A 71,008-nucleotide genomic window follows, 5' to 3' on the forward strand; every position below is an offset into this window, starting at 1 on the left:
GCAAATGAGAAGAAATGCACATTAAGTTATAGTAGGGGTAGCTATTAAAATACCATTTAACACTTCAAAACAATACTCATGTCCAAAATTTTGAAAACGAGCTTAAGTTAAACAATACTCATGTCCAAAAATTTGAAAACGAGCTTAAGTTCTTCTTATTTTATTCGAGAATGACTTACCTACCCCTTAGAAACTACGTCAACATTACCTCTCGAACCAATAAGTACAATTCTACTTATTTTAAGTTTTTCTTATGATATTGTATGGTTAATTTAAAAGAACTAACGTCTCCGTTTCACATAAGTTCTTCTGTGATGTTGATGATAAAGAGGGCAAAACTTCTTAACTGGAAAAGGAAAAAAAATGGAGGAGGGAGGGAGGGAGGGGTTATGGGGTTGGGGTATGGCAACCATGAACCATCTGTGTCAGTCACTCACCTTCACTTACTCCACAGCCCAGGACCTCCACGTGAATTAAAAATGGTGACATGAATTTAATAAAATGGATTTTGATGCTTCGTTGGTAGGGGACTTCTCTTGACCCCACCCATGTTTTCTTATTTTATCATTTTATTTGGTAAATTATATGAAGTTGATTTGTTGATAATTGAGTTTATGTGCCATCGTTTTAACATTGAGGACCCATTAGTAAAGATTTGACACGTTCATATGGGTATCGTGCTCCCCCGGTGTAGAGAAATGGTTTATTGTAACATAAACATAAGTGGTACATCATGTATTTTTATACGAGCGGTGAAAATTTTTATTTTTTAAATTATTAACTTTTTAACATACATATCTCATTATTTGTATAGTAATATGTGATATACCACCTCGAGTGCCAGTTACACTGAAAAATCTATCTCTTATGTATGGTGCATGCATCCTTTGGGCAGGTAATGAGAAAATCTTTTATATTATACTATAATTATGAGTTTAATCATCTAAAATACAGGTCTAATTTGTGTATGATCATAAGTTTATTTTTCTTATGATATAATTAATCACGTGATGAGAGAAAATATATTTTTTGAGACGTGATAAAGGAAGAATTTAGGAGGGGGAAATGGGAAACTTGGGAGGGGAGAAAGGGGTCGAGATGAGTTTATTTCTCAACTTCAATCATACTCCTAAGTGTAAATGTACACAACTAATTAAGCTTATAAATTTCTCATCAGTTCCTAACTTTGTTCCAAAACAACTTATATATGTAGTGGTTGATTATAAGTTTTGTACAAGCTGCTTTTTTCCAAAGTGCTTTTGTTGTAGCAGTTGATAATTTTGCTTCTCCAAGAAAGCACAGGAACTTAAACTTGATATTATGATATGGAAAGGTTAAGAATAAAATGGTTGTCGTCCTCTTCCTCTTATTATTTTTTTCTTTTCTTTTTTTCTGAGTTTTGATATTTTTTGGGTCTAGCCCCTACGGAGTCAAAGGGACCACGCAAGATTCTGTTAGAACTGCACAATCAATGGTACATATGTGTCAGGGCCTCTGAGGATGACACGTAACGAGTTAGGCACGTTCGCTTGTCATCAAAGTTTGGTCCATTCTTTGCTCTTGGAAGTACAAATGGAAAAAGATCCTCACTAGATTATTTTTCTAGGATTCTTAGAATTTCATGATCATAATTGTTCATATATTCTGCGGTAAAAAATTATTTTAAAATTTAAAATTTATTATAAATAGTACATAACGAAAATTCTTTGCACAATATATGATGACCGATCACAATCATTGAATCCTTAAGATCCTCAAGAACATGATTCGGCGGTAAAAATAATATAGAGTATTGAGTTGGCAATACAAGACAAGTTATGCGGTTTTTTTTTTTGGAAGTGGGTCAAATTCATTACCAAACACAAAGGAATAGTACAAGGTCCAAAGATACAAAAGCATAAACAAACAAAACAAAAGACCCAACAAATAGTAAAGGCCCAAACTCTAAAACAACAACATAAACCCAAGGCTTCCCTTGCTACGCCCGCCACCGAGCATCCCTACCAGCACAAACCCTCGCCACCAACCAATCGATGTTGTGCCGTTGCAACATCCAACCACGAGCACCTGTCCGAACACATCCACATAGACGAGAACCAAGAACCATGTAAAGGAAGCATGTGGGATTCCACGAGCAACACTGCCAACAAAGGCAGACAGTGAGAAGGTGGTGGTGTTGAACACCCGAGCCGGTGGGAACACCGGAACTCTACACACCATCTTGAAGTACCGCAACAAAAAGCGGTTATGAAGCAGCTGCAAATCGGAGCAAAGATGAACAAGGAGTAACGCCGATGGGGGTATGAAGAAATGGGCAGATCATAAAGGAGAGCAGGGGAAAAACAGCAACAAGGAAGACAACAGAACAAAGAAAGCACAACCACCGACCCCAGCAACAGCTAGGGTGGGCGGCATTGGAGTTGATCGAAAGTGGAACCCTCACACAAGCGGTGGTGAGAAATGTCTCTCAAGCAGAGAGAAAGTCTCTCACAAGGAGAGAAAGAAGATGACAAGTCATGCGTATTTTTTCGATTTGGATCAAATACTATAAAAACTTAAATTTGTTTTTTCTTAAGGTAAGATAACCCTACAATAATCCAGCTCATTTATTGATTATTTGTTTTATTCATACAATGAGTTAGTCATACTCACGTGATTTATACAATTCGAACTTAAAACTTCGAATTTATAAGTTGAATTTAAAATCTCTCATTTGCAAGTAGAGGTAAAACAGACCGTAATGTTAGACGTTAATGTCATGTTAACGCTTAACAAGTCATATAATTTTCCAAATTCACGTAATCAAATGATGTAGCAAGTTATTTTAAGTGAAAATGGTCCACAAGATGAAAGGCTAATTTGGAATTCTTGTGGGTTTTTTTCAAAACTGCTTCTACTGTGTTGTGAGAAGAGACATGTAAATATTTGGTAAACTATAATGCTAAAAGTGCTTTTAGCAAAAAAAGAGACTAGAGTAGGATTGTCAATATAAAAGTTTACTAATTGGTAATGTTCGCCAATCTCCTATAAAAAAATATTTTTTTAAGAAATATGGATAGAGCTGATTTTGCTTTCTGCTTTTTTAAACCATGATTTTATAAGAAAAAAAACCTTTTTTTAAAATTTATTTAGGAAGCACAAATTTAGCCTAACTTTTTCAAAAAGCTACTTTTAAAAAGAAATTAAACAATCCTAAAGCAGATTTTAAACTAATAAAACGCTGACACGTTTATTAATATGTAAACATTTGATGTCTCTAACATTACTCTTATCCAGTATGACTAGATTCGTGATAAAAAGAGTAACCCTCGTATGAACACCCATATGAACGCAGGTCAATACACATTCCATGGCCCATAAATATATCGAGTTTGGGCCTCTCACCCCAAGTCCAACTAGCTTGGACATATTTGTAACCTTACAAAGGAGGATGGGCCCATCAAGAAAAAAGGAGTAGGAAAACACAATTGAAAGTTTAACTGTTCAACTGTTATGACATCCTTTGACATTGGAAATTAATCAACTTCCAAACCTTGGAGAGAACTCTTAACTCTAATGGAACGCAGCAGGTTTATTACACTGAAACAGAAATTCATGTCGGTCTATCGACGTAAATTTACTAAAAACAGAGTACACTACAGTTCAAGCCGAAATCTAAAAGCACTGCACAATGACTCGGACTAAAACTTGAAGACAGCAGCACCGCTGGAGGGCTTGGACGCAAAAACATAGAGGCCGAGATCGTTGTTGTTGATGACGCCTCTGTCAATTCGTGACTGGTAAAAGCGTTCCTGATACACCACAAACGATATTTAGGTCCAGCAACTCAAACAAAATTGACAGCGGAGGGAGAGTACCATTAAGGATGTTAGGAGATGTGCAAACCTTTAAATTGAGGATGAATTGTGGGACAATACTATCTTTTACCAATGCAACTGCACAGCCACCCCATCCAGCTCCCGTAAGCCTTGCCCCAAGAGCACCATTCTCCCGACAAATATTTACAAGTTCTTCCAACTCCGGACAGCTGGTTGAGTGAAAAAGAACGATGGTAAAGATAAGAGTGACAAAAATTAGAAGATCTTCCAACACCGGACAATACCATGTCCCTACATTAAGCTCTTCGTGATGTGTTCAATTATTATTGCGAGAGCGTCAGTAGTGTGCATGTTTAAATTCAAGGGAGGTCGACAATATAAATTTGTACCTGCACTCGTACAACACACTGCAGCTGTAGTGGCTATCATTCATAAGATCACCAAGCCTCTTTAGCTTATCCTCATCACTGCAAAAACAGTTCCAGCGTTAGCATAAAATCTTTTATTTGTTCACACCATTAAGCGCTCCCCAAGCAACCCTATATAAATTTTCATGTTTACTAAGGAGAACATGTAGTTTGGTTTAGTAACGATATGCCAATTCCATTCTATATCTTAAACCATATTTACTTTTACTGCATGGGGAGGGGGAAAAGAGTTCATATGAACTAAGATAGGACACCACTGACTGGAGTAGCACATATGGTATCTCTCCGTACTTAATAAAGAGCGGTAAGTCTTGAGTTTAACCCCTGAGAGGGGTAGGAGGGGAAGGATATCCCCTTCTTGTAACCAACAGATTGCACTTCCACAACTATATACGCACCTTACTGTTGATGATACGGCATCCTTGAAAGCATATACCCGCTTGGCTTCAGAATACACATGGGCGGCCCTCTGGTAGACAATAGTTTTTCAACATTAAAACAAAATTTCCAAATTCAAAGAAAAATCCAACACAATTAGCAATGACACAAGATAGCTAACAACCAAGGAAGTACCTGGGATAACTTGAAGTGCTTTGCAGCTTTCAAAACATCCAAAGAAGACGGAGAATCTCTCAAGATAGAGGGTAAGCTCTCCCCAATGATTTTCTCTATTTCCCCAGCTGTATAAGGTTCTTCTTTTAAATTCTCCTGTAGCAAAGACAAAGTGTTATTTAATTGATATAGATAGGGAAGCGATTAATATTAACCTAAAATGAAAATAATCAAATGTATAAAACGTTGATCGACAAAATGTTGGCAGGAAACGATTAAAACTACCTTTACAGCCATGACCGGATCTGAAGACTCACGAGTACTAGCAAATGACATGCACAAGCCTTCAACATCAGAAAGAGTTTTGACATTTGAAATTGCCTCTTGCGGTTTCATCCCCAACTTTATACCAAGCACAATCTAAAAAAATTTCCAAGCCCACGTTGTGAGTACATAATATTTCCGACTATAAAATTACTAAACCCTTCTCAGGTTGATACTTATCCCCTGCATTAGTAGCTCGGAAATTGGATTTAGGATTCGAAACTTACAGCAGCCAGGCGACACTCAACAACTCGGTTATTGTAATTTGTGGCAGCAGTTACTGCTTTCTGAGAATCTGCCAAAGAATGGGCCACAACAAAAGTTCCACCAGCCGGAAGTTGCACATCAGTAGCACGAATTGGGTTGAAATCAATAAGTTCTGCAAACCCAGGCTTGGCCATCACCGAGATTGCCTGCAATTTAAACCAATATCAGGACAAACAGGCAGTTGGCTATCAAACTCAAATTAATCAGGAATGAGAAAATAATCGGACCTGATCCATTCCACCAGATTGTGTGCCAATGTGTCGCTCACACTCGCACGTAAGTTGGGCAATTTCTTTCTGCTCACAATAAGGAATGTCAGCATTTGAAACTTATCTATACAATCTGTAGATCACCGGAACACAGACATATAATATACCTTGGGGAAATTCAAACCAAAAGCAGCCATTATCGCAATCGTAGAAGCACAAACTAATGCAGCAGAGCTAGATAGTCCAGAGCCTAAACGAAACAACAAAAAAATCAATAAGTAGCGTCTCGGATTTTACTCCACCATATGATAAACTAGTTGCCTCTGTACTTATAAATAGTTAATACCAAACTAATTAACCTTAAAATTGACAACATTAAGGTTGTTTTATTTGATATTAATTGGTGGGAACTACACCTGTAGGAACTGTTCCATCAATAACAACATCAAGTCCAACTGGTCCAACATTTTCTCCCTTGGATTTGGCAAACTCATAAAAACCTTTGTACCTGAACAACAACATAATCCATCACTTTCTGCCGTACATCAGAAATCCATAGTTTTAACGTTTGACTATCCAAATGTTTCATCATCAAACAAAAAGAAACAAAAAAAAAATCTAAAATTTAGTCAACATACAGATCAAAGCATGGATTTTTATGTCTTACCCACAAATGAAATAATGCCCCCATTTGTGATTCTTCAAGTCAATTTCCTTCAACCAAAAAAAAAGTCAAAAACTTTGACCGAAATTGAACTCAGATAGCAACTGGATAACGTTGTAGTTAAACGAATGATGATCAAGTCAAACAATTTGGTACCTGGGTCGGGTCGGCGGGGTAAGTACAAATTTGGTACTTGTCGTTGACATTGGCAATTCTGAGAACTTTCTCGGCGTCTCCGTCGTCGTGCTTCCGAATTGCGACAATGGTGTCCTGTCGTATGGCCATCGGCAGCACCGAGTAGCCCTCGTAGTCTATGTGCTCTCCGACCAAGTTCACCCTCCCTGTCCGATCACAAATTCAAACACGAGCACAAAATCGAAACTTGAAAAATCCCAGAGAGAGAGAGAGAGAGGGACCCACCTGGAGAGCGAGCGAAGAGTTGAGGGGGGTGACCGAAAACCTGCTGGAACTTGGACTTCAGGCGGTTGAATCGGAGCTGGGCCTCGTCGAGTTGGGAGGAGTTGCCGTAGACGGCGTCGAGGGTGTCGTGGATTGGGATCGGAAGTTCTTCGTGTTTTGCCATTTGTACCATCTGCTGGATTAACTGAACCCTCTGCAACTACTTAAAAGAAAACTCAAAGCCCCCGTGACGGTGACGTTGACGCAAGCGAACAAAATCTGATCTTCTTCAATTATTGTCGAATCCTAAATAATTAGACAATAATTTAGGACACTGTTTCGATAAAGAAATTAGAGGAGTCGGAGGAGAGAGTTTTGTAAATTAAACAGCAAATTAAGGAAGAACATATATATTTTTTTTTACGAGAATTAAGGAAGGAGAACATCCTAGTAGGATTAAGATTCCGATAAACCTCTTTCTATCTACTTTCTATCCACTTCGTTTTTACCTTTACAACGGATTTTACAGCGGGAATCCGAGACGTGGTAGGTAGTTACGTTCGACGTTGGATAATTCGAATTCAGATACAGGAGTGTGCGTTGTCGTTTTGGATTCGTTTACTCGTTTTCTGAATTTATTTAGATTTTTTTTTTATATTTTATTTTGCAGTTACAGACTTACAGTTACAGTACGTGGGTTAAGTGTAACTGCTGCCGGTATGCTTTGTGGGCGGTGAGGCACGGGCAGTGCGGTGGCGCAGAGGAGTGGCGGGCAAAAAACAACTGTGATGATAATAATTAAACGTAAATATAGTTGGTGGAACTAATGAATTATCTGATTCGTAAAGTTAAATGCATATGATAATATAGTCTTTTAAATTCCATTTATTTCGATCGCATTCCAAGTTTGATTAGATGTTTATCTACCATTGATAAACAAGTTAGATCCAATAATCTGTATACGATCTCATGTTAATTTGTTTACAAAGTTGCGAGTCTGCAAGTTAGCTAAATGCATTTGATAAGAGTAACTATATAACATATTTTAAATGTATCTCTAACTGGATAAATTGTTAATAACGCATTTATTACATTAATCATATTAATCTTTTTTTTTAGTACAATAGACGTGGAACACAAAATTAACTACAACGTGAGACGGAAGAGGAATTTGAGGTTGAATGCATAAAAGGATAGGTAACACACTGCTCTACCTAACTTGATTAAACTTATGTTCACTAATCCAATCACGTAGTGGCTAGAAGCTAAGGAGAATAAATTCCGAAGTTTTCTTCTTTTTTTTTTCATGAGGTTGGGTGGTGGACCTGGTGGTCTAGGTCATCCACCTTCGCTTTCATGATATTCCAGAATAAAAATTTGATGTTGATAAGTACTGACGCGACCATTAGTTGGTCAAGATAACTAGTAAGCTTCTCTTTTGTTTGCCAGTCTCTTTTTTACTTGTAATTAAACGTTTAGGAGGAAATTACTTACTCTTATCATTAGCTTTGCAACCTCGAATTGGAATGACTAATGCGTTGCACCTAATTGTCAGCTGCTACATGTATGAATTTACGTAAAAATTTATAAATTTCATATTAACAAGACTGCTAGCAGTAGCACTCAAACTTAATAGGACGACACACAAGCCTTTTTTTTTTTTTTTTTTTCTGGTTAAGAATATATCGGAAAACTACGATTCATAATCCATCCAATCACGTAGATCAAATTACTCTAATCTTCATCGATGCCCGCCCCGAGTGATATCTTCCAAGCCCCTTTTGGTAACTAGTGAGTTAATACTTAACGAAGCATCACTAAAATGCAAATGTGCCGACTTATTCATCTTCATCGTCCTCATCCATCATGGCTTTGCCCCTCTTATTTTGTCCTTCAAACCAGTGCTCACGACCACAGTTTCTCCCCCAGACTTCTCCATATCCTTCCTCAACTTCTCCATGTTCTCCTTTCTGTGTTCCTCCTCTAAACGTTGCTTCTCCGCCGGTCTCTTGTCCAGATCAACCCTACAAAAGCAACAAGAAGCAGAAAATTGTGAAGACTAGATCAAGTATACACATCCCTATTCAGTAGCATTTCAATATATATAAGTTTGTTGGAATTCAGGCATTACTTATAGCTTTCCATGTACTCTTCAGCACTTGCTTCAACGGCTTTAAAGAAATCCTTCATTCCAGCACCAGAAACCGAAGACACTCCAACAGACCGCAAGTTTTTATAGAATTCATCCAACACAAGGAAGAGGCTCTGAGCTAAATTTGAAGAGTATGAACTATATCTCTACTCACTGCTGCTTGAAATGTCTCAAAATCTTTCATCCACTGCATAAACAGCAGTTTTCAAGACAACGGATATAAAGGAAAAACCTCAAAGTGCGTATTACATATTGGAGTTTACAGTGAAAAGGGGAAAATTATAAAACTCAAGATAAGGGTAAAACTGCTGCATTTTGAGTCCGTGACCGTAATTTAGATGATCACAATCAAAATGGTTAGGAAGTATATTCAACGACGTGTGTGTATGTCAGCAAAGTGCTAATGAAAATGTGTGTCGGCCTGTGCCTGCATTCACACACATATTACAATTTATAAAGGCATACCTCCAAACAAACTGATGTTGAGCAACGTCAATCTTGTTGAATGCAAACCAATATTTTATACGCGAGACATGTTTTAGATATCCTCGCTTAGGCGGAAGCCTTAAGACATGAGACAAAGTTTGACATGATCTAAATTTTTTAATATTTAATATATACATATACTTGTGTGTGTAATATATAGTACTTTAAATATCCTTTGTCATTCAAAATTGCACAAGACAAACAATTTTAACTCACAAGCATACAAACAAAAAGGAAATCACTCATCCAAATGTGGTCCACGTACATCAAAAAATAATAAAATGATAATTCCTCGTTAATATCTACTCATTTTACAACATTAATATGATCCATATACATGACCCACTTATTCTTTTTCCCTCCATGCACTCTCACTTTCCCTCTTCTCCCTCTCTCTCTCTCTCTCTCTCTCTCTCTCTCTCTCTCTCTCTCTCTCATATCCATTAATTTGAACATTAAAATAGTCAAACATACATCCCCACCCACTGTTTCACTCGGTACACTCTCCCTCACTTTCCCTCTTCTTTCTCACTCTCCCTCACTCTCACTTTCCTTTTTGCTGGGTGGTGGCGGTCCTGCTCAGTTGGTAGTGTCGCACGAAGAAGAGAAAGGAGGGTTTCAGTGTTTCACACAGAAGAAGAAGAATGTGGGGTTGTCGAGGACTTGAGTGTCGAATAAAGAAGGCTGTGGAGAAGTTTTATATAAAAAAAGGCACAGAATGACCTAAGGCACGCCTCAACTACCTAGGTGCGCATCAACCACGTCTAAATGTTTCGCCTTCTCCCACTGAGCAGAGGCGTTTTCACCCCAGCTCCGCCTCCAAAGCCGCCTAGATGCGCCTTGGGGCGTGTTTTTTTAAAACATCGCAAACACAAAAGGCAACCATGTCTTGTAAAGAATACCACAAGCATACAGCATATTACTCATGAAAGTACCTGGGCTAGCTGAACGAGGTGTATGTACCACGTAAGCGATTACAGTAGGAAATGTGGATGCAAATGCTTCTGTGATGATAGCACCAGAGACGGATCAAGAGAATATCTCAATCTGACCGGGAGTATCCACGTATACGAGAACATAATCAAGTTGATGCGCTCACTTCCCAATGACTGAGACAACCTGAAATTGGAGATTATCATGATAGGTTTGTTCTGAATAAAGTGGGGAAAACAAAGAAGGATACAACACAAAGCATGAGCGACAATAACCACATTGAGAGAGCTTAGTCAAGTGGATCAAGCCAAAATTGCCATGCATTTGGAAACAAATTGAACGTATAGAATCAGTACTCGTAATAATTAATCCGATACATTAAGCACCAGCAGAATGAAATGATCAAGGTACAGATTCACAGGCAAGCGTCCCCTCATTTGGTCCAAGATTGATCTGTTTCATCACTTCCTTGTACCGAACGGTATCCCTTATGTCAATATTTGCATCAAACGGTAAAGTCATCACAGCTGAGTCGAGGTTCATCACATAGCCACGAATGTGAGATTCGTAAGTGTGTGAAACCAACTGCTGCATAAAGGTTGTTTTACCACTTCCTAATCAAAATCCACACCACATTTCAATCATCAATGAAATGAATCAAGTAGAACAACCACATTGCTACAATAAACAAAGAAAACCCGATTAAATTCAATGAAATTACTTGCCATGTCCACAACAAATATAATAACAGGTTTTCTCTTGAAATTGTCCCGGACTACCTTGACGATGATTCCTCAACTTGCATTTTCTTCATCGAGTTAGTAAGTTTCTAGTCTTCTTTGCCCTTATTCTTCAGAACAAAATCAATCAAATCCCAACTTAATCCAAAAAATAAATGCCCAATTTAATCAAACAAGTTATAGAACAACGATTCAATACAAAAACTTTAATAAAAAAACCCCGAATAAGTTTGTAAAGATGGATTGTGACTTTGAATTAGTGACTCATGTTTTTAAAGATTCTCCAAAGAGCATCTCCAACAATGAAGTTCAATTTTTGCTAAAATAGCTTATGATTACAAAAGTTAAAATAGCTAGCTAATTTTATTTTATTTTGAATATAGAAAAATCCCATCACACATTGATGACAGATTAATTTAACTCTTCATGTGATCCACTATCACCTGAAGCGAAAACATACATTTTGACCTCCAAATCAAATAGTGTGTGATAATCTTTTAGGAGTTTCAATATCATCTTTAAATCCCAACAGTCATCACTCATGTATTTCCAATCACGCTCGCACATCTAATAAATCCCACCATACCCTTGGAGATGAAAATGTGATCATTGTTGTTCTCTTTTTGTCCCTTGACAGAGCAATACACATTTTCCCAAATGCAACCCCCCTTTTGTATTGTCGTTACATCCAAATAAGTTTGTGCAAAAAGGAGAAAAAATTGAGATGTAATTACATAGGAACAGGGAGTTTTCTAATTTGTGCGTGTATGGGAGATTTCACTCGTCTATATATATGCATATACTGAAGAATGATAAGATAAAACGGCAGCTTCTCAAACGAACGAGAATCAAATTTAGAATATAAAGCCAGAACAAATTATTGATTATCAAGGTAACATGATTTTTGTTCATATATCAAAGCAAAAGCCTAGCAATTGCTGCAGCTATACTGCTAAGGTCATGGACAACTTTGTTCTTATCGGTCAGAGGAGATTTGCTGGAAAATTCCTTTTCACATGCTTCAGTCGCATCGGCAGCGTCGTTCATGCCTTGCTCTGCAAACTTAGGGTTACCCAACTTAAAACCTTGACTTGCTTCTGGGACATCAGCAACCAGAATTGTATGGTAAAAGGTAGCGCAAGTTTTTAAACGTTGGTCACTAGGGCTTTGCTTAAGCAGCTCGTTGATTCTGTTCGCCGTGTCAGTTGCTTTATCCTTGGCTATGTCAACCGTTATGAACCCTAAGCTGGCCACGTCCGCTTTCACACTTCGAGGGTCCGATTTGAGAGAAGAGACGCAGAGATTGTAGTTTGGTGTTTTTTTGCAGGTTTGATCGATTAGATTGGCATCCATTGGAAAGATCACAGCTCTTCTGCAATGGCTTAGGGGAAGAAACACTAGAACTAGACAAATTAGTTGGATGAGACATGCTGAGTACCTCATTTTTCGCAAGACAAAAAATGTTTTCGGAAGTTTGTTGATGCTTATGTAAGAGTTGATGATGTTGAGAAACTGAAAGGTGCACACATATATGCTACTGTGTGACCTCATTTAGATAAGATTGTCCAGAGTTTAATTTGGATGCTTATCTCTAACTCAATCCTAGGCCGTTTGATTCGCATAAAGGAATTGATGAGAAATCAAGTGCGGAATTTGGTCGATGGTGTAAATGACAAGTGACCTCATTAAAATAATTAATGGTAAATGAATATACATCAAAATTGTTATATACGGATGGCTAGGAAGCCTTTAATGGAAGAGATTCTCATTTTTTCATAAAAATAGGGATTAGTTGTAAGATTCACACGACATCGAATTTTAACGATCTGAACCGTCTATTTTTCAAGTTGCACCTCATAGATCGTTCTTACAAAATATCAACCAAATCGAAAATATTTAAGACATATAAAAAAAGGTCGTACCCAGTGCACAAGGCTCCCGCTACATATAATTGGGTTAAAAAAATAATAAATACTTTGTTATATAGGAAACAATGAAATTTTATCTTGATAATTAAATAGACAAATGATTTTGGATTGAATTGAAGTTTTGTAAGAATGATCTATGAATCGAAACTTACAAACTAGACGGTTCAGATCGTTCAAGTTCAATGTGAAGTGAGCCCCATAACTAGTTCCCATTTTTTTTTTGAAAAAATGAAAATCTCTTTGCATAAAGTACCTGAGCATGGCTATTTATCTTTAAATTTAATACTAAGAGTTAATATTAAAATATTAAAGTGCATTAATTCATTTTTCGTCTGTAGTATCATATGGATCATATCAAATTTAATGGTAGATGATCATATATGATTTGTGTTAAAAGAGAATAAGTCGCAAATGTATACCAACAGTCATCAACCATGTATACTATCACTTAATATACACGTACTACAATCTAGTAATTAGTAAGTGAGAGGTTTTAAGTTCAAATAAATCAAATCTCATGAAAATTAATCTCATGGATTACAAGAGTTCGTACCAATTTATTCTTTATCTCTTAATGTAAAATATTAGTGTATAATAAAATATTGTTGTATGTTAAAGAGTTGGGTAGAATATAACTTTTTTATTTTTAGTACAATGATATATTTTTACACTAAAGGAATAAAACACTTGAGGAGTTCGGTTAAACTACACAATGGACAACATAATTTAGTATGGCAATGCTATAGTCCAACAAGTATAACAACATGAAGATTGGATGATAAGTAATTAAACTAAAATACTTATTGATTATCAAGTAACATGATTTTTTCAGAAATAAAACAACAAGACACATTAATTAATGTATCAAAGCAAAATTCTAGCAATTGCTACAACTATTTCACAAACATCATGGACAGCTTTGTTTTCATTAATTAGAGGAGATTTGCCAGAGAAACCCTCCTCACATGTTTGGGCCTCGCCGGCAGCGTTGTTCATGCCTTGTTCTGCAAACTTGGGGCTACCTATAAAAGCCTTAGCGGCTTCTGGGATATCAGCTTCCAGAATTGTTTTGTAAAAGTGAGTGCAAGAGTTCAAGGGGTCACTAGGGCTCTGCTTAAGTAGCTCGTTAATTTTCTTCGCAACGTCAGTTGCTTAAGTCTTGGCTATGTCAACCATTACGAGCCCTAAGACTGCAACGTCTGCTATCGCGCTTCGAGGGTCTGAGTTGAGAGAAGAGACGTAGAGATTGTAGTCTGGTGTTTTTTTGCAGGTTTGGTCAATGATATTGGCATCCATTGGGAAGATCACATCCCTGCTGCAATGGCTTAGGGGAAGAAAGACTACTAGAACTAGACAAACTAGTTGAATGAGACATGTTGAGTTTTTCATCTTGGCAAAGACAAAAGGGTTTAAGAAGTTTGTTGATGCTTATTTAAGAGAGTACATCTAGTAAGGTGTGTCAACACTAGCTTTGGAAGATGAAAGCTTAGAAATCTAAAGAGAGAGAGAGCTCGAAGAGAGAGAAAGAAAATCTGCAACAAACTTTTCTCATTACCATTAATGAATTATTACAAGGGTTTATTTCACTATAAGTACATGTCAGCATAACTAACTCAACTTATACAATCCAGTGACACATGTTATAATCCTGACCACTAATATATGCTAACATTCCTCCTCAATCTTATGTCTTAGTGGAACCAAGTATAAGATTGGAACAGTGTGTTGTAAACAAAGGAGAACATAAGCCTTTTGTGAAAATGTCTGCATATTGGTCTGTTAAAGAAACAAATTGCAAAGAAATGACACCTTGTTGAACTCTTTCTCTAACAAAATGACAATCCACCTCTATGTGTTTGGTTTTAAAGTGCAAGATAGGATTAGTAGCTAAAGCCATGGCTGAGATGTTGTCACTATGTAAGAATGGAGGAGAAGAAGTGTTAATATGAAGGTCTTTTAGAAGTTGTTGAAGCCAAACAATTTCAGCAGTGGTGGTTGCCATAGCCCTGTATTCAGCATCTGTAGAGGATCTGCTAATTGTGTGTTATTTCTTAGAACTCCATGAAACTGGATTGGAGCCTAAGAATACAACAAAACATGTAGTAGAACGCCTATCATTGGGATCACCAGCCCAATCAGCATCTGTGTATGCTTTTAAAACCAATGAACCAGGTCTAAAAGAAATGCCCCAGCCTAAAGTACCTCTGAGATGTTGTAAAATTCTCTTGACAGCAACATAATGAGATTCCAGAGGAAAATGCATAAATTGGCACACTTGATTCACAGAATAGGCAATGCCAGGTCTTGTAAAGGTTAGTATTATAGGGCTCCTACAATGCTCTTGTAATTTGTAGGATTCGAGTAACTAGGGCTACCATGGTTCAAGAGTTTTAGATTAAAATAACATTGTGTGATACAAGGCTTACATTATAGCATATCTATCTTTTGTAACAAATCTTGGACATACTTTGACTGGTGTACAAATAGCCTTTGAGACTGATAGTTAATTTCCAAGCCAAGAAAATAGTGTAAAATCCCCAAATCCTTCATGTCAAACTCTGTGGTTAACTGAGATATAATAGATTGAACACAAGTATCATTATCTCCAGTAAGGATGATATCATCCACATATAAAAGTAACATAACTATTTACCATCATGCTTGATAAACAATGAAAGATCGACATAAGATAATTTAATTTGAAAGTAAGAAAGTAGTGAACCTTTCATTCCAAGCTCTAGGAGCTTGTTTGAGACCATAAAGTGACATTTCTAATTTGCAAACATACTCTGGGTGGATCTTGTCAACAAAACCTTGGGGCTGGGACATATATACCTTTTCCTCAAGAAACCCATGTAAAAATGCATTCTTGACCTCAAGTTGCTTAAGTTTCAATCCCTGAGTTGCTGCTAAAGATAGTATGAGTCTCACAGTGGTTGGTTTCACCACTGGACTAAATGTTTCATAATAATCTAATCCAGCCTCTTGAGAAAATTCTTTGGCCACTAATCTAACCTTATATCTGGCAACCGACTCATCTGGATGTCTTTTGACCTTTTATATCCATTTACAACCCACCAGATTTTTATTTGCAAGCAATGGAACAAGTTGCCATGTGCGTTGCTGCACTAATGCATCCATTTCTTCCTGCATAGTTGTTTTCTACTGTGGAGACTTAGAAGCTGCAGTATAAGATGGTGGTTCTTTAATGGAATCAGAATGAACTGTAGTATAAAAGACCTACTTCTTCTTAGAGATACCAGATTTAGATTGTGTCTGCATTGGGTGTAAATTCTGAGACTGTAGTGGTACAAGTTATAACTCAGTGGCTTGAGAAGTAGTAGTATCTGGATGCAAGTCTGAACCCATGGAAAAATTTGAGACCGAACCCATTGATGAATCTAAACTCATGGAAGAATCTGAGGTTGAACTAGAGATGTAGGAGATGTGGAGACAAAATCACCTTGACTGAGAGTAGTGGATTGAGTAACATGACTGGTAGTGGGTGTGGATGTAGGTACAAAGACACTTGATAATGGAATTGGAACTATGGAATGATGCTCAAATGAATTTGTATAAGACACATATGTTGGTACAACTAAGGACAAAGATGAACTAGACTTTATGTGTTGTAGCTTAGTTGAACCAAGGAATTGACTTTCATCAAATAATACATGCCTTGACACAATTAATTTGTTATCTTTGACAGAGTAACAAATATAACCTTTGTACTGAGATGCATAACCTAAAAAAATGCAAACAATGGTCTAGGGATCAAGTTTGGTTGTTCTATGGGGTTTTAAAGATGGAAAACAAGCACAGCCAAACATTCGTAAGTGATCAAGTCTTGTAGCTGATTGATACAAAGTTTCAAAAGGATATCTCATTAGTAATGTAGAGGTTGGCATCCTATTTATGAGATAAGTGGCAGTAGCACATGCATGGTACCAAAACTTAAAAGGTAAAGAAGCTTGTTGCAATAAAGTAATTACAGTTTCTACAATATGCCTGTTTTTTCTCTCTGCTAACCTATTTTGCTCAGGGGTATAAGGCAAGATTTTTTATGTGTTATACCTTTCTCCCTAAGAAAAGATTGAAAAATGTCACCAATGTATTCCCCACCCCTAGCACTCTGTAGAATCTTAATGTGAGCAACAAAAGAGTTTAGTACAAAGGAATGAAATGGAACAAAGTGACCAAACACAACAGCTTTATTGGTTATTGGAAAAATCCATGTATACCTAGTACATTTGTCTATGAAAAAGACACAATATCTATACCTCTTAATTGACATACAAGTGCTGGCCCCCATACATCTGTATGTATTATTTCGAATGTAATTACAAAATTTGAAGCATGTAAAGGGAATGGAAGTTTGGTGAATTTGCCTTCTAAACAAGGAGCACAAGACTGAGGTTGTGAGTTACAATGATAAGGAATTGAAGACTTACTAAGTGTTGTGACCCATTTGACAATGCCACAATGTACAAGACACCTTTTGACCAATAAATGCTGCTGGTAAGGTCTTTTGTTGTTTGAGCACAGGTAGGGGATAAATTGGATGATTACTCAATCATTTAAACAATATTCTCTCAAGGACCTTGTCCTGTATACAGAGAGACAACTCATCAATGATACATCTAAAATTATTGTCTTTATAATTGATACATAGACAACAAGTGTTGTGACAATCGAGATACATGCAGTATAAAATTAAGTTTAAAATTGTGAGACATTTTAGGAAGGTTAGATTTGCCAATACGAGCAATGATCAAACCTTTACCACTAGCACCAGTGACAATATCTGTATTAGGATAAGGAGATGACATCTGAAGATTAGAAATATCTGAAGTCATATGATGAGTAGCTCCTGAGTCAAGAAGCCAATACTTTTGCTGAGGTGCAGATGGACTTGTATTAGCTCGAGCAGTCATATCAATAGAGGAATTAAATGGAGGAAGCACACTACTTGAATTCTGATAAGACATGCCAGATGGTTGACCATTTGAATTGATAAGTTGTTGTGAAGCCTGAGACTGTTGATGATAGGACTATGAGAATTGTTGTTGATAAGACTGTGGTGGCTGATAACTTTAATAAGACTATGATGGCTGATAACCTTGAGATGAAGAATTATTTATGTCAAAACAATTAGCAGCCGTATGTCCTACTCTATGACATATTTGACAGCCATGTTGAAAGCAATTGATAGTAGAATGTCCATTTTTGTCATAGAGTTTACATTTCTGCAATGGTTGATAACTCTGTGGAGATATCATTTGTTGTTGTCCTGGTGCTGAATAAGGTTGTGACTATGGTGAAAATTGATTTCCACCATATGAGAACTGTTATGGATACTGTCCTTGATTACTAGAAAAGAACTTCTTGCCTTTACCCTTTTGTTTGAAATTATTTCCTCTGAAATTATTGTATGTATCAGAACCACTTTGAGAGACAAAAGCCAATGGTCCAGGAAAAGGAAGTTGTTGAAACGGAGGAAAGGGTAGTTGTTGTTGTGGAAAAGGGTTGTGGAAATTGCATAGGTGAGAACTGAGGAACTTGCTGAAATTGCATATAGGGGAATAGGATAACAGAGGACTAGAAGTGTGTCTAAAATAGTCACCTGAGTCATTTCCAAAAGAATTTGCCTTTGTACCACAGGTATCACCAGTGTCATATGTAAAAGGAGAACTATGAGCCATCATAGCATACATTAGAGGAACTTGTTTAGTGACTTCATTCAATGAGTCTTCTTTAGCTTTCAATTGAGATCTCAGTTCCTTTAAAAACACCAAAGTTTCTCTTCCACGAATGATAGACTTGATAATGTTATATTCAGGAGGTAAACCCCGCAATGCAACAATAACAATGTCTTCATCAGAAATAACAACCCCAACAATAGCTAAATGATCCATAGCATCTTTAATCCTCTGAAGATATGCATCAATGGATTCATGTCATTTTCTAATATTTGAAGATCAATCTTCATCTGAACAATACTAGTCCTAGTTATATTTGCAAACCTTTCTCGAAGACTAGTCCACATTTCTTTAGAACTTTTGCAGCCAATAACACAGGACAACGCAGTAGTTGACAAAGTAGCAGTAATGAGTGTCATTAATGCCTTATCATGTATCTTCCAAACAGTATAGGCATCAAAATCCATCTCAGGCTTATCAGGACATGGAATGGAACCATCAAGAAACCCAAAAATGCCATTTTCATCAAGTAGTAACTCCATTTGGAAATTCCAAGTCACATAGTTAGAGTCATTAAGTTTGACAGTAACATTATTACCCATAGTAGGAATTAGAGACGAAATTGGCAATTGTGTAAGTGCTAATTGAGAAGAGGTAACCATTTTCAAAGAGAAAAATCACAATCCATGCAACGCAAATATAAAGAATTCACAAACGGAATCAATCCACAGACTACAGCAGAGTAGAACAATTCACACCACAAATTATGCTACAATTTTTTAATTAACAACAATTTCCAAGAGAACAAATTCCCAAAAGCTAGGGTTTCAGACAAGATTTTATCAAGAAATCAAGATCACAACAACAATATGTGAGATATGAGGATGAACAATATCACATTCCTGAAGCACAAAGATGAATGAGCACAGCCGAAAACCAGCTATGAAATGAAGAATCCCAAAAATTAGGGTTTGCGACGATAACTGACGAACGACAACACCGACAAACTTCAACCACAGACAACAACGATGAGCTTCAACACCAACAACGACGACAACAATCAGTATAGAGATACTAGTGATCGGAAGCAAAGGATCGTCAACCAATGGTGTTACCCGTGATTGGTGATGATACCATGTCAACACTAGCTCTGGAAGATGAAAACTTAGAAATCTAGAGAGATAGCTTGGAGAGAGAGAAAGAAAATCTGCAACAAACTTTTCTCATTACCATTAATGAATTATTACAAGGGTTTATTTCACTATAAATACATGTCAGCATAACTAACTCAACTTATACAATCCAGTGACACATGTCACAATCCTGACCACTAATATATGCTAACAAGGTGTGAACTTATTTATACAAGACTAGACAGAGTTGAATGGTTGTCTCCAACTCACTTCTAGGCCCCGTTTCATTATGTGGAAAGGAATTAATGGGAAATTACGGGTGAAATTTGGTAAATGGACGTAAATGGTAAGTGACCTAGCTAAAACAATAAATGATAAATGGATAGGTATCCAAAATGTTCTTTTGGTCACCAGGTCATCAAAAAATGTATAATTATTATTTTTGAATTTGATATTAAGGATTGAGATTAAAACATTAAAAGTGTGTTCATTCATTCTTCATCCTTGATATCAAATTCAATGTTTGGTGACCATGACAAAGAGATCATGACGCGAGTGCTAACTTTCTTTCGCAGATAACTTACCAAAAACGAGTAATCCTTTTTATTTATCATTGTACTTCTATATTTAAGAAAAATATTGAGGGATGAACTATACATACGATGTACCTACGATTTGATTCTAATATAGTCCAATACATATAAAGAAATCAAAATCCTGCCTAACATTCCATTTTTAATAAACCAATTTGATTTTACATTTTTTTTATGCAAAAAATCAGTTAATTTCATTAACAAAAAAGACTAGATGTTGCTACCATATTAACCATGCTTTCCTTACTTCGTCCTCAATTAAGTAGACATGAAGTTCAAATCTCTATTCGCGCTACGATCACACTGAAATATTACTAGTTGATGAGGCTGGTTAAACTTTATGTTGCTTCTTAACTTACTGTTTGGAATCACTTAGTACTGCAGTCTAGTGGTATTCCTCTTCACTTGTAAGTGAGATGTCTTATGTTCGATTTTCGCCAAAGACAAATCTGAACCACATTATTACTAGTTCATTGTCAATCTCACTTCCTGTAACTAAAAAACAAAAAACTTACCGTTTGGAAACACACTACTAAAAATCTCATTGCAATAGCCACAGCACATGTTGCAAACAAATTAAATGAAATTACCGTAAATAAAAGCTACATGCTTTGCCCGTTACAACAAATGAGGGGTGGTCTAGGTTTTTTGCCAAAACTGAAAGTACTATTCGGTTTGGTTTTTCAATTTGTAATGGAGAAACCGAATTATTTTGGTTTATTTTTTTATTTTTTCATTTGGTTCAGTTTCAGTTTTTTTTTTTTTTTCATTTTGTTTTTTATTTGATAACCTATACATTGGAAAGAAAATGAAGAAAAAAAAATATAGTGAATAAGACTTTAACATTTTTGGGCTTTAAGTTAGGTTTACCTAGTTTTGGATTAAAATTTGGCTAATAATTTACTCAGAATTGAGCTTGGAAATTGAATACCCAAGATAGATAAGTAAATAAAATATTAATTTATATCTCATTAGGTTCGGTTATGTTTGGTTTTTGAACCACCAAATCAAAACCGAACAATGGTTTTTGGTTCAATTTGGTTTTTTTGTTTTGTTTTGGTTCCGTTTTTCGGTCTTTCGAGTTCACCTCTACAACAAATAAACGTTTTAGCGAGGTAAAAAGATAGGATATATAATAACAACATGACACCTTTTCTCATTTAAATGGCATTCCAAACATACTATAAAATGAAATGATTTGAAACAAACATTCACTTGCAATTTTAAAATATGACAACTTTAGCGTCCACAATATAAATGATTTGAAACAAACATTCACTTGCAATTCAAACTGTGTTATAACTGTAGACATCGAAATTTCGGTGAATAAATGTTGACCGATAAATCAAAGTTTCAACGCTCATGTATTACATAAATTTTACAAGTAGCGTGTGTCTAAACAAAAAAATCAAAATAAGTTGGAAAAGTCATCAAACAGGACACGTGTTAACACCTGGCAGAAACGACTTATTTCATCTGGAATATTATATTCAAAATTAGGCCTTGGAAATTTCTATAAATAGAAGGCTACTTCATTCATTTAAAGGAACCAAAATCATTAGGCAAAATTCTTGAAGCTCTGAAGCTCTGAAACTCCGAAGCTCTCAAGCATCCAGGTTCCCGAAGAATCAAGAAAGCCTTCTTCGTTCTTCGTTCATCGTTCTTCCAAGATCAAGCCCCAACGGCCCCTTGGATCAACAATCATCCACCAATTCAAGATCAAGCCCCGACGGCCCTTGAAGAAAGTGTTCTTCGTTCTTCGTTCTTCCAAGATCAAGCCCCGACGGCCCTTGAAGAAAGCACCATCGTTCATCATCCGTTCATCCTAAGATCAAGCCCCAACGACCCTTTGGATCAACAAACGTCGACAAATCCACACATCCAATCGTTCTTCAAAATCAAGCCCAAAACCCATTGAAGATCCGTTCATCACCGTTCTTCAAGATCAAGCCCAAAAGCCCTTGAAGATCCGTTCATCACCGTTATTCAAGATCAAGCCTTAACGGCCCTTGAAGAAACACTCATCCTCAAGATCAAGCCCCAACGGCTCCTTGAAGATCCGCTCAAATCCACCTTCAAAGATCAAGCCCACGGCCCCTTGAAGAAACTTCCAACAGTTCATCCAAGATCAAGCCTCGACGGCCCTTGGATCAACGAAACATCCACAAATAAATACTTTACGGAGATCGAATCAGAGGATCAAATTTGAGAGAGATTGTAACCCAAAATCATCAAACACAAATATTTCTTTGTGCACGTTGTTCTTGTCTCTTTCGTTTCAGGAATTTTTCGTGTTCACAATAACTTCGAAGGTAAAACAACAAGAACATGTCCATTAATATATTAAATCAAAATTCTAGCAATTGCTGCAGCTATATTCGAAACATCCTGGAAACCTTTGTTCATATCTGTCAAAGGAGACTTGCCAGAAAAACTACTCTCACATGATTCAGCCTCGCCAGTGGCGCCGATCATGCCTTCCTCTGCAAACTTAGGGTTACCCGAACGAAAACCTTGACTGGCTTCCGGGATGTCAGCTTCCAAAACTTTACGGTAATAGCGAGTACAATACTTTAAGGGTTTTTCTTCAGGGTTCTGCTTAAGCAGCTCCTCGATTTTGCTCACAACATCTGTTGCCTTAACAGTGGCTACGTTAACTATAATGACGCCTAAGCCTGCAACGTCGGCGTACGCGCTTCGAGGGTCTGATTTGAGAGAAGAGACGCAGAGATCGTAGTTTGGTGTTACTTTGCAGGTTTGGTCGATGAGATCAACTTCCATTTGCAAGATCTTCGCAGCCCTGCTGCAATGGCTTAGTGGAAGAAAGACTAGAATTAGACAAACTAGTAGAATGTGACATGTTGAGTTGTTCATATTTTGTAAATGATATGCATATATTCGCTAAGGTGTGAGCACATTTATATGAAACGGTATAGAATTAGGGTTTGGTCCATTAATTCTCATTTAACATAAAATTAATGGGTCCTGCCAAATATGAAATATTATTCTTCTAAAAAATATGAAATATTTTTGTTTTAATGTGGGATATTGTAGAAATTTTATTCCTTAAACGATTGTGTGTATACAATGTTTACAGTATATAGGGTATTACTTAGCTCATAAGTGGTAGGAATACCTTATACTACAAGAAACATAAATTACCGAGAAGGATCCGGAGATGTTGAACAGAAAATGTTTACAATATATAGGTATTACTCTCACACATTATATCCATTATCAGCTCCCTTCGTTTCCTTTTTATTTTTTATCATCTAATGGAAAAAAAAATTATAAAATATCACTTGTATTGAAAAAATTAAATAAAATCAAATGAGTGTTGACTGATATTAATATGGTAGTGATTGTGCCTAGTATCCCACCATACATTGATGATATACTAATTCAAATTTTTAAAATTGTCCTGGTATCACATGAGGCGACATTGTACTTTTGACTTTCTCGAGTTAAACGATACAAGCAAAACTGGTGACCCCAAAAAATGCATCCATGTGAGTTGAACTGAAGTTGTAGGTTTCAAACCTAGCTTTCCAATGACCAAATCCTTGGGGTTTTTTTGTCGAAAAAAAAAAATAGAAAAAAAATAGCTACATGATTATGATACGATGCTTTATTAACACACAATATGATTATGATAATACAAAAGATAGCCCAAAACGGTCTATCACGATCTACCTCAGCGTGAAATATTAGAAACAAAAGCTCTATGTTGAATAAAAAATGAAACGCCCGGATACTCTCACACTGAATCGAGAAAAAAACCCATAAAACCAGCTCCATAAATACAAAGTCTTCAAGGAAACATCAACTTAAACATTGTGCAATTTCTCCGATGCATATTAAAAGTGCACATTTAAGTTAATTAGAGCCATTAAATCCCCTTGGATCAATTATCTTGTAGTTACAAAATTAACCATAAAAAAAGGAACTTTAACGAAAAACTCCCCATATCATTCACTTTAACGAAAAACCATAATTTTACACTAAAAAGTCAATCTTGGTACTATTCACCTTATCATTTATTTTTTGTCCTGATCATTAAAACTTAAAGTTTTCAAATCTTTTTATTAGTTTAAAAAAAAAAAAAAAATCAAACTGTTAAATAATAGAAGGCCAGGGGAAGCCCGCCAATGCGGCCCAATCATACCCGCGTAAGTCCGTTTGGATCCGATTAGAACTGAAAGTCGGACGCCTCGAGGCAGCAAAAACAGGAAATTGATTCTCTTTGCTTGGTACTTCCCTCCGAGTTTTACTTATTACGCTGTCGCAGCGAAAGGACTCCACTTTGTCTTCGTCAACCTCCAAGTCTTCCTCTTCCGAAAATTCAAGCTCCAGTCTTGGCGCGAGCTAGGGTTAGGTTTAGGGTTCGGGGACGGCACCTAAAACTTCGCAAAGCTGGATAGCTACAGAATAGACCGCTATGGCAACAACGACGACGACGGAGACGACCACTACGACTCGGTCCCCTACCGTCGACCCTCTCGTTTCTCCGACGCGCCCATGAACCAGCAGAGCCACCACACTCGCCGTAGCCCCCCTAACTATCATGGTGGAGGTGGTGGTCGCGGTCCACACCGTGGCTTCGACATCCCGCCGCGGGAGACTCCCGGTGGGTTCCGGCCATTTGGGGGTGCCGGTGCCGGTGCCGGTGGTGGAAGGTTTGGTCCGAACTACCAGGACCCGCCTCCGATATCGGGTCAGAAACGAGGTTCTCCAGGTGCGCTGTTGTGATTTTCTTTAATTGGGATTTCATATAGCTTATGAAAATGAAATTCATTTACTGCAGCTTTGATGAATTTTGTTGCAGTTATGTTGTGTTTTGCTTGAGCTAAGTCATTTAAGCAGTTTCAATGTACTTCATTCGTAGGAAGATAGATTGTAATGTTAGTTAATAGCAATTAATATTTTGGTGTTTGCCTTAAATCTTACCCCAAGTAAACTTTTGGCTAAAAGGCAATATCTTTTTGTTTCGATTATGCTGTGGTTACTTTCTGCGTTGATCATGAGTTTGATTATCTTCCAGATCGTTTCGATAGAGGCAGCTTTGCCAAACTATTTATTGGATCAGTTCCTAGGACAGCTACCGAGGAAGATGTAAGTCAGCCTAATTATTACTGTACACAAATGCTAGATGTATGTTGTTGGACCTTTTTCATCCATGAAATGGTGCTGGTTTAAATTGAAACATTTATGTCATGGTGTTTATGCATGTTAGTTTTATATGATGTTAGATTCGCCCTGTGTTTGAAGAACATGGAGAAGTGATAGAGGTTGCTCTGATCAAAGATAAGAAAACAGGACAGCAGCAAGGTACGTGCGCACTAATTTTATGATATAATTGTTATCAGGAATGTCTTATTTCAGGTGCTCTGAGAGGCAGATGGGAGCATGCCAAAGCTCATCTTTCATCTCACTTTGTTTTCGCAACAAGTTTAACACTTGTTGGTTTTGCTTGCAACCTTTTATTCATGTCCGTCCTTTCAAAGAAGAAGAAGGCAAGACATGTAAACCAACTAAAAACCAGTTTCTGAATAGCAGTTGGGATCTTGGAAGACACTTAGGTCCTGCACTTCTGATAGTGGCTGCAGCAGTGGGGGCATTACCCAACAAATTATTTGTAATGGGAGTGTCTGTAGCCATAACTGTAGCTTCTTTATATTAGGAGTTTTAGAAGTGCAAATTTTGTACAGAAAATTTACTCAGACATACATGGATTCTTGCTTTTGAATAGTTTTAATCACAATGTAATATGGAGGATTCCTTTGGTTTATCTTATCTTGGTGAATTCTGGAGTGCTTTGTGTGAATGACTTGGAATGTCATGTGTCACTTTATAAGATTGACAGGATGTCATGGATGTGAAGTTAGATGTTCTGAGAGAGATGGATAATTGTTGGATGGCTTGAGTGAGTTTGTTGGTTTTATGACTCTCACTTTAAGTTTCGCGTATTATCATGATGTGTTCATGGGGCTGGATAATTTGATATGGTGTTTATGCCCCTATCTTTGTACACATTTTAAGCTATCAAAATGTGGTGGAACGAGCTTTTTTTATTTGTTTATTCCTCGTACGGTCTCAGGATCGTTGTCTGCATGGCTAATACCTCTTTGGAGCATAGGGTCTGATTTGCATTTGGATGTGTTAGTTGAAAAGTTGACTCATTTGTCTCTTTATGATGCTAATGTGTCACCATAAGGAAGATGTGGTTGTGTGTTGTTATCTTATTTTGTTATCTTATTTGAAGTTGGTAATCTGGAGTAGGCTCATGTTTTGAGTAGTGTTCAGTACCGGACTGATGTTTAATGCTTGTGAGGTTATGTGTGGTTGAGATATGTAATATTTCTAGGGCAAGTATTTTGTTAGGCCTTGTGGATTTTTATATTAGTTTTATCTGTCCTTGTAGTAAGTTTACTTTGTAGAATTCAGGGATCTTATTGTGAAGTTCAACTGAGCTTTTGGTTATGGAATTCCATCTCTAGCTGGGGGTTTTCAACTTTAGAGCTGATCTTGTTCCCACTCCCCAGTGATAGGGGGCGCTGAGCAAGTATTGCCTTTGTTTTGTATCTTCATAGATTAGTAATATCTATAATTTCCTTAGTTTTATATTGAAACATACCTCCCTTGTAAATGCATGAAAGTGTTGGAGAAACAACTCTGAAGTTTTGGTATCTAGGAATATTGCGTCAAATCTTCTACACTTTCAGATGCTATGGTATCTTGAGTTGACAGTTTTCCCTTTCTGTTTGTGTGGGTGAATATGAGTTATTTTTTGAGTTTGTGAAAATTCAGCCATCAATCAGGCTGATTTTTTGTTTTGTTTTACATATCTATGTGGTTCTAAATATCAAGATTTGCATTGGGCAATACAATCTCATTCATCGACTTTTTGATAAGGTGAAAGTTCATCATGTATTTGGTGAAGTTTGTGATGCAATGGTAGACTTATGATATATGTCTTTGGTTATGGTGCAGCTAAACAGTCTTTCTCTAGGATTGGTGGTATCATAGAATACAGTTTTGTCTATGGCAGAAAAATAGTTACTTTTTCCTTCAATTATTGGTTTGCTTGAATGATCTGATCATCCTTTAATGTGCTGATGTTTAGCACACACAATATTAGTATAGTGGACTCTTGGCTTGTCTTGAGATTTGACTTGTAGTGTGGCCTGGGAGGTGGAACTTAATCCAAGTTTTCACATCCAGAATCATAGTAACAAGGGCAAACTCAACTAGTTTTTATGCAAACCTCATATAATTTCCATGGTTTGGCTTCTGAAGGTGGTATTTGTGGCCTCTGAAGTCCCCAGTTGTAATGAACTGTCATGGTATGAACACGTGCGTATATTCGTTCTAGACTTGTGATTGATTGTTCTGAACTATTCTATGGAAAGTTCCTCAGGTTTGATTTTTCCTGGACGTCTGTCAGTTCATTATATACTAAGTAGGGGACTTTACATTGGCAGATAGTTTATGGTGTACTAAATAGGGGCGTTTAAATACTTGTTTATAATGACTAAATAGGATGTTGAATAAGCAGTGATATTTCTTATATAGGATACTTCTGAAATCAACTTTTTGTTGATTTGTTGAAATTTAACTAAATCTGAAAGGTGTGTCAGATGAAAGAGTTTACTTTTGAGACAGCCAAGCTGCTGGGGATGGCTAGTGTGGTGGCTGTTTTTTCAGGATATTTCTTTGTAGGAAGCTATGTGATGTGGAATGCTTGGGATTTGATATTCATCCATCTCTGGGATTTACGAAACTTTTGATGAATGGTGTATTTTGATGGCATATGCATGTTACTTTGATGTTCATTTTTGTGCTTTTATTCCAATTACAGGACAATGATCCTGAAATCAAGTTTGAATTGTTGTCCCTTTTTGATGTTATGGTTTCTTTTGGCTCCTCAAGCTTCCCACCAGTATGTGCCAAATTTATGAGAAGCGTACTGAAAACTTATGTTATTTGGCAAGAAAGGGTTTGACAAATACCTTTCTTTTATACTGATATAGTTTTGAGACGCCACAACCATGGAATGTTTATGTTTTGGGGCTGTTCCTAGATGTGTGGCTTAAGGTTATGGGTGCTCACACCATTTTTCTAGTCAATGCTCTCCCTTTGCTTGTACATGCACTAAGGAATACGATGTGTGTGATTTATCATTTTATTTTTAGTTGTTTCTTTTGAAAAAGTTTGTTTTGCTAGCATATTAGTTTGTAAATACGAGGTTTCATGTGTGTTTGTCTGGTTTTAGAAACTTTTAATGTGAGTTTATTATGGATATGGACCAAGCTGCCTATCGTTGTTTTTTTACAAGGGTATAAGTTGCCTATGCAGGTTGTTGTTTTATAAAATATGCAACCTCAGAAGAAGCTGGTAGGGCAATTAGAGCTCTGCATAATCAACATACTCTTCCTGGGGTGAGTTTGTTTTACTGTTTGATTTTCAATCGTCATGTAACTAATTTATTGTTGTTTCACTCTTTTTACTCCAGGGAGCAGGTCCTATCCAAGTCAGATATGCTGATGGGGAACGAGAACGCCTTGGTAATTTTCATCTCAGCGTGAATGTTTGATTGTTCCATTTTATGTGCAAATTGTATCATGACATGTGTATAGCCTTTTTTAGAACTCTTTCCAAAAGATTAGATATACTGCTGGTTCAAATGGTCAGTCAAATCTTGGCTTGAGTTGGAGCCATTTATGAGAGGACATGATATGTGAGAAAAAACCTCATTCAACAGACAGTAATCTTGTGCTTGATTTTCCTTGATCTCTTAAGCCCTTATTCACCTATGAGTGGTCCTCAACCAATTATGCTCGTACCTTTCGTTTTATATTTTTTCATCAAGACCATAGTGTGAATGGGGCGGTATCCATTTGGGGGAAGAGGGTGGGGGGGGGGGGGGGGGACTTTTGTATTTCAATCCTCTGTATTTCAACGCACATGTCTAATTAATATATAGTTTTTCCATTGTTGATGCCAACCCTTTTTTATGGTAGGTGCGGTTGAGTACAAATTATTTGTGGGATCACTGAACAAACAAGCTACTGAAAAGGAAGTTGAGGAAGTATGTTGTAACCCAATTATCTGTTATCTTCTAGGATTAGTATTTTTCAGTCTTCTTATCTCATCTCGAAACAAATTAGCTGTTCTCTTTATTTTAGAACCACAATCTTACTTTTCCTTTATAGACACGTTCTTTTGTAATTCAGAGGAGATATATATATACTCTTAACTTAAAGCATAAAACTCTTAACTTCTGTTTATTATAGTATAGTGCAAATTTACTGTTTGAAGTTGTAAATGCAGCTGGAAAAAGGAAAATGTTCCAATTACTGTTTTCTGTTTGCAGATTTTTTCACCATATGGTCGAGTTGAAGATGTTTACCTCATGCGTGATGAATTGAAGCAGAGTCGTGGTGTGTTTCTCATTCATATTTAAAATTTCGAAATATAAGGAAAGTGCTCTATATGAGATTTATGCATTCTTTGAACCATTCATGTTTAGGATGTGGATTTGTAAAGTACTCTCAGAGAGATATGGCATTGGCAGCTATAAATGGTCTTAATGGGTTCTATAAAATGAGAGTGAGTGTTTTGTTGTCTTTTTTTTCCTTGGGTTTAACTTTAGTGTAATATCCTGTTATCAAATGCTATCCAATTATATCACACATATTTCTTTTCCTGCACATCAGGGTTGTGATCAACCACTAACTGTCCGGTTTGCTGATCCCAAAAGGCCTAGGCTTGGAGATTCAAGGTTTCTTCCTCCTTGTGCCTTCTTATTTTCTTTGGCCGCTGTGGTTTAATCTTCTTGAAGTATAAATTTTTGTTACAGATTCCTAAATGTTTTTGACACTGTTCTGTTTAGGGGTCCTTCATTTGGGGGTCCAGGTTTTGGTCCTCGATTTCAAGCCCCAGGGGCAAGGTAATTCCCACCATTTTCTGAATATTTCTATGAAGTTTTTTGTCTGGAGTTTTCTTCGTTGTAGTCATTTACATTCTCTGTTTGTAACTTACTCCAAACAGACCAATGCCTAACTTTGGCAATACTATACGTGATCAAATTCCAACTAATGTTTGGCATCCAATGAGTCCAGCAAACTTAGGACCATCCCCCAGTCCTGGCTTTGTGGGCAATTTGCTTCCTAGGTCAGGAGACATGTCGTTGCCCTTGAATTCGGTAAGAATAGTTCAGCTATTTTGCAACATTGCTCCAGTAAGAAATGTCCCTTTTCCTGTGTTCATGTAAGACATCCATGAAAGGCATGCAGATGCTGTAGTTAGTGCATCTGTAATGATTCTTGATTGGATGGTTTTACCGTAACCTTGTCACGTCGTCTGCAGCTGAAGATGAAAGGGTGGCTGCAGGGGCATTGTGCTTTTATTGTTTATTTTATGATCCATATTTTCTAGTTTCTTATTAGGGTTTTTTGTTATAAGTGTGTTTTATGCCTTTAAAAGTCTAATGATTTGCTCCTTAAATTTAAGGGTGGCCATGGCGGCTCTGCAGAGGGTCCTCTTCCTGGAATGCAAGTTTCATCTTCTTTAACATCACAAAAGGTACAAGGTGCTCTAACTTTGTTTTAATCACATGGTGGTCTAAAGTCGAAACAATTATTTCTTATTTACCCGTATTTCACAGTGAAAATAATAGCTTGATTGGATATGTTTCAGAGTTTTAACCAGTCTATGCCACATGTCGGCCAGCAGATATCTCCATTACAGAAGTGTTTTCCGTCACCTCAGCATTTGCCACCATCCCTTGAACAGCACCCTCAAACTTCGGCATCAAACTCACACACACAAACAGTGCGGGAGCTTGGTCAGGCTCAACTTCCTCATTCTGCTGGTCAAGCACCATTTAGTCAAGCATTACCGTCACAACAGTTTATTGGCTTGGGTGGACAGTTGTCTGTTCCTCAGCCTGAGGTTCAGAAAAGTTCATCTTCTGCTACAGCACTACCAGCCCCTTTGAATATCAGCTTACAACCTCGATCCATGCCCACCGCAGCAAATCAACAGCAGCTTGGTTCTGCTCCTGGTCAGCAACAACTTATTCAGCCTCTTCAGCAGTCACCCTCTCCATTAGCTCAGATGCTGTCGCAGCAGACACAAACTCTGCAAGCGAGCTTTCAATCATCTCAGCAGGCGTTCTCCCAGCTCCAACAACAATTGCAGCAAATGCAACCATCAAATCAGGGTTTGGCAGTGCATCAGAATCCCCTGGCTACCAAACAGCAACAGGTATTTGAAGATTAGTCAATTGTTATCTTGTAGGAGTATGTCGTAATTGGAAGTGCCGGATGGGCTACCGTGAGGATGTAACTTTAGTTGCTAAATGGATCAATTGCACGACTTGTGGCTCTAGAACTGTAGAAACCATGTTTTGATTGCCAAAATATGACTAATTAATTAGACGATAATTTGGAAGTCGAATTTATTGTGCATTCACAGCGTTGGCCTTAGGTTGGGATGCATTCTGTTTTTTGTGTGGTTCATTCCACGGTCCACCCACACGCACACACGCCTTTTTTTAGCCATTCTGTTTTTTGATTTGGTCGTATTTGTAACTGTGGTTAGTAAGCCGTGCATTTTAGCTTCTGCATGCGTTTGTCCCAGACGTGGATGTTGGTTGCCTATCAAGTGGATTTGTCTGTGATGCTCTATTGTTTCTAGTTCTAGTTGTCTTTACCAACCCTTACCTTGTAAGCTGAATATTATTTTTGTTCCTGCAGTCCCAGTGGACTGGTGTTGCACCACATACAGTTGCCAGCACCACTGCTCCCACACCAGCGGTGGATGTGCCTTCAGTCACATCTGTTGCTCCAGCTGTTCCCGGAACCCAGGCTATAGCTCCTGCAAAATGCATTTGGACAGAGCACACCTCACCCGATGGATACAAGTACTTTTATAATAATGCAACTGGTGAAAGCAGGGTAAAGATTTTGTCACTCAGATTCCCTCGTTTGGGCCTTTTGTCTTCAACTTGATTAATGCTGCTTATGTGAACTTGTAGTGGGAGAAACCTGCCGAACTTATATTGTTTGAGCAACAGCAGCAGCAACAAAAAGCATCAGTTCAGCAGCCTCATGCCCAATCACTCCCTCCAAATCGGTCTGTGCAGCAAATTTCTCAAACCCAACAACTGCATCATCAATCTCAGCTTCAACCACAGTTCCGGAACAACTTGCAGTTACAACAGCCCTCATTTTCTTCATCGGTCAGTGTTTCCTAATGGTTCCTGGTATGTTAATGATTTGATTGTGGTTACTAACTCATTAATTTGAATTACAGTATCTGGCCTCTGGAATTATAGGTCACCAAAATGTTCAGGTAAATTTCGCACCCACTAGTACCCAGATAATTCAGATTCATAATAAAATTAAAAATATATAATGTTTTCCCTAACCAGTCCATTTTTAATTGGTTATTTTCGTCATCTGTGTCTCCAGGATGGAAGTTATTCACAATTACCTACACCTAGTTCAGTTGGTGATCCTTCACGCTTCCAACAGGTATTCAATTTTTAAATTCGGGTGCTCAGTTTATTTTAAAGTTTTAAGTATCACGAATTAATTTTAGTTCTCCTTTTCGGCCAAGGGGCTTCAGGCTGCTCAGGAGTGGACGTGGAAGAATAAACCAACAGGTTCTAATCAATTATTTTCGTTCAAATTCTGATGTCGGTTTGGGTTTGTTTAGAATGAGAAGAAATGTCAAATGATCCTTCATGGCTGTATGGTCTTGTGCATGGTCACAAACCGACACTCAGTTCGCTTCGTATGCACTTAGCATTTGTCTACTGTATTTACCCCTCTCTAAATTGAACATTTTTTCAATCTCCAGGGGCTTGAAGTGGTAGAGTCTAAGGTGGCACGTCATCAGCAAAAGAACAGATGCTGGGAGGAAGCCAAACGTTAGCGTATTTCTATCAATTTTGATCACGACGCAGCCAATGGTCCTTGCTAGAGCTTGAAAATGCTCAGTAGGATGTGTAGTGGAAACGTTCTTCAGCTCTTAGTTCCTTTTTTGTGAGCATTTTCAGTACCATTAGGACCGGGCAACCAATTGCCTAAAATCGAGTTGTACGATATCATTGTAAAACATAGAAATCCGATAAATATTAGTTTAGCTTGCATTTAAACCTAAAGTAATATGTTATTAGCATTGCCATCCATAATTAGCAATACAAAGCTTCCTAATTGAGCCTTCCACTCCACTGTTGGAAAGTGGCTTACCACATTAGGCTAAAAGATCAATTGACACTTCGACAGTCGCTGCGAATCTCTCCATTCATCGCGGTAACTGCTCCCAAGCTTCCCATTTTTACCATGGAATCTTTGAAGTCTTCGAAGAAGGCGGACGGGTCTTGTGCGTAGGTTTCTACCAGTTCACGCGTTTGATCATCTCCGGTTGCGAGATTCTGGTCGGACAGAAGCAAACCCTCCCCGGAGAGAAGGTTAAGATAGTACTGGTTATCAAACGTTGCTGGGGTTGCTAGGTCAAGGTTTGCCAGCGTGTTGCCATCAGAATCTGAGCACAGCTGCTGCAGCGACTGAACGTATTCAAGAGACGCCTCCGGACCATTTGGATTAGTGGAGCCTTGTAGGCGGGCAGTGAAGGTGGTGCAGCGTGCTTTTCCCATCGTGTGTGCACCTGCCGGAGAGGAGAGCAAATTATTAGTCTTAAGTCTCACTCTAATCAAGCACAATACAAGACATCAGTGGAAGCAAAGTTGAGAGTACCAGAGAGTGCAACCATGTCCTTCAAGCTAAGGTTTACATTTTGGAACTTGGAAACCAGTGTTGCAACAGTAGAATTTGGGCCTGGAATGTTGTTATTTGCTAACGATTTGCTAGCAGTGAAGCTGTCCTTCCTTCCCATTTGAACATCCCAGCTAGGTCCACCAGACTGCAGATTAAAAATCAAATTATTAGTCAAAATTCGAATGAAGTATATTTAGACCTCCCGAGAAGTCTTCGTGTTGCATCCCCTTCTTGTTAACAATGAAAAAAGAAAGAACTATGTAGCTCTTAGCACACACACCACAACAACGGAGTCTCGGGCAGCAACTGCAAGAATGTCAGCACAGGAAACTGTTTGAGGGCAAACAATTTCAAGATCCTGTTTTATTGCATCAATCACTTCAAAACCTCTCAGAGAGTTTAAGTTAGGCGCTGCTGTTTTTTCCCCAACAAAGTTATCATTGTCATCTAGCAACACTGAAGCATCGCAGCCCTGAACAGTTCACATCATATTATATATATATAAATAGTGAAAAATAACGTAACACACACACACACACACACATATAAATAGTAAAAAATAAATGACGTGCATTAACAAAGCAGTCGTGGAAATGGAGACGAAGGAGAGAGGCTGCCATTCTTGGGTCTTCAAACACAGCCAGCCTGACCCCGGCATATATTATGGCCTCCGTCTCTGGGCATCTATCTTTGTACACATCGTTTCCCAAGAGGTCACCACAATCCTCATCACCATATCCTCCTCCTATGATTGTCGGTACGATTGCAAAAACAATCGCAACGCCCAGAAATAGTGAAAACAAAGCTAAGTTCATGGCCATCTCTCGTGTTCTATTCTCTACTCTCGTCTCTTGGCATGCAGTGAAGAAGTGAGTTGGGTGGTAGAAGTTTCTCTATTATATAGAAGTTCGATTGGAGTGGTTTAGTAACAATGAGCAGACTTGGTCACTGAGGTTTGGTGTTTGAGCATGTGAAAGAGGTCTAATGGGCAAAAAGGGGTAATTGGCTGTTTAAGTGTAAAGATTCGTTCCTCATTGGTTTGATATGTGCATAATCTTTTCTTTTGTGATTTTATATGAGTTAGTTTTTAGGTTGACACTTGGCTTATTCCATTGGAAGTAGTCATTCCAAAACATTTCAATCATAGTTTGGCATGTGTGCGGAAAATTTTTATTTTGTGTTTTGATGAGTATTTTTGCATATGTGTTAGACTGTGATTTGCAGAAATGTGAGGATTGTTGCCTTCCTAAGACAGAGTCAAACAATATTCTGATTTTTATATGTCGAATTGTGACTCGCAGATAAAGAATAATGGTTCTTTGCATATAAAGAATCAATCATGTTCAGAGGGTAGTTAATAAGAGACATAGTCAATTAAAAGCTTTTAGAAGATATCATTGTTTGATGAGCACATATATGCTACCTAATACCATGTGCTTCTTCACTCTTTTCGGCCTCTCTGTGACATTCATAGATATGATCATTACACTAAGTGTGGTAAGAGTTTCCTTAATCGTCTAAGTGGGTTTGTTTAGAATGAAATATTTTTGCTCACCATCCTAAAGTGATGGTGATGCTTACAACCCCATTAATTATCATTGGATGAATTTGATTTGATCTATCTACAATACAAAATCACGAAATTTACATTAATCAATTGATAATTAATAGGGTGTTGAGCATCATCACCACTTTAGAATGGTGAGCAAAATGCACTCATTTAGATTTTAGTATGAATTTTGTAATTGGACCATTTGCTTAGCAATATTTGGGATAATAGAAATATGGGTAATGCTAGGGAGACTAAATTTGTGGACTAAATTTTGTAAATTAAATGACTTGGAAGTTGATGATTGAATTATTACTTAAGTGTTGATAAACATACTCATTCCTATTAGTGACACATCATTTAGTTTGCAAATTTTGTTTACAAATTTAGTCTCCCTAGCATTACCTAGAAATATACCATATTTTGGTTTTCAATTTAACAAATATGGTATTTGAGTGTAGATCATTCTAATCCCATTGATAGAATTAATATCATTAACTAGAAAGAAATCATGCTTTTTTTTTTTTTTTTCAAACGATAGATTTTCTTGTAAATCATGCATTCCAATTGGATAGGTGGAATAATTTTGTGCAATTTCTTAGCTTAAGGCCTTAAAGGGAGGTGTAGAATAATGTTCCATGAGCAAAGAAAGTGACTGTTCGCTTGTACTCAATGATTTAAATGATCCATGCATGCCCATGGTGTTTATATTTCTCTGATGCCATTTTATGAGGGGTTTTAATTAGTATTGTAAACCCGAGGGATATGGTGGGGTTTTATGAGGGATATGCCATTTTATATTTCTCTGATGCCATTTTATGAGGGCTTTTATGAGGGGTTTTAATTTGATGAGTTAAGGATAAATGATTTAAGGATTTGTCACCTCAGCATGTCCCAAAAGGCCATTATATGTGTATGTATGTATTTGGGTAAAAATGGGTATATGACTCGTAGATTTATTTCCCTCCAATGTACATGACTGATCAAATGTTTGGATTGTTAGATAATATGGTGGGCGTTTGCTTCTTTTTTTGTTGCGGGGCTTGGTTGGGTTTCATCTTCGGCGTATGCAAAGGGGCTGTTCGTGGTCGGTGACAAGTACCAAAAATAACTTGGTAATCCAGTTGTGGTAAGCAAAGTGATTGCAGTTTCTACAATATTTCTGTGTTTTCTTTCAACCAATCCATTCTGTTGTGGAGTGCATAGACATGAAATCAACTATTGTATTCCTTTTGCAGCAAGAAATGACTTAAATGAATGACTTGTATATTCACCACCACCATCAGATTGCAAACACTTAATAGAGATACCAAACTGAATTACAAAGGCATAGAATTTCACAAAGATTGCATAGACATCCGATTTATTGCACATTGGAAATATCCAAACATATCTTTTATATTCATCAACAATGGTTACATATATAGTATATGTGCCATTCTAGAGACTTTACAGGAGATGGTCCTCATCTATCAGCATGAACCTTCTCAAAAGGTAAAGAACACCTATCAATCCTAGAAGGAAAATGAACCCTAGACATCTTCCCTTTGATACATTGAGTACATATACTATGTTGATTGTCTAACCAAGATTGCTTCAACATGACAGGCATTATTTCAGTAGTTGGATGGCCTAATCTTTGATGCCGTAGACTTGATTTTACCATTTGTCCAAGATAAGCAGCTGATTTGAACCATAAATTGCATTCCTTTTGAACTCTTGACTACTGGAATTTGAAATAGTGTTTTAGGCCTACCCTTTCCTTGTTACAGAACCTCAATTGTCTTCTTGTCCTGCACAAAGAATTCATTTTCATCATAGATAAACCAGCTATGGTTGTCAGTACATAACTATTGCACAAATAATAAGCTTCTTGCAATTTTAGGAACATGCATCACATTTTTAAGAATAAGAGCTTGAAAATTGGTTTTGAGAGTTGTAAAACCAATATTTTCAATGTTTAAACCTGTGCCATTTCCAATTGTAATTCTTTCAGAACTTTCAAAATGTATGCCATGATTCAAAGCATCCACATCTGCAGTAATATGGTGTGATGCATTATTATCAACTATCCAAAAATCCCAAGGTACATATTAGGATGTTTGCTATGCAGCCGTTACATTCAGAGATAGAGGTGGAGGTTGACCTTGAAGTGCATAATTCCCATATGATAGCACTCAAGAGCTGAATGCCTTCTTTTTTCATAGATTTGGCACTCAAGCATATAACCAGGAGATGGAGAATTTGAGTTCTTATGGAAACAATTCACAGTTGTGTTAACTCTTTTATTGCATATTTGACACTCTATTACCACATTAGACCTGTTCTTAGTGTTGCTAGACCATATACCATAACCATTTTGTCTTGAATTACTAGATGAGAAACCAGAAGACCTTACATTGAAATTCTTCCATTTGAAACCGCCATTGGATCTGTAGTTGTTGCCACCATTTGATTTGTTACCATAATTTGATTTGTAGTTGTTACCATAATTTGATTTGTAGTTGTTACCATCATTTTGTCCAAACTGAGGTCTTGCACCTGAATTAGAAATGTTTCCCAAGAATCCAAAATCATAGGGTGATCAAGGATAAAAGGAAGGTTGTGCAGAATGATGTTGTTGAGGGAATTATGAATTGTAAGGCTCATGTGGATACTGAAATTGGGATTAATTGTTATATGGTGATGGAGCAATAGTACCTCCCATAGTGGTTGACAAATGATTGTGTCCAAGATCGGATCCAGAAGCAGAAGATGATCCTTGATAAGAGTTAGAACCTTGAATATACAATGCAAATAAATTATGAGACATTACATTTATTTCTCATATCTCTTCAACACCTAAGAACTGAGCTCTAAACTCTTTAAGAGTTATGGATGATTCCCTGGCCAAGATTACAGTTCTAATTAGGACATACTCTTTTGGTAATCCTACAAGACTTGCTATGATCATATCATTATCTGACACAGATTTCCCTGCTGCAGTTAACTATCCTTGATGCTTTTCAACTTTAACAGATACTTACTAATTAAATCACTCCCTTTTTGTATTGTATGCAATTCAGTTTTCAAATTGTTTACTTTAGACTTAGACACATAAGCATATCGATCCATAAGATTTGCTTCAAATGCAATTTTACATCCAAGAACATATTCAATAGCTTCATCAGAAAGTATAGCCAACAATAAACTTAGTAATGCCATATCTGTAGACTTTCATTCAATATATACAGAAGTAATCTTAGCAGTAACACCTTTTTTAGTTTCAATTACACACTTTGGTAGACAAACAGTATTCCATCAAAGTGGACAAACGGTATTCCATCAAAGTGACCAAACATCTTATAACCTTTCAAAATTGACTGAAACTGACATGCCTATTTTGCAAAGTTATCATCCCTCAGCTTTATAGTGAGCATACCCAAAAGACTCTCAACTTTGATATTTATAGTAGCCATGATCAAATTGCTTTCAGATTAACACAAAGAAATTCAAGAAACAATGACACTTTCAAGAAAATTCAAAATTTAAGAAAGATTGATACTTTCTCACAAAAACTGTATACTATCTCGAAAGAATGACACTTGCCGATTGATCAAGAAAGATTGACACTTTCTTATATTCTAAGAAGGATTGACACTTTCTTGAAAATACTTCTTTCACAAATCAATTCTAAATCAGAAATTAATAGGAAATCATGTAAATGAGCTGGAAACTGCAAAACCTCTAAATTTGCACATGAAATTTAACATCTTTAATCTTTGAACAACCAATTAGAATTTTCCCAAATCAAGAATCACAGCAATTGCTACATGAATACTGAAGAAAACAAGAACAATTTCACCTGAAAACTGCTTCGCTTTTTAATCTCAGACTTGTTGAGAGAATCATCTGAAAACCCTTTTTGTAGAAACTCAACAACCGAAAGCTCATCCAAGATCGAAGACCCCAAAAGCGGAATTGTACAGCGGAATACTCCAAGGATCAGAAATGGTAGCTAGCCTTTGCCAACGATGATACCATATTAACTATACTAAAACTCTGAACTGAAACGCTTAAGAGAAAGAAGAAGCTGAAAGTAATGAGCGGGAGATAAGAGAGTTTTTGATATCTTTGAAATGAAATTATTACACCTTAATACAATATGTCTTGAGAACTTTGGTTATATAGTAACCAATACATGATGTATTTACTATATTACTCTTTAACCAACTTATTCCTTATAACTACCTTAACAACTCTAATGTTGACACATGTCACTACACTTATAACAACCTTATGATAACTCAAACCGTTTCTAGATTGACATATGTCACTATGGTTAATAAATGCAAGGTACAAGGTTGCTGCTGACAAACACAGGTTTTCAAGGATGACTTAATCATGGTGTTTATGCGGAAAGAAAGGTTCCCAGTTGGTACCTACAACAAATTGCCACGAAAGTATGGCCCTTACAAAATTATGAAGAAGATCAACGATAATGCTTATGTTGTGGATTTGGCAGATGTTATGGGAATTTCGTAGACCTTTAGTGTTGTAGATCTTCATACGTTTAATGATGAGTCATTGAATCTAGATGATAGCTCCAGGTTAAGTTCTTCTGAAGTGGAGGAGATAGATGTAGAATAGCTAGCACATGCATTCATGGAGCAACTTGACAAGCGTAAATCCAAGAAAACTCGGTCTTGACGAAGTTATGCTATTTTAGCCTCAAGACTCGTTTTCCAGAAACTAGGGATCTAGTTTTGTATTAATGATTTTGAGACTCGTTTTCCAAAAAATAGGGGTCTAATTCCGTTACCTTAAGGGGGGTGTATTCAATTGAGAATTTGAAAGACTTTAACGGATTTATAAATCCATGGATTTTTATGAAGTTTAGGGGAGTGTATTCAATTGAGATTTTGAGGGATTTTAATTCTTTTAATGAATATAGGGGTATTCAATCATGATTTTAAGTGAGTTTTTGAAATTCAAGGTGTATTCAATTAGAATTTTAAGATAGTTTATTAAAATCCTTAGAAATCCGGATGTATTTGATTAGGATTTTAAAGAAGTTTATAACATTCCAGGTGTATTTAATTAGAAATTAATTTTAAAGAATTTGAGAAAGTTGAGGAATTAGAGGGAATTTGAGAGATTTCGTAGTGTATTTTAAGCATCCATAAATCTCACCTCTCCACATGAGATTTCGAGGGAATTTAATCAAAATTTTATATGAAATCTCTACAAATCAATTAAACTCTATAAAAATTCGTGGATTTATAAATCCATTAAAGTCTCTAAAATTCTCAATTGAATACACCCACCTTAATTTATTTGTAGAGATTTCATATAAAATTTTGATTTCATTCCCTCGAAATCTCATGGGGACAGGTGAGATTTATGGATGTTTAAAATACACTAGGAAATCTCTCCAATTCCCTCTAATTCCTCAACTTTCTCAAATTCTTTAAAATCAATTTCTAATTCAATACACCTGGAATGTTATAAACTTTTTTAAAATTCTAATTAAATACACCCGAATTTCTAAGTATTTTAATAAACTATCTTAAAATTCTAATTGAATACACCTTGAATTTCAGAAAATCACTTAAAATCTTGATTGAATACCAGTAGATTCATTAAAAGAATTAAAATCCCTTAAAATCTCAATTGAATACCCCCCCAAGCCTTGAGACCTTTTTGGCAGAAATCTTTATTTCACATTTTTTCATGTTTTAGGAAATCTTTGGTTTTTAATTATTTCCTATTTTATTTTCCTTTTGAAGTTAGGGTTTTCTAAGATTATATAAACAACTTTTAGGGTTGTATTTTGACAATCTTTCATATTATTCAATTATAATTTTGAAGTTTCTCATATTTCCGGTGGATTCCGTAGTTTATGTTCTTTCAAGAATAATGTTATTTATTCTTCTCTTTGTCATGCTGCACCATAAAGCACAAATATTATATATGTAACCTAGACCTAGATTATATGTTTATCACAAACATCAAGTGATGGAGCACAGCTGCCTTTTGTTGCTATATCGCTGCAGGTGTATATATTGGTCCTCGTCTATTTTCAAAATTAATAAGAAACTGCAAACCAATTTTGCATAAGGGATCTACTTTTGACCAATTGGTAACTTGAAAAGCATTATAATTTGTTTCCTTTTCCCTAATTTCTAACTCTTATGAAATTAAAAGAATGTCATGCATGACGGGCATCTGATATGATATTGGCTCCCCTTTTTACAGAGATTTTGTACAGCTAGAAAGACTTTGGTCTAACAGTAAGGTGGCATGCAGCAGTGAATTAATGGGAATCGAACCAGTCATATTTAAAAGCATATTTCTCTGCTGTTTGAATCAAATTTACACGAAGAATCTCCAAATATTATTACGCCTTTTTTCTGATTATATAGAGACACTTTTGGAGTTCGATCCTTTAGGCATCTGATTATCTGGGTAGCATTAAACTTACTGCACTGCTGCATGTGGAACCAATATTTAAACTTTTCTGAATATATATATATATATATATATGTAGTTTATGTGCTCAACGGTTAATTTGAAATTGCAATTTGGCCACATGTTTCATAATTTCCGTTTGACTGAAAAACCTATTTAAGCCACTAGGGTTAGCCAAGTGGTGGGGTGATAAGTCCAGGATTTGTAACCCTCGAATGTAACAAACAAATTAACAAAAACCTTTCAACATACTATATATATGTATACATTGTACATTAAGCAATCCACCCATATCTCGCAATTGCAAACACAGAATATATACAGTTGTTGGTTTACTTCTATAAATATTAGATTTGATTCTACTTTTGGACCCACGAAATCCCTGTATATATGAACAAATGCGTGCAGACAATCTAGTGCAAAATGCAGTTGTTGAAGAAACAAAAACTCGAAACTTGAAATGGTAGAAAAGCTATAGTTAATTTGACAAACTTTTTCCATGGTTATTAGATCCCTTTGGTGTGGACACTGAGAAAAGCACGAGCAAGACATTGTGCACAAAACGACCGCCAAGAACTTACCTCCAAGAACTTTACAAATTTTCAACATGAATCCTGCTACACACGTACGGTTCCCCAGTTTATCTGATGCACTAATCCTACTAAGAAAAGGTTAAGTTTAAAACATACTCTTAATCCTTCTTACATTTACTTATTACTATATATACATTTTTATATAGTTTTATTCAGAATCACTTGTATTGATAGTTAATTGGTACGTAGTACCAAAATAGAAAACATTAGCAGTGCAATTTTGCAGACCGTCCTAAATTAGTAGTGAGCATCCTCAATTCATCACCATATTGATTTTCATCAGATAAGTGGAATTTAATCTATGTATTACACATACATAAATACTTAAACTCATAAAAGTATATCCGAGGAATAATAGGGATATGGCTAGCTACACATGCATGCATGGTGCAATTCTGAAAGCTTGCATCTAATGCTTATCTCTCATATATATATATAGCTTACACATAGATTATGTGGCTTAAAGTCCTGTATGGCTTTAAGTGGCACAAGAATTTAATACCATCCCCTAGCTAGCGAAAACAGCACGATATGGAAGACTTCATGATCTCCAATGGGTAAGAAAACCCATATTATCTTCAACAATCCTAAAAGCAATCCACATTGCACTTGCACACCAAAATCTTACACCATCCTCTAAAATCAAGAACCCAATCCTATTTCCTTGCCAAGAAGCTCACTCCATTCTTAAATGAAAAACAAACCCCATATCGATCGCCTACTCAAAGAGGAAGAGAATGTCACTAAGAAAAAAAAGTTAGTACTGGTGTATGGCAGTCAAGTAATGTTAATGATACACACATATATTACACATCCATTCATCTACGGAAGTAATTTCCACACAATCTTTTTCTCTCCTTACACACCTTTATTAATTGTTGGCTATTGAATTGAATAAATCAAAAGAGAATCACTAGACAAAAACAAACAAGAGTAAGAAAATAAGTGTCTGAAAATCATTTCTCATATATCTATCAATGCATGCCCTAAGGTATTGCATTTAATTGGCTATGTAGAATGAATTTTCATAACCAATGTATACTATAACCTTTTAGGGTTTCCTACCATTACTGACCGAAAAGTATAGGATCAAGTTCCCATGTTCATTCTAGATTCCACCTTTTCCCCATAAAGTCCTACGGATAGTAGGCATGGAAATACAAGGTAAAGATTTCCAAACCTGATCACTTTGCTGATTAATATGAAAACCAAAACCTAGTTATTTATAATTGTTATAAATTCACCCTCCACCTCCGTCCCCTTCATTATACGGATGCAAAGGTCCTACGAAATTAAACACGAAAGAAAACGAAGACTAGGAAGAAGAGGAAGAAGAAGATGATGAAAAGCTAATGAGAAGAGAAACAAAAAGAAAAATTATGTACAAAAGCATATAAATACATAATAAATTAAAGTAATATCTCCACGACGATATAAATCTCTCTCTAAGTCCAAAGAATAACATTAAAAGTTCAAGCACGTACGACTGAGAATCTGAAGGTACACTAGCTAGCTATTCAGTTAGAGATCGAATTAAATACCACGGCAGCAATTAACACATAAAACAATAATCAATATTATGATCCATTCTATTGATGTTGATGATGATGATCTTCTTCTTTGGGCTCCTTTCGAATCTGCGGCACGATATCCTGAAGAAGTCCATGGTCTCTAAGAAAATTGGTAGCCGAAGAAGAAGGGGGTCCTTCAAAATTATATCTCTCTTGAAGTAAACTAGTAGAAAATGAGGAGGGATTAAAAGGACCGCCACCAGCACCACCACCGTAGGTGGAAGAGCTGATATTCAAAGAAGGGGAGGATTGATACATATAAGCATATTGCTGTTGCTGCTGTTGTTGATAGTGATGATGATGAGGTAAAAACTGCTGAACTCCAAAGGGATTTGATGATGCCTCCGCAGCAGATATAAACCCAGTAGACTGATGCGGCAGTGGTGCAATTCCCATTGTGCCACGCGGTGTAATGGGACTTGGATGCGTGTGTTGGCCTTCGTATGTGGTGACCACAGTGGACGGGTCGTCGGACGACCTCTCCACCCTCTTCTTCACACCACAGCCCGCAGTGGTGCAACGATAATAGCTCCTGCGTAGACATACATACATTATAAATTAATTAACATTATTAATCATTACGTGCTCCATAAGAAATTGAGGGTGAAATTCAATTGATACACAAATGCATGTATAGTAACTATAAGTATACTGAACCAATGAGTGAATGATTGAAATCGGGGGGTGAGAATGAAGGTGAGGGGTTTGGAGAGATTTTTGTTTTAAACAACCGGTAGTCTACTCTAAAATTAATCTAAATTTCAAACTTGGATGTAAAGCACAAATTTTTAGTCAACTTGACTAAGCTCAAGTTGCCTGATTTCCGTCGAGGGTTTTGAGAAAATATGTATACCTGGGATAAGGACTATTTTTTACAGCTTTTTGGCCGTATTTTCGCCATCGGTAGCCATCATCTAGGTTATCAACCTCACTCTTTGTCATGAACGCAAATCTCGGCTCCCTCTGCCTTTTTTGGTTCTTCTTTTTCGGTTTCAATCTGTATTTACATCATCAATCAACTTGTTAGTACTCAACTTTCCCATCACAAAAATCAGAAAAGGAAACAACAACTTCCAATGACCCATCAACAAAGAAAAATCTTAAAAAAAAGTTGATTATAAAAAGAAATCAAAAAAATCAGAAACTATACTTGCTATATGTTAGCTGCCTGCACTATATTAGACAGGACAAAACATACACAAAAAACCTTAGAAAAAATCAAATGAATAATTAGCAAGTAGGTCATACTGTTTCTGGGTTTTCTCCGGATCTTGCTCATCGGCTTCCTCTTCCTGCACTTTTGTCATTTGGCCCTCATTATTATTCGCCGCAGCTTCATTCGACGACGAAGAGATTGAAGACGAGTTCGGCGTCGTCGGAGCCGTACTGCTGTTCAAAACCTCCGAGGTTGTATTAGTAGTAGTAGCACTCTCCCTCTCCGGCATCGCTACTACTGTAGAAGTAGATGCTGGAGCGGGAAGTGATCGTTGCTGATTGTGGTGAGGTGGCATCATCATGAGCGACGACGTAGTTTGAGGGAAATCGAATAGAGAAGGAGCGTAGTCTGGGATTCCGAGCAAGTCCGTGAACCCTCCAAGAGAACCCTTCTGATCTTCGCACGAAGATGGCATGTCGAATATGCCGGAAAAGGAAGGAAAGTTGGTCGGAATCTCGTCGGAGAAAACTGCCGAATTTGCCATGCTGTTGCTACGATCGGTGGTCTTTAGTTCTTCTTCTCTACCATCCATGGATTGTTTTTAAAAATCAGAAGCACATATTCCCCATTTGAACTTGTTCTCCAAGTCTCTCAGATATTGAGATATAGAGAGAGAGGGAAGAGGAGAGAGAGAGAGATAGAGAGAAATGTGGAAAGGAGGATAGAGAGAAAGTGATTTTTATTAGCTTTATTATATAAAAACCAAAATATAAAAGAAGAAAAAAGAGAAATGTTTTTCTTATTTTTTAAAGTGTGAAAGGACTTGGGCAGGGATTTTGGAGAACAGCTTGGCTCGGAGACGTTTCCCACCCAAACCGACACGTGTCGGTGGGTTTCGAGCGGACGGAGCTTGTCGACGGGACGGTGGCCGAGCATTAATGGATGCTGCGTGGACCCCTTCGGAGCGGAGGAGGGCCCACAGTCGTTTCTTAACGCGGGATTTTGACTGGTGGGGAACCGGCCGAGTCCGTAGGAATGTGGACGGGGGCTTTGGCCTCTGCAGGTACACGTGAGCTATCTCGAAACCATTTTCAAGTTTCTTTCGCGGCTTTTGCCTTTTAGGTTTTAACTTTCAATCGGCAAAACCTACTCTAACAACAAAAAATGAAACAGAAAACTCCTTTTTTTTTATCAAGTTACTATGTATTAAAAAAAAATTTCAACAGTATGTTATGGACGTGCACAACATGCTGAACCAAGTAAGATTGTAAGAGGTAGAAAAAAAGAAGAGTGCATGAAAATAAAATTGGATTGCTAAAATTACTTTCGAATCTTTAAGCTTAAAGAAACCATATGAGTTTTGCTTGTCTTTTCTTTTTGCTCAATAAGCAGCCTTATGTGATAAGTTCGAATCACCTGATCACAAGAATCCATCGCCGTTGATCATTATATAAAAGTAATCTAATGATCGATATTAAACTTAAGTTCAAGTTCAATTTATTAGCATATGTCTTTTTCGGGTTAATGTTAAGCGTTGTATTTAGACTCAATGGTTGATACCCTGCTTTGCACATTCACTAAATGATCACTTGTGAGAAATTAACGAATGAAGTAAAATGACTTCCTTATTTTTGGTAAAAATATTTTTATTAATATATGCATGTCTTTTTCGTTATGGAGTTGTTTTGAATAATTATTTTCGATGAATGTCACTTTCTTCATGGCTCACGCCATCAATTGTTATGTATCTTTTATATAAACCGCATGGGCCATGTGTCTCTCATCTCTCCCCACAAATCAAAATGTACGATAAAAAACCTAAACTTACACTTTAAGATTTAAAGATATCATACTTTAAAATTTGAAATTGATTTCTTTTCTTAGAAATAAAATGTAATTTTAGTAGTAACAATCCATAACGTATATAGAGTAAGAATGTCAAAAAGAACTAAGCGATCGCATAGATCAAAAGAAACAACATAAATTAACAAGTAAAAACTCATTAAAGCACGATGCAATTCCAATCACGGCCCATATCTAAAGAAACTTGCAAGTTGCAAGTTGTAGAACCATCGAAAACCATCGAAAAGGCAACACGAGGAAAAGACCACACTACCCTTTGATGCACTACAATAAGTCGACTCGAAGAAATCCTCATAGTCATTTTTCATGCACCAAACCACTAGAAAAACTTAATCCACCACCTCAACTTTGAACAACAATCACCCCTCAAAGCTTCGATTATGACTACCAAGTCAGAGCCGTTATACAAAAGCTCTTCTCAACAAAGCGAGAGAACGATCGAAACTCTTCTCGCGGGAGTAAAAAGATTGACATAACGGTGGATCAAGATGATTAGAGGAAAGAAAAAACATGAAAGGAAAGAGAGAAATAAAGAAGGTTGAAGTTTCACCATAAAACTAATTGGCAATATGAAGAGTAATCCAACCTCTTAAACTCTTTTACCTTCACATCCTCACAACAAAAAAAAGGTCAAACAGAGATTGCCGCTGACTACAAGACAAAGTAAGTTTTTCTTTTTTCTCTTTATACTTCGGAAATTATTTTTCTCTTAAATTTATGTATTTATCACCGTTAATATCTGAAGTGGTGTGGAAAATTTTCAAATTTAAACAGACTGTCAATAATACAGTAAACGTGAAATTATTTTGTTTATATGACATTTATGACAAAATGAAAACCTGTAACTTTTTTATATGAATCCATTTGTTGTCTAGTTTATTAAAAGACAAAGTTGAAGATTGTTTTGTTTTCTGTATGCGACCATTTTTTCATTTTATTTGAAGGAGAAAATATTTTCCATAATTTGTTTCAGTCACTAAAATCTTTTCATCAAGATAAGTGTATCCTTTGGACATATATATCGTCCTGCAATGAAATAGCTGGAGCTTCAAAAAGTGTCGTAATCTCAATGAAAAGGATATGTAGATTTTTATCGAAAAGGATATGTATATTTTTATTCCAGCAAATTGTTGAAGCTTGTAACTTGATAAAAATTTCTCTTCAACCTCACGCTTACTTTTTTTCAAATGAAAAGGATATGTATATTTTTATTCGAGCAAATTGTTGAAGCATGAACGTTTACATTAGAAACAAAAGTATTAAACAACCATTCAGCCTCAACATGATTCCATCTATGAAGGTCTCTCGAAACAAAATAAATTTCTCTTCAACCTCACACTTACTGGACGTCACAATTAATTTTGTTAAAGACAATTTTGAATTTTAACTGAAATTAATTACTGTAATCATACTTCGACAAAAAAAATATTACTGTAATCATACTCTAAAAAAACAAAGGAATTTACTGTAATTTATTTTCATACAACCCACCTTTGCTACGACATTGGCACCCAAGTCCTCATTTTTCCAGAACTCGATGTGGGACAATGGAGGCCAGTTCTGCCTCTTCATATGTGAATTAATTACATGAATAAGCAGAATAAAGCAAGTTTTAAGATATATTGGATTTTCTTTGACACAGAGATTTAAATTTATCAAATGTAAAACACAGAATACATGTAACGATTCATACGTACTTATTTATCTATGCAAGTAAAAAACAACTTATTTCTTTATGTATATTAAAGTTGTGGAGCATAAATAATAAGGAAATCGAGGGGATGCTAAGGGATCCCACGTGTCAAATCGAAAGGTTCACCTTTATCTGATCAGGCTTTCGAGTTTCAAAGCACATGCACTTTACGCGGTTTCAGTAAAATATATTCTACGATTGCTTCCATTACACGCCCTCTATTGTCTACACTGTCTTTTCCTTTTTTTATTTTACTTTATTTTTTTTATTTTATTATTTTATTCATTTCTTTTCTTTTTTGATATTAGAAAGATCATATTTTTAGTGTATAAGAAATTTTAAGAAAACTCTAAACAGTGATGAACTTTTTATTACTTTATGTTTTTTTTTGCATAATATTTTAGATCACAGAGAATTCATGGAGAGTCTCATTTTGCGAGAGTCTTCTTAGCATTTTTCTTACCATATTGGTATACTATCTCATATACTAATAAGTGATGCATACAGCCAACATTTAATCATATAAATTTATTAATTGACATGATATGTAAACATCATTTATCACATCAAATGGTAGTAATGGATCTATCTGAAATGTCATATATTTTCTTGTTGTTCTTGGTCTTCTGGGAAATTTCTTTTCCGTACATCAATTTCGTAGCAATATTACACCAATGACTATTGTGGTTTTCTTTATGGTCCAGCTACGTTATGGAAGTAATGGATCTATCTCAAATGTCATTAATATTTAATGATGCATCATCCTTTCCTCAAATTAACTGACCGTTGTTAGAATTTTCCTATTAACTTATTATTATGTAATTAAATAATGTTTATTCTCATGTGCATATTCGAGTGACTTGTTGTGTTAAGCTTCCTAGAAACACTTATCTTAGATTGCTAATTCGACTTAGGGTGTGTTTTGGAAGTTTAGAAATAACCAAAAAAGCATTATTTTTCATTGGATCATTTACAGAAAAAAAGAAGGTATTGGTACCTTTGTTTATTAGAGGACGTTATAATCATTATTTACTTCTGGATTCAATACTTTCATGTTTAACATCAATATATGAATTACAATAAATGTAATATTACACAACTCTACGATCGCAAAATGTTATATGGTAATAAAAATGTTAAAGTTAACAACATAGAAAGACAATGGTAATACTGTAATAAGATTGATGTTTACATTAAGATGAACATTTTACATTGACAAATAAACACCTAAAACATACCTGTTAAAACACACCTGACCAAGAAAAATTGATATGTACAAAGACACTCCAAAAACAAACCTTTTATGGTGGATTAATTTCAGTTGTAAATGATTGCGAGGTTCTTCATGCATGCGATCTTTTTGGCTAAGCTCAAAAGTTAACACATGAGATAGAAAAGGTGTGGTGCTTTCTTGGGGCTTCATGCAACAAAAAGGTCGATATTACGATTGAAATATAGCTAGCTAAGATATGTACCCTCACTATATACCACCTAGTTTACTGAACAAGTTTTCCAAACTTGCAATATTCCACGAGATTTGAGGTATGCATATCATAAAACTATTGGGTAATATGTGTGCGCGCTCTTTTCCTCCTTTTCTGGTGTCTTGCTAAGGAGCAAGGAGCTGCTACGAATAACTTTACCGCAACGAGTTGTTTAACAGTTTGTATTTATCTTTTTTTTATGTGACTGCGTGATACGTTAAACAATCACAAATCTTCTATATATAAAGCCAATGGAAAAGATGAATAGTGATTTTGATATCACCAAGCGTCAACAAAAAAAATTGGACAGAAATGCCCCCAAGACAAAAAACTTCAAAGGCATCCCAAAAATAATGCATCAAATAAGACAAGGGCATTTTCGTTATTTTAATAGTATTTTTTTAATAATTAATTTTTTTGTGGTTTTTTTTTAATTAGTACCTCACAATAGGCTAGTAATAATGTGATTCAATTTCTCTATTTTTAAACACATTCAGAACATCTTAAGAGGCGTGTAATGCCGGTTATAAAAAAGGTTATTCGCACGTGAATAATAATGTGATTAAATTAGTTGTCAAATGATTGTTTTTTTTGTTTTTTTTTTATTTTAACAAATGATATTATCTACACTAAGGGGGAGGGGGTGAGCTTAGCCTCATAATGGACTAGCAATAATGTGATTCAATCAGTTGTTTATTAAATATTATTTTCTCTATTTTAAACACGTTTAAAATATCTTAAGAGGCGTGTAATGCCGGTTCTAAAAAAAGTTTTTCGCACTCGGATAATAATGTGATTAAATTAGTTATCAAATGATTTTTTTTTTAACATTAATGGACGGCAAAGGTTACACTCCAACGTGATCCTTCCTTCCATGTTCATAGGTGTAAGCTCCGACATTTTCTTTTATAACACATTATATGACTCGAAACTTGCATAAACATAAAACTCAATTTACAGAATACTACAACACGATTAACACTTTTACTAATATTGTATCAACAAAAGATCACATTTTCTCGTATAAATATAAAATATGAGTTATTGAATTATTATATTTTTCTATCGCTTTGTGTGTTTTCAAGTTTGGGGTTGACACAAACGAGTTTAAATCTTTTGTGTTTATTTTATGTGTAGTCTCTATTCTGAATTGATCCATGTTAATAAACATAACTCTCCTTAACTTCGTTAAGAGAGAACACAAAATGTGAACAGTGCTTTTGGTGTCACCAAGCAAAAACATTTGAACAAAAATGCCCCCAAGACAAAACACTTCAAGGGCGTCCTAAAATAATGCATCAAATAAGGCATGGGCATTTTTGTCATTTTAACAGTGCATTTTTTAATAATTAATTTTTGGTACAAATTTTTTTTAAATTAGTATCTCACAATAGGCTAGCAATAATGTGATTTAATTGCTGTATTTTTAAACACGTTCAAAACATCTTAAGAGGTGTGTAATGCCAGTTATAAAAAAAAGTATTTCACACGCGGATAATAATGTGATTAAATAAGTTGTCAAATGATTTTTTTTAACAAATGATATAATCTACACTAAAGGGGAGAGGGTGGGCTTAGCCTCACAATGGGCTAACAATAATGTGATTCAATCAGTTGTTTATTATATTTTCTCTATTTTTAAACACGTTAAAAATCTTAAGAAGCGTGTAATGCTGGTTATAAAAAATGTCTTTCGCATGCGGATAATAATGTGATTAAATTAATTGTCAAATGATTGTTTTTTTTAACAAACTATATTAGGGGGAGGGGTGGACTTACCCTCATAATGGGTTAGCAATAATGTGATTCAATCAATTGTTTATTAAACATTATTTTCTCTATTCTTAATGTAAATTTTATAGAGACCGATTTTATTATGTGAATTCAGCTACTTTAATTGGTTTAAGAATGGTTTCTTCTAGCATGATATAAAATTATTCATTTACTTCATTTAATTGACTTTCCTTTTGTCAATTTACGCATATAAATTAGGGGTGGGCAAACGTGTCTTGGACCTGCATGTTGGGGCGGATCCATGAGGTTATGGGCGGGTCCAAAAATTATAAATACAAACAGGGCGGGGCGAGCTGGTTATAAAAATTGGAGAAAACGAGCCCCCGGCCCGGACCGTTCATTGCCTACCTAAATGAATAACCCTCTATCTCTCTACCCATTCACTCAACTGTTAACTCTGCCCTTACCTTTGATCTCTCCAACACCACTTCGAGTCTCCTCCCTCGATCTCTCCTCCTTTGAATCTCTTTTCCTCTCTCGTCTCAGACCTCAATCTCAAACCCAGGATTCCATCTCTGTACGCGGTACATCGATTCTCCACACTTTCTCGTTCTCCCTCCCGCCCGTAGTGATTGAGTCGACTTCGATTGTGTCGACTCCACAGCAGCCAACTACCATCACTATCGTCCTCGCCGAACACCACCATCATCCAGCAAATCCCTAGGTAATTTATGAATTAGGGTTTATGATTTAGGAATTTTGTAGGTTTCTGATTTTGTTTTGATTCATCAACTAGTGTAAGACGAGGGTGGAGGTCTTGGATCTGTGAGGAAGACGACGTCTCTGGTTCGATTTGCCGATTTGAACAATTTGGTAATTTGTGAGATTGATTTGATGTAGTTTTGTGTGTAAGAGTAATGGGTTCTATTAGAAACTATGGATATGGGATTTCATGGTTTACTTATTTTGGGATATGCATGGAAGAATCGTTAACATGTGCGGAGTATATACATTGATTTGGTTGTGTTTAAACACATGCAGTGCAGAAATGTTTGTAGGATTTGTTTTTCCGTGTTATGAGTAGTGCAAACTACAAATGAGTGTCTAAAATGGTTGGTTTTGCTTCTGCTTTTGCTCAGCAGATTGGCGCCGTTCCAAAATCGTAAAAAAAAAAAGTAATTGGATTCGTGGACCAGTCCCAAACCAACCCGTTTAGGTCCGGTTCCCAAACTCAAAATCCTTCTACCTAACCCGGCCTAGCCTGTTACATTTTAAAACGGGTAGGGCCAGGTTCCTCCAAATTTAGGCCCAGCTCGACCCATGCCCATCCCTAATATAAATACATTCAAAACGTGTAAGTCACACGTAGCACGCCGTGATTCAAAAAATGTCTTATGCACACGTGAGCGTGTGTATGAAGGCTAGTATATATAATATCTGTTGCAAGTAAGATTATCTTGCTAATTGTACAATGTTTTTTCAGAAGTACATCACACCACTGTGAAAAGTTATATTTTATAGGGTGGAAGATTCTTTCTCATCCTAATTTCTTTCTCCTTCCCTCCCCTCCTATATGAACGGCTACAGTTAAGTTACGTTAATATTTTATATTAATTTCTTATAAAGACAAAAAACAAAATGTGAGAGCAAAAAATAGAAAGAGAAATAACGAGAATCCTACTTCGTATTCGAGACCTAGTTGACTCTGTTTTGCTTAGTAGGTAAGCTTTTGGGAGAACGTGAGATCAGACCGAAAAACAAAGGGTAAATTCCTAAAGCGTAGCCAGGGTTTTCACATAGATTCCTTTCACATGCATTCAACAGCACCAAATAAACACAAACCCTACTATTTGGAGACCGTGTAAAGCACGATATGCATTGGGGGCGTGGTGACTGACGGATGATGATCTGATACATGTTCGTATTGGACTCCCTAGGACACATCGAAGGTGACCCATAATTTACGTTTGACTACAGGGTTTCCGAGTCAGATGCTGTACCGGCCGATATGCATGTCGTGTGTGGGGATCTGAAAAACTCAAAACGCATAGGTCAATAGTCAAATCTTTGAATATTTGTTTCTTCAACGACACCAAAACAGCGAAGTTTTATCTTTTCCTTTTTAATTTTTCTTGTTTGCTGCACAGAATACACTCAAAACAGCTTTGGTTGCGAGCCCTTTTAATTACATGTGGGGTTTGGGGTGGCTTAAACTTTCCTTAAAACTTAAAAGGCTTCTAATATGCATTGATGGGGATAACAATATTGCATGCCTTTTACATCTCTGTTGCATTGTATTCTTTTGGTTTGTTTTTAAACCAGAAGTCAATGAGCAAGTTACTAGGAAAATGAAAGAGGTTGAGGAATATAAAGTTAGTGGTGACCACATTTTATTATATGACGTCTCAAAACCAATACGGAGTTGGTAAGTTAAAGCATTTTGATAGTGTCAAGTTATCCAACATGATTTGTCAAAAAAAAAAAAGTTATCCAACATGATTAATTACACATATTTAGTAATGTTAATTATTTTGAGAAATTTTATCTATGCAACACTTTCTTCTATGCGTACTCATGTTTATTTTTAGCTTTACAATTGAATAAATTAACAGAAAATCAATAAAAAATAAATAACCAAGGATGTGTTGAAGGACAATAAAAGTGCATGAAAATGATTTTGCATTCCATGAAACAAAATGCTCCAAATACAACTTAAGTTTTAGAAAAAAAGAGAAAATTTTGAAACAAACGAATAAGAATAATGCATCTTCTAATAGTGTTCATAATATTTGTTTGTGTGATTAAAATTTGTTCCACATCATACATGAAAAGGAGAGATAAACCTCTAAAAGTTGATGTGACATCATTTAATTTGTTCATTCGATTGCATGCATGTATAATGCAATAGGATGTGATACAAAGGACAGTCTTGAAGGAAAATTATATTTTTAGATTATGTGGCAGCCCAAATTGCCCAATATAGCCTTGTATGTATGTTTTTTACTTAATTAATACCTCCAACAATAAAAATTATAAATTCAAACCTGAATATATACCATGAACAATGTTCACGTATAAATTAATTGATACACAGGGTATATAATTCATTGTACCTTGAATGAATGCAACTTCAATAAATTAACAAACCCTAATTTTTTTTCAGAAAATTCTTTTTAATATCTTGAACTAAAAGGCATCAAGATATTGCATGCAGTTGGCCGTTTGAATAAGAACGATTCAGTAGCACCTTTTATAGTGCATTCTCAATAAACTAAAAGGGCTAAGATTCTCTTCTCTTCCACATTATTGCTTATAAAAGCAGAGGAATCATTAGTGGCTGCTGTCTTGGTGCAAACTTGCTTTATTATAGGCAGCATCGACCGATCAAACCCTAAAAATTACAACTTCCAACTGCCCTATTCGAGCTCTATCAAGCCTGCTAACACACACACACACACACACACACACACACACACACACATATATATATATATATATATATATATATATATATCTTATCACCGACCACTTTATTATATACTTCATATCTTTACATATATGTTTCAGAATCTAAAGTGTGAACTTTCATAAGTTTTAGATGGCTTCAACTGTCTTCTAAAATTTTAGGTATGCAGATAGATTGGAACGAATTATTGACATGCATATAGTCAACCTACAGTTTGAATATCTTTATAATTATTTTACAAACAAAATATATTTTGGAAATAATGAATGGTTGTGGACCTTCTGGTGCATGCATTCGACATTTCTATTGCCTTTGGATTTTTCTGGTAAACAGTCACAAAGCAAACTTCAAAACCAAATGTTTGGAATCGGCTTACTAAATTAGGTTTACTATGTCGACGTCTATCAAATTAGTTTAGAATTTTCTGAATGCCCATTTGATTCCCATTTTGACAGAATAAAAAAATGTGAAAGTAAAATCATTTTGGTGCTTCAAAAACAAGTTTAAATATGACTAATGCTGATCATTTAATTAGCATAACGCAAATCAAATTTATTTGGTTTAGAAGTCGCTTTCTAGGATTCGTTTTCTAGATTAATGTTGACATCATTTATTAATATTATATGGTGCAAAATGAAATTGGAGCTTAGGTTCTACAGAAAGCAATTTTTAAAAACTATATAGCGAACTACCATTTATTCTTCCTTCATTATATATATTGATTAGTTAAGCTTAAGCAGGATCCTGAAAGATTTTCTTTTATTAATTAACATATATATATTATATATACAGGTGACGTTTTACCATAGTGGATAAAACAATGATGTCAATGCACTTTGGTACAAGTTCGATCATCACCAATCCTCCTCTTCCCTAACAACTAACAATTTAACCTTCAACTCAAAAGGTTAAACCTATTAACCCTTTCGTTAAAAAAAAAACATATTATATTTTAATTTAATTATTACGAATATTAAAGTCATAGTTGTGGACCCCTGAACTTATCCTTTCACTAGGTCAATACCTTCTTAGAAGTTAGAAGTCTCTCTTCTCCAATCCCTCCAATACCACAATAAGATTGTTGTTTAAAGGTCTTGATGGTCGACCTAATGACCCTTGACCAACAATATAATATTTTTTTCTGTAGACATCCACAAATAAGTTATCTCCATTTTTTGGGACCAACGGTGATGCAATGTTAAAATTTAAAACCGTTGAGAAATTAAGATGCTAAGATCATACTAAAAGACACAGTACATATCATATTTAAAAGCCATATATATATATATATATATAACAAATTAATCATCGATGGTAATAGAAAACCCTCATTTTTCTGTTTTCATTAAGCAGGGTGAATTATTCTAACTTGAGACCTTTTGAACATTGTAGAAGAGAAATACCCTTCTTTTAGTTGTATATCATACAAAAACTTCTTCTTAGTGCATTATATATCGAATTAAGAAATAGACTCAAAACCTCTATTAAATTGCATAAATGGCTAAAAAACATTGTATTTTTAAGCTGAGTAATGTTATTCATACTACGTTTTTATACCACATTTTTATACCATCTTAGGTGGCATTTGATGTGGACAGCCACATCATTTGAATTAATCATATTTTTGAATTTAGTTCATTGTTTAATAAACTAATAATGAAGAAAAACTAGTTAATTAAATGACGATTGTGGTATATGAAAAGGCTTTCTCCTTCATTTCCTTGGGTTTTGTAAAATTTTCAAATGATGTGGCTGTCCACATCAGATGTCACCTAAGGTGGTATAGAAATGTGGTATAAAAACATGGTATGAATAACATTACTCTTTTAAGCTTGATATGAAATGGTGAAAAAAGAAGAATAACGAGAGTCAAACTCTTATTATAAATGTATAAAAAAGTGATCATGTTTTTAAGCTTGATAAAAAATGCTGAAAAAGACAAATGATGTAAGTTAAACTCATATTCACTACAAAAGAAGATCATTTTCAGACGAAATTATTTTGTCAGACCAAATAAAGTTTCGTCGCCAATAATCTTGCTCGACAATATTCCATCAGGCAATGTTCGTCATACAAACATCGTCGTAGTAGATTTTACCCAACGAATAGTACAAAGTACAAAGTGTTCAACTCAACTATTGAAGCTAATGCAGCGGAAAATACTGCAAAGAAAAACCATTGAAGCTAATGCAAGCTAAATTTTAACAAATATTACCATATTTATATCATAATCTATCTAATATATCATGTATAGTTATATGATTGGGTGACATATACCGTGTGTGTAGCCAATTCCAAGCCTTTGACTGTCTAATACTTCTAGACGTTTGATGAGTGAACACCCCAACGATGATTGCGGCGAATTAAAGTTACTCTAATCCCTCTTTGCTATTTTTTTAATCACTCACTTTGAGACCCAATTTTTAATAACATTATTTTTAGACTCCATCTTGTGATTTTAACATCTTGGCCGCACATGGGAGGTCAAAGTCAACAGTTTTCTTTGTTTAACTATAAACTAAATGTATTAAGTTATTCTAATTGCAACAATGCTAAAACGCGTTTAAAGAAACAAAACGACAAAGTGACTTTAATTACTAGGCAATAAAGACAAACCCGCATGGATTTGCGTGCACGGCTCTATAAAATATTTGTGTGTGATTCCTTCTCCTTTTCGAGCCATGATTGCATATTTACGCACCCTCACGTAAAACCCTACTTGTTTTCCCGCTCTTTTTCTATCTTGTTGTAAATTTCTTTTTACACTTGGTTCCAAATTTTCAACTCGGAAATTAACCCAGAAAAATATAAAAACTACAGACCAAATGATATTGGAAATTAGATTTTTAAGGTTATTGACCACAAAAAAAGTTAATAAAAAACTAACTAGGGTATGAAAGATATTTTACTCTGGGCAATTGCTACTGGTATAAACTGCGTAATTGTGCATAATTTCTTAAATTTATGATAACATGGATATATATATATATATATATATATATATATATATATATATATATATATATATATATAATCTAACGATGATTTTAAAAGGATGATTTTATAAGAACCAAAGTCTCCAGTTCACTATAAACTATGAGAACCTCAAAACTTGTTGGTATGATAAAATATCCTTTTATACCTACCTATCTCAACTCTAGACTCGATAAGATTCCTCAAAGAAAAATACCATAATATACATCCAAGTTCCAAATATACGCCTAAAACCTAAAAATACATTTTGACCTAGTAAACATTATAATTTAATAGTATAGCTATGTATTTGATTAGAGTTTAAACTATAAACTAAATATATTAAGTTATTTTTACTATGTCAAGTTGTTCTTTGTTCCATTTCTCCATGTATATATTCTCCATCATTTTTACTTGATGAGATCTTGAGATTTTTATCTATGAGTGGCCTTTAATTTATTTGTGGGTGAAACTTGAGGTGCTTGTTTTGCACTGTGAAGAAATTTGTATGATCAGACAAGGTTCTAAAAGGCGTTAGGTGCTAGTCGGACAGTGGGTAGGGGCCTAGCGCCTAGGCGTCTAGGCGGAGGTCTAGGTGATTTTTTAAGTTTTAATTAAATTTGTTGTATAATATATAAATAAATGTCTACTTATACTAAAAATAAATAAATAACTGTATATAAATTTGCAAAATTAAAATGGCATGTAGATTATAAAGTATTAGAACATATTGAAAACATGGAGAACAAGCATATAATGAGTGTTCATCCAAATATTCAACAAGTCTCTTACAATTTATTGAGAAAATAGAATGCAAAATGAAAGTTATCTATTTTTTGTATAAGTGAGAGTTGTGACCTATGCGGGCGCCTAGATAGGCTTAGCGAGCGCTTAGGTAGGTCTAGGCATCATTTCTTAATTTTCAAACATATAAGGATTAATCGGAGTGGTGGACAACCGTCTAGCGCCTAGGAGACTTTTAGAACAGTGTGATTAGGTTATATATCTTAACCTTTTTCTTTTTTTTTTTTGCATTATTGGTTATATATCTAACTTCTATTTCACAATATTCATGTTAGAGTCCACCTTGCATTAATTCTAATGTGATTTCAAATTTCTGATATAATAATAAATGAAACAAGGATTAATTGATATAAAAAGTCAAAGTCATGATAGAAAACGAAAGTCTCGCAAGAACAATCCATTAACTTGCAACTTGTTTTCCTGAAAAAGGAAAGAGAAGGAAAACTTCTAAGCCGTGCCGCAATGCGGATTTTGATGGAGTCAAAACCAATTAAAGGATCAACTTGTGTTTTAGTCCAATGAATGGACCATCTATATTTATTATATATAGAGTTTCTTTTAAATAATAGAAACATAAATACAATTAAGCAAGGAGGTGGATATATGGATGAGAATGTTAGAAGAAAAATGTGAGATTTGTGTTGTTAGTTGGTTGGTGGATTATTCTGATCAACCGGAAACGATCAATTTATTAGTTAATTTGTCACCCTAAAAAATGAAAGAAAAATCAAACTTAATTAAGTTATTAGTTATATGGACATGGAATCTTGACTTGGACTAAATAAACATACGAAGGTTGTTTAATTTGAGTTGTAAGTGGTGGTGGTGGTGGTGGTGGTTCACGGGAACTAAACTGTGTGATCCGTTGGATTTTGTGTAGGTCCTCTTGGTTTTGTTTATCCTAAACCTAAACTAAACTAATCCACAAGACCACCAAAAGTTTTTTCTGATATATCTTTGTATTAGTATAGCAATAAACTTTTCTTGTTGGTTGATCACTGCTGAGTACAAGCTAAGTCGTGTTAATTAATTTAAAAAATCTCCACTGACTTGTGTATGATTGTTTTTTTTTGTAAGAAATGACTCATGTGCCATTTTAATAAGAAACACAACAAAAATAATGCTTATTAAAAAATATTTGGAATTGCTTCCTAAACTCTTTGTTTTGTGATGGAAGATGTTTTACAATTGAGAATTAATCTTTTTGGTTGATTCTGCAAAATATTGTTATAAACGCTTTTCATTATCTAAAAACGCTTTTATTGATTTTAAAAGCATTACGGAACACACCATGTTTGAAATAGTTTGGCTTTTCAAATTCTAATCCTCTATTACAAGGACTTCGAAATGTTGGAGAATTACAATATGAACAGAAAAACCCCAGATAGGCAATGAACTTGTTTGACAAAAAAGATGGGCAATGAACTTTATGGGCTTATTAGCCAACTCTTTACGCAAAGTGCAAAAACTCAAACCCATATACAAGAGAAAAATCCCATCTCAAACTCATGTATAAAACAGTAACTGAAGTGTGGCTTGATTTGCTAAAAAATAAAAAGAACTGCTAATGCTTTTTACATTAGGTGCTCAATGACATGCTTATATTGTATGCTTCACGAAGGTCAAAAAGAACAGCAGTCTGACTTCTGCCTCCCTATTTCATGATGAAAGATGCTAGCATTATTCGCGTTTAGAAGTGCAGTGAAATGTTTACTGTTAGTTAATACGACTCTCACACAAATCACTGAGAAATACTACATTGCAAAATATGTTAGCAGCAGTTGCACATAAAAGCACGGTGTACCGTATTTATTATTAATTAATGTGAGTCCCACGCAAATTAATGGCAAATATTGCACTACGATTGATACTAACACAAATCTTTTATATTTGAACTTTCTTTGATTGTGTCAAGCTAAGCGATCATTTAGTGCAATCCCACCAACTTAATCGAACTCGGTCAAGAACAGAAACGGTATTAACTCGATAATTAAACTGGAATTGCTCGAAAAGATAACATTTCCTACAATATACAAACAGGAAGATAATTATCCCCCTTTCAAAGGCAACAACTAGGGTCTTGTTCAAAAATCAAATCATTGTATTAGTTGACTTAATCACACATTAAGGTGTTAACATCATGTCATTTCTGACTAAAAGCGTAGGACTGCGAATATTATATCAGCAACCATCCAGATCTCTGACCCTTTTGAGAAAGGATAAGATGGGCACTGACATCACCCAGACCCAGCAACACATAGCACCTCAATTTTTGCGGTCTGCAGACAAATTTCTTTCACATCGAAGTTTCCGTGGGTCCATAACATAATTTTCCTTCCCAAAGTTTCAAATTTAAATCATAGATTCCTGCCCGTTAATTAAGAGCATTCATTCACGAGTGCACCCGAGTTCCATAACATCAAAACAAAACTTAAAAGAGTTAATCAAGGTACTGAATATGTATTTCACAACAAAGCACGCCCTATCAATTTAATGTTGTAGCAATTTCACACGTTACAGAACAAGCACAAATATTCCATCACGTATCAAAACTGGTCCTAAATAAATATAACACCTTCTGCCACGAACAAATGTTCTCTAACTAAGCAGAACACGAACTTGAAGCACGAATATGAAGAGAGCGTGTATGATTCTCGCAAATAAATAGTCACTAGAGAACTTAAAACTGAACCATATTCCCAACCGGCTGGTGGTGAAAATTCGTTTCACGAATCTTTAGGGGAAGATTGTCGAAGTCTGCGCTGATGAACATCCCAGTTGTACACCCGAGCAATTGTTACCTGATTAATAGTAGTCAAAGCGTTATGCTTTCCAGCAATGAGTAATATATACTGGTTACTAAACAGAGACATATAAGCATTACAAGTTAGAGAAGTAATTGCTTTCATCAGCCACTACCGCTGTTATAGACCTTAGATTTTTTCCTTACATTTGTTCTTTTGGTAATTATAGACCTTAGACTTTAGCAAGTTTCATACTCTTTAATGCCAATAATTAAACAATGTACAGCATCCACACATAAAAAGCACAGAATCCACGAACTTATTCTTTCAAATTCAGTACCTGGGTTATTGTCACTTGATCTCTCAAGAATTGTAGATCAGCAAGAAGAACTTCTAAACTGGCTCTAGCATTGTCTAAATTCTTTCGGAGAAGAGCAGTAGCCTGCATCAAAATATTACAGAACTGATGCAAGTATTCTAAACTCGAAAGCAAAAAACAGCTAATATAAGAAGTGGCTTACCTCTTCACAAGAATACTCCAACATGACATTTGCACCCAGCCATAAACAGACTGACTCAGTATCGTCAATGCTAGCTCGTGAATATATCCCTTCAGATACCTCAAAATCTGTAATAAGTTCCTGCATCCCGAATACAGTGTGAAGAAAAAAATGATCTAAGTAATTCAAAGCTGAAATTTTGATATATGGGCAAATGGTGTGTACTCTACATTTGTGATCAGTTGGCATCATCAACATGTTACCTGAGTAGACGCCTAATTTTATGTTTAATGACCCATGACTACAACTTCAACTATCCCGATGGTAATCGCAATCACAAGGCAGAGTGCAACGGTATTCTGTAATCTGTAATTTTAGAACTAATTATCTTGTATTTCAGTAAGACACACAGAATCTGCCATATTGAGATACTGCTTTAACTGCTGGTTGCATAAAGTATGGAAATATCATTCCTCTCGTAACCCCCAGAACCCACCCACCTCTCAAAACACATTCACACACAAAGTCTCTAAAGCACTTTTACTAAGTCTAAACACAACTCCAATCCTAAAAGATGTAAGAAAAACCTATAAACTTCTCAATTACATTGCATAGTTTGTAGTTAATTAAACAATAACACCTTTTTGAGAACCTAAAGGGACCGTACAAAATTCACAGTAAGGAAGGAAAAAATATTTAAACCATTTAGTCCTAAACAGGAATTGCAAGGTAGATCCTCACTGAGACAGAAAGAAATGAGAAACAAGCGGAAATGGAAGAAGATAAGTAAGTTATAGGAGATGGAAAAAAGAAAAAGAATTAATCATACGCCAATAATTTAATTTTTACCATCACTAAGCTCATGTATGAGAGTAAAATTCAAACCATGAATTGAGTAAAACTGCATGTGTTACGAGAAAACATGCTTCGCAAATGGGACATCACTAGGGAAAATCATGCTGCTAAACAGGTCCATCAAATACAAATAGAGATAGAACAAGTATAGTATTACACATACTGCAAAGGGTGGAGAATCTCAAAAAACGAACCTCACCAGTACCCTTCTTGGCTTGCAACGTGGCAACAACGTCTAAGCACTTCTCAATATCAGGGATCTTTGCCTAATAATCAAAAGGAAGGAATCCAATATTACTACATGGGAAAAAAAAACATTGGAGAAACAGTATAAGTTGATATAAAACACATCAATCCGATTTTTGAGATACTGAAGTCACAGGTCAGGTACAATCATGAGTGAAGCAATTCCATAACATGTATTTATATAAACAGAATATGAAAAATCACTACAATCATTTTCTCTCACACCTAGAATTGGGGTCAAGTTAACTACGAAAACTTGGTTTTTTTTGTTTTTTAGAGCCAAAGTCCAATATAGCTGCAGATTAGACTCAAGGTCTAAAGGCAAACTCCAACGTGCCACTGTGCCAAGTAGCATCAAATTTCATAAGTACCGGCGAAAGCTATAAATGGGGTAAAAACAATGTCAGATACAATGGTGTTGAGTCTGTAGACACACTGTCTAATAATCACTTGTAGCTGGGTGCTTTTCGAAACAACACACGAGCCACGTAGACTAATCGAATAACAAAGAACACAATGCTATGATCTAAAGAAAGGGCTTTGCCGACAAAACCTGAAGATCTCTCTGCTGAGCTTGAAGCTTCATTTCAACCAATTTGTACTGCTGAAGTCTGCAAGCAACAATCACACAGGGAGAAAAAAACATTAACAAGCATCCATTTTAACAGTTTTTATTCCTTGAAACAAAAAAGTACTGGAAAAATAGCTCTTTCCATATATTTCAATCCAAATTTAAAACGTACGAATCAAAAATCCGATCACAGAATTAAAATTACTTTAAAAGGTCAATAGAAAAAGGAGTGAATCGAAATGGGCAGAACCTTTCTTGGAGAAAGGCGAGGGCAGAGTTGACGTCGAGGCCTAACTGGGTGAGATAGGTCTGCACGTCCTCTACGAACTGCGCTCCTGGTATTCCTCTCCGCTCTGTAACCGCCGCAGACGACGATGATGGCGATTCCGTAGCCATTCCCTCTCTCTCTTCTCTCTTCTCTCTCTCTCACTCTCAGGATAATTGCAATTTCAGACGGAGAAACGACTTGTAGTTGTGGATGCCTCCACAGTTTTGACCGAGCTGAGAACAAGTGCAGGGATGGAGGAGGGAGACCGAAAAACGACGTCACTTTTGGTTTAGGGTGTGTGTTATTGGACTGCAATCTTCGAGTCGAGTGTGGGCCGGTGGGATTAGTAAACAAAAAGTCCATAATTCAATATTTCGAAAGCCCGTTAGTAGGGTTTAAAAGATATTGGGCCAACTTGAGAGGATTTTGCATTTGCGGCTCTATCCAATCATCTTACTTATTGCATGTTGCAGCACCCGATAGACATTCCAATTCTAAGCCCATTTGGAAAATTTCAGTTATTAAAAAGAAACTTCAACGAAAAGCTCATGGTACTGTTCACTTTAACGAAAAACCATATTTTTACACTAAAAAGTCAATCCTGGTACCATTCACTTTACCCTTTATTTTGTCTTTATCGTTAAAACTCAAAGTTTTCAAGCCATTTTCATTAGTTTTTCTTTATTAAAATGACCATTTTTCAGATTCTGTTGATATGTTGATGTTGTCAATATTTGATCGATAATGAGGATTTGTCATTTCCCCTAATTTCCGAACTTCTTTTTGTAGGGAACTTTTGACTTTCCTCCAATATCAAAACTCTAAATAAATGCATAGTTCTCTGAACCAGCCCGAATTATGAGAGAGAAGGACATGAGTAGGACAATTTACGACAAGGGAACTTTTAAAGGAGGGATTTTTTTCTTTTCCTGGTTCATAGTGTGTGGATGATTGACTTGAGTTTTGTCACGATAGAGGCTAGTGTAGAGTGGGATAATTTATGCTAGATCGAGCGAAAGGGTAATTTTATTTTCCATATATAAAGTTGCATTGGGATACAACCCATGCCAGCTTAAAACTACCTTTGACCATTGATGATATATAGGTTAAGAGTTCCATTTCGTCAAATGTGACATAAACTTCAAGGTGAAAAAATCTACTTGAAGCGTTCCAAGTGAAGAAAAATGGAGATGAAATGCATGAGCTCCACAGGCTTAATACTAGAGATTTTTGTAAAGCATCGAAGACAAGATAGATTACTCCCATCTTTTATCAAATTTAGTGAATATATATATATGTGTGTGTGTGTGTGTGTGTGTGTGTAGTTTGAATGAATTGGGGATAACTAAAATCTACTTGAAGCGTTCCAAGTGAAGAAAAATGGAGCTGAAATGCATGAGCTCCACAGGCTTAATACTAGAGATTTTTGTAAAGCATCGAAGACAAGATAGATTATTCCCATCTTTTATCAAATTTAGTGAATATATATATATGTGTGTGTGTGTGTGTAGTTTGAATGAATTGGGGATAACTAGAATACGACACTAGTCTTAGAATCGTATGGTGGGTTTAGTTTATATATATGTGGTCATGATAGAACAATAACATTCTTTGCTTGTGACATTGTCTTACTTTCTAATTTTCTCAAAGCTTCGAAGTAAGTCAAAGTTGGCTCAACCGGAAGACTACGTAACAATATCATATATATTGGTCAACGGCAGCTAGGGCACTTTGATAACGCATTAGAGGAATTTTTCTGGTATTTCGGAGTATTCAATGATGAAAATGTTTGAAGTAATATACTCTGAAACACCATATAGAATTGTTTGCATAATATTCATTTATCGGCCATCGTTGCATGCAATATAATAGGATTGGTTTATGCAACATAGATGCATAAAAAAAAACTTAAATTGGAAAAGAAAAAAAGAAGATACTAATGATATGTATATATAGCCTTTGAAGAGTTGAGATGGTTAAATTATCTCCTCATTAAAGTCTTTAACAACGGTTTATATGAGTTTAAACTAAACAATATATTTTGTAATCTAAACAATCAGACTCAACCCCTGTAGAACTCAGATTCTCCAACTTACTATGCGAACTTGGTTACAATTTGTAGGAATTAATTAAACTCAAATTTCCAGTCCAGATTCTTTTCAACTGAAGATTAATTTATAAGATGAGAGTTTAAAAGCGAGAAAATTTGGCATCGTTTCTTGAGCGTTCTCTCATCTCTTTGACAAGGTAGCTGCTGTGTCACTGTATCACACACTTGTTTGGTCCCCGCAAGAAGATATTGAATATAATTATCTATGTGCATGACAACTAAACCGATTAATTACGACAACATTACTCCAATTATTGTTGATGTTATGTTTGACCGCAATTAGACCATGCGAAACAAGTATGGGAGAGATATATATGGTTCGAATTTTGAAAACTACTCGTAAGAAAACAATTCTTTTTTACTTTTACCCATAACATGAAACTAATAAGATATCTAGTAAAATCCCAGCGGGCCAAATGACAAACCACAGACAGAGAGAACTATAGCCTATAGAGAGTACGGGCATCAGAGCCCTCGAGAGAGAAGGGGAGATACAGCACGCATGGTGAGGGAGAGGAAACGGTGTTGTTTGGCGTGAGCTTATATAGAACTGCACGATTAACGTCAATGGATGATATTAGTTGGTCTGCAGGCTCCGTACAAAAGATCTGGAGGGGATCCGAGTCCGAAACTAATAAGATATATAGAAAAATTCCAGCAGGCCAAATGACAAACTACACACACAGAGAACCAGAGACTATAGAGTATAGGCAATCATAGCCCTTGAGGAGTGGCAAGCACCTACCAAGGTGAATGAGCGGAGATCTTTTTTGGGGCTCAGATGTTCCAATTAAATTATGCATTGCAATCGGCATCGATCATTTTCATCTCTTTATTTATTTTATTTTATTTTTTCAAATAGATGTTTGGTAAGTAAAATAAAGAGCCATATCACCAACTAAATCTCGACAAAATTAAGTACAAGCCCTTCGGCCCCTGACGTGAACGAATGCTTTTCAATGAAAACAGCATACCTTCTTTCTTCTAAGACAGATCAGTGAAACACACATGAAAAGAGAAATATTTTCCCGTTATACAAAATTACGGTTAAAATTTTAACCTATATATATATCTAGTGTGTCAAGTTTTAAATCGTTAGATTTGATATAATGACGTAGATAGAATAAAATGCAAATAAATGCACAAAGCCTAAATATGGAGACTCGATATCTCGTACATATATACATGCTTTAAAGTTTGAAATATTTTGGCAGAAAAATGTGACTTAATTATACATGCATATGGTACCTGCAGAAATGTCTAGCTTGGTCCCCGATCCATTTAAGTGAATCACCCACCCATCTTTCTTGTATCCGAATTCCGAAGGTAAAAAACAATTTGGCAGATCTGTGCATGCATGCATGATGCATCCATTTACGAAAAGCAAATGAAATTTCCTCATCAAAACATACGTGCTTCGCATGGCTGCTCTTGCTACTGCTAGCTAGATGAAAACCCTCATCATACTCCTTTTTGTCCTTATTTTTTTTCCTTTAAAACTAAATTGCTCTGTTAGCAATTTTTCGTTGGATTTAGTTTATTAACTATACTGTGATAATTCATAGACTAATAAAAGTCTAAAACCACACATTAGTTAGCTAATCTCGGAAGATTAATAGTATTATTAGCTTTTGAGATGTTAAGCCAAATTGGCATCTTCATGCCCAATATCGATCAAATCATAAGCCATGCATGATCAGTTTTTAGTTTCTAGCACATTGTATTAATTGAGCGGAATGCATAAACCTTTGAAAGCTTGTGAAAAAACTTGTCACCCACTAAAGAAAAAGACTTGTCAAATCCAATCAATTAGTAATATGACATAGACAATATAAAAGGTCACCTAAATTAATATAGCCCTGCACCAGATAAAAGAAGAGTACAACCAGCTTCTCAACTTGGGAAGCAACTTATGTATGATATGGAAATCCCGTTATCGTGGCGTTTTTTGTCAACGTTATATGAAGAAAAATTTAAATATATCTTTATATAGCACGAGAAACTATGATGACAATGTACATGTATTAGTTAAATCTTTCTCCTCAACTTGAGCTTATTTCCATGGTCGATATTATTAATGTGGCCAATCCTAATTGCATCTCCAATGGTATATGCAATGAAAGTAGGCAAACTTGTATTATAAAGGCTTACGTGACATGTTGCATACTCAATTGCTTCATTGAAAAAGTTTGTCACTCCAATAGTTTAGACAAACCAAATGGGCAAAATTATATTTATTATTTTCTTTCATCTATAATTTTTACCTTTTAGTTTTGTGATAGAATATTTTACTATAAAAGGATATGTGAGGCCCCATTTGCCTGCTCATGGTATTGTAGGCAACATTGCCTACGTACTTTGGGAGAATAGGCAAAATCTACGAAGGTTAGTGCTTTTTACACACATTTTCTCACCTCATATACATGTTTTGTAGCCGTTAGATTGAACAATTAAAGTAAATTCAATAATTATGATTAACAAGGGCTGTGTATAAAATAAAAAGAGTGTGTTAAAATCACTATCCATTTGCAAACTTAATTGCCTATACCATTAAACGTAGTTTTTGCGTATGTAGCTCATCAAAATAAATTTGTCTACTCGATTGTCGACCCTATTAGAAGTGCTCTAATTTATAAGAAATTGCCCTCCATACTCCATATACAATAATTGGAGTTACTATTTAGGATATTTTTAGTAATTAATCATCGCCATATGGGTTTAATAAAAGGAAAATTAATGAAAAGTCCAAAAAAAAATTTAGTTTTAATGAAAAATGACAAATTAAGGTGTAGTGAATAGTACCAAGAAAAGGTAAAAATGTGGTTTTACGTTAAAAGTGAACAGTACCAGAAATGTTTCGATAAAATTCCCTTTAATAAATTCATTTAATAATTCCGAAATCAATTGGCGATCCCAATAATCCAGATTGAATACTATAAATTGAAGAAAAATATCCCTAATTCCTGGTGAATATATATATATATATATATATATATATAGATATAGGGTCTTCTCTATAAAATAAAAATGTGAGCTCAAATTCTAAGGGTGCGTTTGTTGCACCGGACTGTCTCGGACTGGATTAGCTGCAAGGACTAAGCTAGATTGGCTTAGACTAGACTAAGTTGGACTAGCTTAATGAAGCGTTTGGTGCAATGTCGGACTAATTTATGGACTAAAATTATTTTAGAGCCCAAAATATTTTTTTAATCTATATGAATTAATATTTTATTATTACTTATAATTTCAAGAATCATCTCGTGTATACCTCTTCTCTCCGCCCACTTCATCCCTCCTCCGCCTCATCTTCTCTCTATACCTCTATTTTTCTCTCCGCCCACTGCATCTCTCCCATCTACCTCTTTTCTCCTTCATTTTCTCTGTACCAGTGTCTCCATCCCCTTCTTTTCTTCTCCCATTTCACCTCTGTACCACTGTCCCCTCTCTTGTCCCTTTGTATTTATTTTGTTTCGCCTCAAAGGAAACGCATGGCGCGGGAGTTGAAGCAGCAGAGTAGCGAAGATCGTTCACATATCCTAAGTCTTTCAAGTGGAGATCAGGTGTTCTTTCGTGAAGCAAAAAGGAGAAATTTGGGTTGTGGGTTCGTTGGGAAGCAAATTAGGGATTGGGTTCGCAGGATGATGGAGATCAGTGAGAAAGTAGGATTTTGGTGACTAGGTTTGCGGGATGATGGAGATCGGCAAGAAAGAAGGATTTTGGTGACTGGTGGGACGTTGGTGGTGAAGATGGGATTAGAAATCCCCTAGTTTGTAGAGGGTCTCGCTAAGAACAGCTAGTGAAGGACTTAGTCGGCACGAGTCCGACTTAGTCCCATTAAACTTAATCCCTTTCTGCACCAAACATGGACTTATAAGCCAGTCCAATCCAGTGAATCCTAAGGAAGCCAAACAAACGTATCCTAACAGAATCATACAATATATTAGAAGAAATTATGGTATGAAAATTAACCAATGCTATGTGTTTTCATTTTTCACTTGTTATTATATGCGGATCGATGTATTTAAACTTTAAGAGTCACCTTAACCTTCTAGAAACGAAAATAAAAAAGATACAAGTAAGAGATGAGGGAAAGGGGACATGAAACCTAACCCTTAAAGAATTCGTTTGATAATCATTTTATTTTTATTTTAGATTTTGTATTAGAGTGGAGGAAGTACATCTAGAAGTAAGGAAATGTACAAGATGGAAAGAAAAAACTGTATTAAACTAATTGGTTTCACTTTCAAGATTGTTTTTCATTCATTC

The 71,008-nt window shown here is 35.8% G+C and overlaps 7 protein-coding genes and 2 pseudogenes across 9 annotated transcripts; 1 reads left to right on the top strand and 8 right to left on the bottom strand.

The window, feature by feature from the left end:
• Positions 1-3,454: 3,454 nt before the first annotated feature.
• Positions 3,455-7,051, bottom strand: LOC126597293 (galactokinase-like). Its single transcript, XM_050264073.1, has 13 exons — positions 6,683-7,051; positions 6,419-6,603; positions 6,266-6,312; positions 6,015-6,106; positions 5,766-5,848; positions 5,617-5,685; positions 5,350-5,535; positions 5,084-5,218; positions 4,820-4,954; positions 4,645-4,715; positions 4,208-4,285; positions 3,886-4,027; positions 3,455-3,791 (listed from the first exon to the last, which is right to left on the bottom strand). The coding sequence occupies exons 1-13, from the start codon at positions 6,852-6,854 to the stop codon at positions 3,681-3,683; spliced, it is 1,506 nt and encodes a 501-aa protein (XP_050120030.1). The 5' UTR covers positions 6,855-7,051; the 3' UTR covers positions 3,455-3,680.
• A 1,324-nt stretch (positions 7,052-8,375) lies between these two features.
• On the bottom strand, positions 8,376-11,621 carry LOC126595238 (GPN-loop GTPase QQT2-like; annotated as a pseudogene).
• Positions 11,622-11,684: 63 nt separating this feature from the next.
• Positions 11,685-12,771, bottom strand: LOC126597396 (cell wall / vacuolar inhibitor of fructosidase 1-like). Its single transcript, XM_050264192.1, has one exon. The coding sequence runs from the start codon at positions 12,521-12,523 to the stop codon at positions 11,888-11,890; it is 636 nt and encodes a 211-aa protein (XP_050120149.1). The 5' UTR covers positions 12,524-12,771; the 3' UTR covers positions 11,685-11,887.
• Positions 12,772-13,764: 993 nt separating this feature from the next.
• LOC126595239 (cell wall / vacuolar inhibitor of fructosidase 1-like) lies at positions 13,765-14,670 on the bottom strand (annotated as a pseudogene).
• Positions 14,671-22,668: 7,998 nt separating this feature from the next.
• LOC126595240 (cell wall / vacuolar inhibitor of fructosidase 1-like) lies at positions 22,669-23,199 on the bottom strand. Its single transcript, XM_050261604.1, has one exon. It carries the CDS (start codon positions 23,197-23,199, stop codon positions 22,669-22,671), a length of 531 nt encoding a protein of 176 aa, XP_050117561.1.
• A 1,343-nt stretch (positions 23,200-24,542) lies between these two features.
• On the top strand, positions 24,543-33,560 carry LOC126596606 (flowering time control protein FCA-like). 3 transcript variants are annotated; one of them, XM_050263246.1, is made up of 19 exons: positions 24,543-25,060; positions 25,367-25,437; positions 25,575-25,653; positions 28,681-28,763; positions 28,838-28,889; positions 29,346-29,413; positions 29,699-29,765; positions 29,855-29,934; positions 30,042-30,106; positions 30,218-30,274; positions 30,376-30,529; positions 30,838-30,909; positions 31,024-31,593; positions 32,085-32,285; positions 32,366-32,569; positions 32,644-32,682; positions 32,802-32,864; positions 32,950-32,995; positions 33,193-33,560. In XM_050263246.1, exons 1-19 carry the CDS (start codon positions 24,844-24,846, stop codon positions 33,198-33,200), a joined length of 2,196 nt encoding a protein of 731 aa, XP_050119203.1. In that variant the 5' UTR covers positions 24,543-24,843; the 3' UTR covers positions 33,201-33,560. The 3 variants fall into 3 exon arrangements, with proteins under 3 accessions (XP_050119203.1, XP_050119205.1, XP_050119204.1); XM_050263248.1 differs by having other exon boundaries at positions 31,060-31,593; XM_050263247.1 differs by having other exon boundaries at positions 24,546-25,060; positions 32,959-32,995.
• Positions 33,458-34,990, bottom strand: LOC126596607 (peroxidase 40-like). The gene is made up of 4 exons (XM_050263250.1): positions 34,685-34,990; positions 34,393-34,584; positions 34,092-34,257; positions 33,458-34,002 (listed from the first exon to the last, which is right to left on the bottom strand). The coding sequence occupies exons 1-4, from the start codon at positions 34,931-34,933 to the stop codon at positions 33,602-33,604; spliced, it is 1,008 nt and encodes a 335-aa protein (XP_050119207.1). The 5' UTR covers positions 34,934-34,990; the 3' UTR covers positions 33,458-33,601.
• A 9,067-nt stretch (positions 34,991-44,057) lies between these two features.
• Positions 44,058-46,164, bottom strand: LOC126597435 (probable WRKY transcription factor 48). The gene is made up of 3 exons (XM_050264233.1): positions 45,524-46,164; positions 45,129-45,272; positions 44,058-44,807 (listed from the first exon to the last, which is right to left on the bottom strand). The coding sequence occupies exons 1-3, from the start codon at positions 46,021-46,023 to the stop codon at positions 44,294-44,296; spliced, it is 1,158 nt and encodes a 385-aa protein (XP_050120190.1). The 5' UTR covers positions 46,024-46,164; the 3' UTR covers positions 44,058-44,293.
• Positions 46,165-61,888: 15,724 nt separating this feature from the next.
• Positions 61,889-64,890, bottom strand: LOC126597484 (prefoldin subunit 3-like). Its single transcript, XM_050264275.1, has 6 exons — positions 64,615-64,890; positions 64,347-64,404; positions 63,742-63,813; positions 62,714-62,833; positions 62,533-62,634; positions 61,889-62,249 (listed from the first exon to the last, which is right to left on the bottom strand). The coding sequence occupies exons 1-6, from the start codon at positions 64,758-64,760 to the stop codon at positions 62,175-62,177; spliced, it is 573 nt and encodes a 190-aa protein (XP_050120232.1). The 5' UTR covers positions 64,761-64,890; the 3' UTR covers positions 61,889-62,174.
• Positions 64,891-71,008: the final 6,118 nt, after the last annotated feature.

The sequence above is a fragment of the Malus sylvestris genome, chromosome 13, assembly GCF_916048215.2.
Source record: "Malus sylvestris chromosome 13, drMalSylv7.2, whole genome shotgun sequence".
NCBI lineage: Eukaryota > Viridiplantae > Streptophyta > Magnoliopsida > Rosales > Rosaceae > Malus > Malus sylvestris.

Bases quoted from the DNA above. Each gene is read 5' to 3' on its own strand.
- LOC126596606 (XM_050263246.1), top strand. From the start codon at position 24,844: ATGAACCAGCAGAGCCACCACACTCGCCGTAGCCCCCCTAACTATCAT. The intron at 25,438-25,574 runs GTAAGTCAGCCT...ATATGATGTTAG, and splicing joins GGACAGCTACCGAGGAAGAT to ATTCGCCCTGTGTTTGAAGA. The intron at 29,766-29,854 runs GTGTGTTTCTCA...ATTCATGTTTAG, and splicing joins TGAATTGAAGCAGAGTCGTG to GATGTGGATTTGTAAAGTAC.
- LOC126597484 (XM_050264275.1), bottom strand. From the start codon at position 64,760: ATGGCTACGGAATCGCCATCATCGTCGTCTGCGGCGGTTACAGAGCGG. The intron at 63,814-64,346 runs GTTTTGTCGGCA...TTTGATTATTAG, and splicing joins CTCAGCAGAGAGATCTTCAG to GCAAAGATCCCTGATATTGA. The intron at 62,250-62,532 runs GTACTGAATTTG...ACTATTAATCAG, and splicing joins ATCAAGTGACAATAACCCAG to GTAACAATTGCTCGGGTGTA.
- LOC126596607 (XM_050263250.1), bottom strand. From the start codon at position 34,933: ATGGCCATGAACTTAGCTTTGTTTTCACTATTTCTGGGCGTTGCGATT. The intron at 34,585-34,684 runs GCACGTCATTTA...TGAACTGTTCAG, and splicing joins TCCACGACTGCTTTGTTAAT to GGCTGCGATGCTTCAGTGTT. The intron at 34,258-34,392 runs GTGTGTGTGCTA...TTTAATCTGCAG, and splicing joins CCCGAGACTCCGTTGTTGTG to TCTGGTGGACCTAGCTGGGA.
- LOC126597293 (XM_050264073.1), bottom strand. From the start codon at position 6,854: ATGGTACAAATGGCAAAACACGAAGAACTTCCGATCCCAATCCACGAC. The intron at 6,313-6,418 runs GTACCAAATTGT...TTTTGGTTGAAG, and splicing joins ACCCCGCCGACCCGACCCAG to GAAATTGACTTGAAGAATCA. The intron at 4,716-4,819 runs GTACTTCCTTGG...ATTGTCTACCAG, and splicing joins AGCACTTCAAGTTATCCCAG to AGGGCCGCCCATGTGTATTC.
- LOC126597435 (XM_050264233.1), bottom strand. From the start codon at position 46,023: ATGGATGGTAGAGAAGAAGAACTAAAGACCACCGATCGTAGCAACAGC. The intron at 45,273-45,523 runs GTATGACCTACT...ATGTAAATACAG, and splicing joins CCGGAGAAAACCCAGAAACA to ATTGAAACCGAAAAAGAAGA. The intron at 44,808-45,128 runs GTATACATATTT...ATGTCTACGCAG, and splicing joins AAAAATAGTCCTTATCCCAG to GAGCTATTATCGTTGCACCA.
- LOC126595240 (XM_050261604.1), bottom strand. From the start codon at position 23,199: ATGAACAACTCAACATGTCACATTCTACTAGTTTGTCTAATTCTAGTC.
- LOC126597396 (XM_050264192.1), bottom strand. From the start codon at position 12,523: ATGAGGTCACACAGTAGCATATATGTGTGCACCTTTCAGTTTCTCAAC.